This window comes from Pseudorasbora parva, chromosome 5, assembly GCF_024679245.1.
Source record: "Pseudorasbora parva isolate DD20220531a chromosome 5, ASM2467924v1, whole genome shotgun sequence".
NCBI lineage: Eukaryota > Metazoa > Chordata > Actinopteri > Cypriniformes > Gobionidae > Pseudorasbora > Pseudorasbora parva.
Genome location: NC_090176.1, coordinates 15,613,535 through 15,684,623, shown reverse-complemented (window position 1 = coordinate 15,684,623; position 71,089 = coordinate 15,613,535). Strand labels below are relative to the sequence as shown.

Below are 71,089 nucleotides of genomic sequence, written 5' to 3'. Positions count from 1 at the left end.
AATTTTGTTCAGTCTGTGGTGTAAAAGATGCAAAGATGGTCAGGTCAAAGTGTCTCAATAATTTTGGCAATTTTACTAGTAGACCACTGTATGAAGAATGGTATATGTCGTCACATTTTACTTTATTTTGCTATCCTCACTTACATAAATAAACTATAGTGTCCTGTACACACTAGTAAAAAATTATATCCGGTGTCTGAATTTTTTTTGGTTTGACTGTATGTACGTGGTTTAAAAAATAGCACTCTAAAGTTCAGCTAACTGCATTTAATATATACTTTAAACTATAATACATTTTCATTCAATTGCAATTAAAATGCAGTTACGAGCTCAAAAACATTACATTCAGTTCTCACTTAAGTATATTCTGGAAATCAATAATGTGGTGTACGATCAAGACAGCACACGTAAACCAATTAAATACAGATGGCATTTAGTTATTAATTTTAGTTATTAATGCTTTTTGTTTCTGTCTGGAACAGAGCAAGCAATTTTGGAGCATGGAGCCCAGACCCCTCCTCCCAGCCCATTTTCAGTTCAGGCGTTTAACAGGGGCATGGGCTCGGGAGCTCAGGGCTTTGACTACGGCATCTCCAACAACAAAGGTGAGAGTGAAGATCTGGGAGAGATAGAAATAAAATGGGATTTATTATTGAATGACACTCTGAGCTTGTATGGTTACAGGCTTTTTTTCCCCATACCATGCTCCTGCTAAATACCTGTCATGTTTAATCTGATATATCTTTGTTGACTATTGCAGACAATAGTCTGACATTAAATGTTACTTCACAAAATTGATTTCAATCCAACAGTTGTAAAATATCTAGTCTTTTTTGGATTTTTCTTTTGCATTCATATTAGTAACTGTGATTCCTTTGTTCCTTATGTTTGAGGTTTTCTTTTTCTTTAGGTAAGCCTTTTGTGTTTATTTCATACACTATCATTTAGAAGTTTTTTCATGTTTTTGAAATGTTCAAAAACACAGTAAAACAGTAATATTGTGAAATGTTATTACTTCAGAACTCAGAAAGGGAAACATCAGTGTTTTTTGAAAAATAAATATCTAAAGTAATATGATTATATCAAATAACCCAGTGATTAAAGTTGGGCATTACCTATTGAGCTGACACTGAAGAGTGAATGAACACCGGTAAATACAAGCCTTTTTCTAGTAGGGTAGTAACTCTTTATAACATCTTATATGAGATCTTAAAGAAAGGATCTACAACATAAAAGTAATATTACAGCTTGCATCTGCACAAAAGTGACCCGAGTGTGAACTTGACCGTGCTTGTCTGAATGTCTAATTCCCGTTGTGAATGCGCTCTTGATGTCTAATGTGAACCAATCAGACCTCAGGTACTGCCCAAAATGCAGCGATAACCAATCAGAAAAGTCACAGCAATATTGTCACGGTCGAGCCTGTCCCTAGTAGCGTATTGTTAAATAAATATACAGTAAGTGGTAGTTATTGCACAGTGGGGAGAACATTTAACTTCTTAAGTTTAATTAAATTAAGCTGCTTAAGAAACATTCTTATTATTATCAATGTTGAAAACATTGGTTTTCAAGGTTTTTTTTCAGTATTCTTTGTTGAATAAAATGTTTGGGTAACACTTTTTTTTTAGGGTCCAATTTTCACTATGAACTAGTTGCTTATTAGCAAGAATATTACAATCATATAGGCTGTTTATTAGTACTTATAAAGCAAATATAATGCCTTATTCTGCATGACCTTATTCTACATTCCTTAATCCTACCTAACACCTTAACAACTACCTTACTAACTAATAATAAGCTGCAATTATGAGTTTATTGAGTCAAAAGTTATAGTTAATAGGTAGTGCGAAATTGACCTTAATCTAAATTGTGACCAAACATTTAAAAGAACAGCATTTATTTGAAACGGTGATGTTTTGTAATAGTATAAATGTCTTTACTCTCACTTTTGAGTGATTTAATGCATCCTTATGCATAAAATAATTAATTGAAAAAAAAAAAAAAATCTGATCCTAAACTTTTGAATGGTAGTGTGTAATGCACACATTAATATAGCAGCTGTTTTCCTACTTTCAAAAATAGGTGGCTCTTTGAGAGAGAAATCTACAAATTACTAGCCTGACGTGGTCATACTCAATTCTAGTCAGAATATAGTCAAGCAAACTTGTCAAAATAACACATTTTACCCCCCAAATGCCATTTTTTCCGGAAAACCCCCCATAAAAAGTTATTGTTTTGGGCTAGTAGTTTGGCGAGTTTTGTTTGTAAAAACTTGGCAACCCTGTCTGCACACGCGCTGGAATAATCTTTGCCAGTGTTGTAAAAAAAAGAATTTAAGGATAAACAGTTACTGACCAACATGATGATCATTTCAGAGAGAAATAGTGAAGGTGAATGCAAGTACAAACAAGCTCTCCGTTTAGGATTTAAAGCTACACTGTGTAACTTTTTTAGTTTATTCTTAGCTAAAAACACTTAGTTCTTTCAAAAATATATGTGCTCATTAATGTATATTTTCTTCTTTCAAGTATTCTCGTAAGTTTATAATATGATATTGAAAATACATACGGGTGAGGGGTGCGAATGCCGGTCGCCCTGTTGCTCCTCCATCTTGAAAGTACATTAGCCAAAGAGGGACATACCCATTAATTCAAGCTTCGCCTTTCGCGTTTTAACACTCGATGGCACCTTGTCGAATGTGAAGAGGGGGATTGCCATGTTAAAATTGGACTAAATCGGCCACCGTAGGAGTTAAAACGAAATCAAATTTGAGAGGAACAGAAACTATTTTTCCTTGGATGGTCATATACCTTTTCACCGCTAGATGGGGGAAAATATCACACAGTGTAGCTTTAAACAAATTCAACTAAGCGCCTTTGATGATGTGGATGATTACGTTACTGTTTGTTATCTGTCCATCATCGTCTAAAGCCCGCCCTGACAATTTCATTGGCCCGAACTGTTTTTGTTCAGGCATAATTACTCCTCTATGGATCAAGGCTAGACCGAACTGCCTGAGCTCAAATGTTGGGGGCAGGGCTGAGTTCGGCTGGCATCCAGGCTAACAAATTACCTTTCTAATCCTAATCCAGATATTACGAACAACAGGGAAATGTCATGGAAACATCATAGAGCCTTGGATAGACTGGACATCAAACTATCTTTTATCTTTTTAATGTGCTAATGACCCCTTGTGCCTTCAACTGTGTTGCTCTGAGTAATAATGTATTATTACTACTAATTGTATGTAGTATTATAATAATTTAGGTATATGAAACATGCACCAAATGATTAATAAGCAAACGCAATCATTTGTTCTTATTCAGCTACGTAATCAGAGTAATTGTGTTCTGCATGCTGTGTGATCTGTGTGTCTTGGCTGTCGTCTGTGGTGTGTGAAGGCATCATTGTGTGCATGGGCAAGACTGTGTGCTGCAGCTGGGTCTTAACCATTTATTGTCCACTGGCACTCACCATACTTTTCTCATGCAACACTGCTTAGTGGCATTACCCATAGACCGCTGTCTGATGGGTCCTTCATCACCTCTTATACTCACTGAATCTTAGTACATCTGAATAAAAAGACCCTTGACGTAACCATGAAGCTTAACTGAATGCTTCTTAACTAAAAGTCAACTTGAAGTCACTATTAACCTTAATGAATCACTTTAATACACATTCCTAGTCTTGCTGTGCTTGATTCATTGTTGCTTGATATTCCAAAGAAAAAAGGTCTTGCTAATATATCCAGTTATCTTTTCTACCATTCTGCCTATATTTGCAAATATTGTAAAAATTCTGTAATTTGGTAATGTTAATATAATACAATAAAGTATACACCAAGCTCTATTAACAAAAGTTAAGAGTTATTGCAAAAAAAGATTCTATTCTAGTGAGAAAGATTTTTTTCTTTGGGGTTAACTTGACCTCTTATGAAATTCTTACTCTTTGTGATCCAATCAGTTCCATATAGATAAAATCAATTCCCGTCCTAGTTTTTTGTTTTTGTTTTTTTTTCTTTCACCGAATATCCTGCCTGACATGCATTACGGAAATCTTTTCATGTTGACCTTAACAAAAATATTAGATTGCATTGATGATCATGTTAATGATTTAATAATGGATTATTATTAAAAAATAAAATGTTTAATGCTTAAATAGGACAATTTGGACAAAACCCCCCAAATAGTTTCCAGAGTTGCACTATAAAAGGGATGAAAGCATAGCATTGGCTTTGTCTGCCAATGCTTTATCTGTGACCATGTTCCAGATATGAGGTTTCATGAAAACCTGACCTATCGCTCCCCTGCCCATTCCTTATTCCCCTCACGTTGGTTCAGCTGACCCACTCACACACCCCATTACTTCCAGTGAGAGTGCTTGTGTGGGGCGTTAAACTGACTAGCGGGTTTGTATGGCTCCTTTTAAGGATCATATAAGCTATAGCACTCCCATTGTCTTCCGCATTGCAGGTGACCGGCTGAGTGCCATACTGAATTCCATTCAGTCTGGGCCTTTCCTCCCAACTCCTTCCATATTTGAGCAAGCTGCCAAACCTCCCTCTTCCCTTGTCCACAGCCCATTTGTGTTTGGACAATCCCTTTCCCAGCAGCCTCAACCGCATCCACAGCTTCCGAGTAAGTCTGTCCGTCTATAAGGTAGTGGCGGTGCTTGCTTGCACAGGTGCTGCCTGTTCTTGTCTTAAGCGCTTTATTGTTTAGTATCCCTTAGGTTGTGATGAGTTCTGTTCAGGCTTATTTCCCATGCTTTTCTGTCGGCGTCCACCCGCTTGCTTGCCATGGTTGAATTGGTAATTTTTTATTTCTCATCTCCTTTAAACTTTAGTGGCCGAATAACACTTAAATTCATCTTTTGTGTTTCCATAGTAGCTACTAGCAGTATGTTTCATGTCAGATTTTTCTGTTGACTTTAATTTTATTTGCTTGCTACATGTACAGTGATTAATTTGAAAACTATTACCAAGAGGTCAAGGAATCTGTCCACCCAATCAAAACATGTAGTGCTTTTGCATTTAACCCCCAGTGTAATCCAAAATGCACTAATGTCTGTGTAAGGAAAATGAAAATGGGTTTTTTTGGGGGGGGGATTTGAAAGTGTTAATATTTCCACAGCCAGAATACTCTTAATCTGCATTCCACATTCATTACAACTTCAAAGCCATTTTATTCGGACTTTTCTGCCATCTTCCCTGCACTGGTTTATGCCCAGTTTTGTTTTAGCCTTGTGCCTGCTTCTACCAATCTCTGTCTCTCTTACAGTATCTGTCCTTCTACTTGTTCCTTTTTCTTAATTGATGCATCTTTCCAGTGCCTAGATTTTCTTCTGGCCCTGTTTACACCTAGTATTTACATCCATCTTGAATGATCTGATCACCAATTACTGGGCTTTAATGGAGTTCCCTATAGTTGCATTAGTCGTGTAAAATTACCTGCTAATACTGCACATAAACAATGGTTATAAATAGTAAACTGCTTTTAAGGGGGGAAAATATAAAAATATAAAAAATATATTCTGTTACGGTTAGAAATTACTTAAAAGTAAACCACAATATTAAAGTATTATGATCTGATTACTTTTTTGGATTCCTTCAAGATCACATATGTAAATAATGTCAAATAAAAAGCAATATTTAGGAGAATGATTGCGCATACAGCAGTAGGTGGCTCACACCAGTCATGACTGGCAGCAGAAACAGCTGTCGATTAGATATACGCGGAGCAATTCTAACGTCAACTGAATTCACTGTTAATATAAATAATCCACCCGCCACCCACTCGAACCTATGATTTGCTCTGATTTATATATCCGCACCTAAAGGAAAAGTTCTTCCCTGGCCAAATTGCATTTCCTTAATATCTTAAACACAGGCTTTACTCCCTTAACACATAAACTGTTTCCACTGTTTCCATCACCTGAACACACAAGAAATTGAATACGTTCATCCCAAGCAAAGGCTGCATATAGGCTTAATGAGTTTTTCATTTACAGTGCTTTCCAGCCATTACATATTACATACTCATCACCTGATTTCTCCTGGTTACAATTTCAATAAAACACTCCCACATTTTTGTACTTTTCTGTCCTTCCTTTTTTTGTTTTTAACTCCACTTTTCGACATTTCTCTCAGATCTGTTTTGCCTCAATTGCTAGCTGGAGAGCAGCTGCATAGCTAAATGACAGTCTACAAATTAGTGCCTGATGAAAAAATAAGCTTTAAACATGTGAATATTTCCATCATTATGTTAGAAAACATTCTTATCAGAGTTTTCTTTGTTTTATATAATGGCCACTAAGGGGTGTTTTAGGTATATGTTTTCTTTGATTGGTTTTCTCTGAAGAGATTTGTTGAAAACAAAAGTAAAAGAATGACGCGCATTTGTTGTTTTACCATGAAATACGAGTTCTGTGTCTTTATTTACATCAACACATTAATGATGTATCTCTCATCAGCCCGCAACCCATCCAGTAACAAATTACAGTTACCAGATTTTTGTATCCTGATTATGTACCACCATTACATGTATTTCCATTATTCTCCAACTCTACATATACATGACTTTGCAAAACTTCTCTGCAGTAGCCGAGATCATGTAAAATGCCCAGTTAATAAAGTAGCCTGACTAATAATAGACTAAACTTTCCCATTTGAAATTTCATATTTGTGGTGAGATTTATATATTTGTGATGCTGCCTTAGAATTTGCCTCACATTTTTCTTTGGAGTTTGCATAATTAAGATGTGCACTTTCTAGAACTGTCTTTATGTAGGAAACCTATGGTGCCTTAAAATGCTGCTTCACGTGGTCACTGGTTTTCTGTACCGAAAAACTGGTGAAGTAAGGTAACATCCATTTGAGATGCATGTAAATACCAGGTGTAAACTGAAATCTCTCTTGGCTGTTCACATGTGATTTAGATCACCTAAAACAATGTTAATATTAGTTGTAAACAAGGCCATGAGTCTTTTTCTCATACAGTACTCTTTACTTCCATCTTTACTCTTTACTCTCCATCATTCATTGGCTCTCACTTTCTTTCTCATTTTCTGATTGTTTTCCTTGGTTCAAGCCTTGTTGCTTACTTTACTTGCCACTGTTTTCCGCTGTAGATGCTTCATCACGCAGCCTTGCTTCACGTGAGCGTGTGCACAAAAGCAGTGCGACCGGCCCTGGCACCGCTCTATCATCTCTTGTTCTAAGACAAAAGGGTGGGTAATGCATGTCTTCTCCTGGGAGCACCCTGGAGACTCACTACAGGGATGGGTTTCATGTCATCCTCTCCACCACAGTCCATTTATTTTCCCTCTTTAGGCATGGTAACAGAGTATGTAGTGCTTTGGAATATATTTGGGGACCGTTTTATATAGGCTTGACGAAATATTTCCCATGACCTGGGTGCTTTCCATTCGCATCAGTATTTATGCATCATTTATGCACCTTAAAATCTTATACTTTAATTCTTGAAATTTAAATTTAAAGCTGCAGTCCGTAACTTTTCGGGTAATAAACAGAACTGCATGCATCTTGCAGAAGAATATTGTAGCCGACGCTACTTTTCCTCTGTTTATCTATGGTGAGTCATGCAGGGACTGTTCTCCTCCACAGCGTTTTTTTTATCAGACCAGTCTGAAATAGTCCCAATATAAACACTTATTATACGTTTACCATATTGATTTAGGGTAAGATTAAAACACGTTTTGAAAAATTGTTGTACATTCTCATTGTACAATTTTTGTAAATCTTGAACACAAAAATAGTTACGGACAGCAGCTTTAAGGTAATTGTTGAATTTCAGTGGATGCTTCTAGATGTTATTTTTACATCTATTGTTTTACATTTCATTTATGTTCCTGTTGTTGTCATTTTTTTAACTTATATTTTTAGGTGCCATATCAAAAAATCTTTCTTTCAAATGTATGTGAAAAGGCCTGGAAATAATTTGCCCTTGGACAAATGAGTTGCACTTTGGTAACTATATGCGTGTTATGATATGCAGGTGACAGGGATAACATGGCCAGTCGGTCTATGTCTCCAGGCAGCAAACATCGCCAAGAGAGTCGATCCTCCAAAACCGACAGTCACTCTAGCCGATCCATTGACCAGGTGAAGAGCAAGAACAATGACAGTCTGTCTGCCAGCGAGGCCCTCATTCTCAAATCAGACACTGGCAAACTGAGGTCTGACTCTCACAGCCGCTCTCATTCCCCTAACCACAACACCCTACAAGCCCTGAAAGCTGATGGTCGAACCTCAGGCCTTAGGGCTGAGTCTCCGAACCCTGGCTCCCGTTCCTCCTCACCAAAACAAAAGTCTGTCACTTCGGGCAGATCTAGCCCATCCAGCACCAGTTCCCAACGCTCATCCTCTCCTCATGATAAGAACCTGCCCTCTAAAGTTAGTCCTTCTTCTAAAGCTCACCTGGATCCTCCTCGTGAGAGATCCAAATCTGACTCCTATACGCTGGACCCTGACACTCTTAGGAAGAAGAAGGTTCCTCTTATGGAACCTCTGAGGGGCAGGTCTACATCACCCAAACCAAAACTCCCACCCAAAGAGAGCAAAGGAGGAAGCAGCAATGCAGAAAACCGAGCCCCATCTCCCCATGTAGTTCAGGAAAACCTCCACAGTGAAGTGGTGGAGGTGTGTAGGTCCAGCGCCTTGCTATCCAATGATGAAAACAATGATGAGAATGCAGAGTTGAACAATGCTGAAGAGGGCTCCTCCAAGGTCCACTTTAGTATTGGAAAAGCCCCGGTCAAGGAGGAACTTGAAAGCCGTTCTTCCCCCAAAGTCAGCCGCAAAACCTCCAGCAGGCATGTGAGACCCAAAAAAGACAAATCTGGGCCGCTCTTTAAAGGTGAAAATGTGCGTCCTGCTGAACCCGCCAAGCAAGCAATGTCACCTTCTGTTGCGGAATGTGCTCGTGCTGTTTTTGCTGCCTTCCTGTGGCATGAGGGCATAGTACATGATGCCATGGCATGCTCTTCCTTCCTAAAGTTCAACCCTGAGCTGACCAAAGAACATGCACCCATCCGTAATTCTCTCAGCTGCCAGCAGGGTTTTGATGAGAAGGAGAACAAACTAAAGAACCGCCACTCTCTGGAGATCTCCTCTGCCCTCAACATGTTCAACATATCACCACATGGCCCAGACATTTCCAAGATGGGTAGCATCAACAAGAACAAGGTTCTGTCCATGCTGAAAGAGCCACCTTTACCTGAGAAGTGTGAGGATGGAAAAAATGAGGCAGTCTCTTATGAGATGACCAGCCACTCCTCGATGAGGTCTAAGTCTATCTTACCGCTCACCCTCCAGCATCTAGTAGCTTTCTGGGAGGACATATCCATGGCTACCATAAAAGCGGCTACACAGAACATGATTTTCCCAAGTCCAGGATCCAGTGCTATCCTTAAAAAGAAAGAGAATGAAAAGGACAGCAAGAAGACCAAGAAAGAGAAGAAGAAGAAAGAGAAAGCTGAGGTGCGCCCCAGGGGGAACCTCTTTGGGGAGATGGCACAGTTAGCTATGGGAGGCCCAGAAAAGGATACCATCTGTGAGCTTTGTGGAGAGTCTCACCCATACCCTGTTACGTACCACATGAGACAAGCCCACCCAGGTATACTGCCATAAATGCTTGGGTCTTACTCCTGTATTGTTTCTATATTCTACTACTAAATTATTGAAAGCATTTCCAAGGAATGAAGACAAAAATGGCAGTGTTCTTTACTGTGATCTCTCAGGTTGTGGTCGGTATGCTGGAGGTCAGGGCTATAACAGTATTGGTCACTTCTGTGGAGGCTGGGCTGGTAACTGTGGAGACGGTGGAATCGGAGGAAGCACCTGGTACCTGGTGTGTGATCGTTGTCGAGAGAAGTACCTGAGAGAAAAACAAACAGCTGCCAGAGAAAAGGTATGCCCGTCATTACCAGTGTAATGCATAATATTTATAGATACTGTATGTCTAAAACATTCTAAATTTCTTACTTGGGTTCAACCCTTTGGTTCTTGGATCAGGTTAAGCAGTCAAGAAAGAAACCTCTACAGGTGAAAACCCCACGGGCTCTGCCCACTATGGAGGCCCACCAGGTGATCCGTGCCAATGCATTGTTCCTGCTGTCTCTGAGCAGCGCCGCTGAGCCTAGCCTGCTTTGCCATCACCCACCCAAACCTTTCCACACACATCTGCCCAGCCTCAAGGAGGGAGTGTCTGAGGAACTACCCAACAAGATGGGCTGCCTCTATCTGCAAACCTTAGCACGGTAAATACATTGTATTCACCTTGATCACCTTGACCATGGGCAGCGTTGTTGTAGTAATTCAGTGTGTTGAGTCTGCATTGCATTGTGTCTTTCTGCAGCCAACACACTGAGAACTTTGGGGCCTATCCAGATGACAACCTGTTTCAGGATGAGATGCGTTACCTGCGTTCTACGTCAGTCCCTGCACCCTATATCTCAGTCACGCCAGATGCCTGCCCAAACGTTTTTGAAGATCCAGGAAGTAACATGAAGTCTATGCCCCCAAGGTACTGTAACAAGCTTTCTATCTTTCCAAAAGTGCTGTGTACTAGTAACCTAGTTTCTATGAAGATTTTAAGTTTCAGGTTCTTTCTTATTATTTATGTAAGATGTTTTTGTTTTACCTTGTTCCTTTAGTTTGGAGACAAGTCCAATCACAGACAGTGACACAGCCAAGCGGACAGTATTTCAGCGCTCATATTCAGTGGTTGCCTCAGAGTATGATAAGCAGCACTCTGCCTCCCCAGCACGTGTCAAAGCAGTGCCCAGGCGCAGGGTACACAGCGGGGATGCAGGTACTGGTGTGTCGCTTTGTACAACACAATTACAAATTACTCCAATATTACCATGATTTCCTGTGTAAGCTAAAAGAATGCTGAAATTGCTTATATGCACCAATATGATGATACATAGCTAAGACATATAAACTTCCTATCTAAACCATATATTTACATGTACCTTTTAGCAAAGTTTGAGTACTTGAATCGTCATAGCAGTTTGGAATTAATTAATTAATTGAAACTGTCAGTTCACTGTCATGCCACTTTTGTATTATATTTTGTAAATATTAACATAGAATTTTTAATGGAAGTTTTCTGTTTACTTCTAAAATGGTGGTATTGCAATGACTTACAATATTCTAAGTTAAGATAAAAAGTTAAATATGCTTGTTTCTACAGAAGTTGGGTCATCGCTGCTTCGTCACCCTTCTCCTGAGTTGTCCCGACTGATTTCAGCCCATGGCTCTCTCAGTAAGGGGGAAAGGAACTTCCAGTGGCCTGTTTTGGCATTTGTTATCCAGCATCATGACCTAGAGGGCCTGGAGGTGGCTATGAAGCATGCACTCCGAAAATCAGCCTGCAGGGTGTTTGCCATGGAGGTAAGCAATATTCTTTCAGACATTCTCTGATTTCATTCATCATTTCATTTGATCATTTTCATGCTGATTTAATTCCTTCCTGTCCCAAATTGTTCAGGCATAGACAAACACTGTGGAATATTAACTATAAATTAGAGGGTTCCCAAAAATCATGGTAAACCTGGAAATACTGAAATTATGATTGTGTCTGGAAAAAAATCTGAAAATCATGGAAAATTCTATAGTGAATACAATTCTAAGTTCTAGATTTTATTCATCAGTTTTACATTAAATGCTTTTTTGTGAGCAGTCACTGTTAAAAGATGTATAAACATCCTTATCTAATTACTCTTAAACCTTTTATTCTGTGTCTCCTTCATAGGCCTTTAATTGGCTGCTGTGTAACGTTACCCAGACCACTTCCCTCCATGATATCCTGTGGCACTTTGTGGCATCTCTGACTCCGTCTCCCTTTGAGACGGAAGAAGAGGAGGAAGAGGAAAACAAAGGGAACAAGGAGAACCTTGAGCAGGTGCGACCTGATGACAACACTGCTAATGGTTTATTAATAAGCCACTGCTCACTTGAGATAAACAGAGATTTCTGACAAAGGCAACTTTGCATTTTTCTTGCAGGAGAAGGATTTAGGTGTCTGTGAGCACCCCCTTTCTGACATTATCATCGCAGGAGAGGCGGCTCACCCGCTGCCCCACACTTTCCACCGTCTGCTCCAAACCATCTCTGACCTTATGATGTCACTTCCCAGTGGAAGCTCACTTCAGCAGATGGCCCTGAGGTATCTTCTGCCTCTGCATAGACACCATTATCAGCCTATAGCAATCGATCAACCTCATATAAACATGATAAAAGAACTCCGCCTCATTACACATTTGCTTCAAAAATATACAAATCCAGTCACTTTTTGCTGTTTCACCAGGTGCTGGAGCCTTAAATTCAAACAGTCAGATCATCAGTTCCTGCATCAGAGTAATGTATTTCACCACATCAACAACATCCTGTCTAAATCAGATGATGGGGACAGTGAGGAAAGTTTTAACATCAGTGTACAGTCAGGATACGAAGCAATCAGTCAGGTGGGGATATTTTCATAAACACTTATGCATTCTATCTAAATTTTATATTGCATTCAAGGTTTACATTTTACATATATTGCAGGAGCTTTGTGTGGTGACCTGTCTGAAAGATTTGACTAGCGTGGTGGACATTAAAACATCCAGCCGACCAGCTATGATTGGCAGCCTGACTGACGGCTCCACTGAGACGTTCTGGGAGTCTGGAGATGAAGATAAGAACAAAACAAAGAGCATCACTATAAGCTGTGTGAAAGGCATCAATGCATCCTATGTCTCTGTCCATGTAGACAACTCTCGTGACATCGGAGTGAGTTTTGAACTATTGTTCATTCTGTTTGTCTGTCCTTTGTCAGTCATTAAGGTATTAACATTCTCTATTTTGGACAACTGTTAGTCATGTATACACTTAATGAAGTACACAAGGCCTGTGAAGCCTTCAAACAGATATGGCATTTTGTCTTGACAGTTTTCTAATGCATTAATACATAAACAGCTATTGATTTATATAACCTTTGCTGTTTGCTTTGTTATCTGTCAGAATAAAGTCACATCGATGATATTCCTTTGTGGGAAAGCTGTGGAAGATCTCTGTAGGATCAAACAGGTAGGACTTTGAATTTTCAAACCGATATGAGACTATATCAGATGCACTGCAGTTAAGTTGCTTTAAAAGGCTGGGTTATACATTTTTTTGCTGTGGTCTGTGTGATTTTATCACACTTGTTTTAATTTCCTGATATTTATTTAGATAAATAGTTTACTATTCCATTTATCTATGTAGATTTGAGAGTGACTTTATTAATTAATTTAAGAAATATTACCTTTTATTGCACATATAAAATGTTTGGTTACCAAGCACTTGTAATTACCGTTAAATCCAGAGTAATTGTGCAAATAATTTTTCATTATGCAATGACTATTGATAAACACAATGTATATAATTATATTTCGAAATATATTTACAATGAGATTATCTATCAATGTATTTACAATTTAGTAAATGACAGAAATGTCTGTTAACACAACCTCTTGTCTATACTTCTGCATGTCACATGAATTTAATTTTGAGTTGAAAAACCCACAGTCCTGAGGTTGAGGAGCTACAAGGCAACAACCAAAATGCTTATCAAAGCATGTCTGCATGGAAATGGAGATCATCAGACCAGTATCTGTGTATCTCTAAGGACATTTCACTGAATAGACTTTTTGTTGTCTCAGATTGACTTAGACTCAAGGCACATGGGCTGGGTGACCAGCGAGCTGCCTGGAGGAGACCATCATGTGATCAAGATCGAGCTTAAGGGTCCTGAGAACACGCTTAGGGTTCGGCAGGTCAAAGTCCTTGGCTGGAAGGAGGGTGAGAGCATCAAGATTGCTGGGCAGATATCAGCCAGTGTAGCCCAGCAGAAAAACTGTGAGGCTGAGACACTGCGTGTCTTCCGCCTCATTACATCACAGGTAAGCCCAAAACCAGAGTCCTGTACGGGTCCTGTTTGGTAAATCTACACATGTAATAACAGGGTGTCCGCGGGGTTTTAAAAAGTATTAAAAAGTGATAAATCGAAATTGTCAAATTTAAGGCCATTAAAAGTGTTAAATGTCGTCTCAGAGGTATTATTTTTTTCCAAACTAGGTATTATTTTTTCAGACTATCAGGTGTCCTATTCTGATTGAAATTCTATCTGCGTTCGCGTTAGTTCGTTTAAATATGGGCTTTAGCATATCTGGGCACATAATCAAAGATCTTTCGTCTCCGTCTCAACGTATGTTTGATGCTGACGTCTTATTCAGCGGTCGTTCGGCATCATCTCAGATCACTGCGCGCTCAACAGAAGTGGCTGGCTTACGTTTTATTTTTTAAAACTTTATTTTTTGACTTGCTTCAAGGCATATCTTCAACGACTATCCTCATAAGAGCAATCTTAAATGATTTATATAAAGTCAAAAATGAACAAAAAGAATTGTGAGAGAATGAGGCGCGATCCATAGACAGGATATAAACAGTGAGATCTGCGTGTCTGTCTGCTCTTAAAGGGGCAGCAGCCAATAAAGCTTCCTGTCAGGGAAAAGAGAAAATGACTCGCTGCTCTTGACTAAATAACTTTTGTAGCTTTAATAAGGATGAACTATTTCATTTATTGTTTATGCAGTGCAGACTGCATAAAACTGTGATAACTTTATTAAGTTTCTGGATATTTCCTAACTGTTCAGACAGGAAGGGGAGGAGTAAACATGACATTTATTATGGGTTTATGTTAGCATTGTTTTAAGTTTACTTAAATTAAAAACTGCTATATTTTTGAAGCCTAATAATAAATGTAAAAAAAAAAACAATATATAAATCAGTAGCTGTATTAATATCAGTAATACTGGCCTTCTTTCATAAAAAGATGCCATTTAAACAAGTATTTAAAATATACTGTCTTTATGTTGTTTCTACATTAATTTGATTAACTGTGAAATTATTATATAAAAAAAAATATATATATATATATATATTTTTTATTGCGATTAATCACAGGAAAAATATGTGATTAATCTAATTAAAGTTTTTAATCGATTGGCATCACTAGTTTTTTGTTTTTTGTTAAATTCAACAACTTATCACAGTTATAGAAATGTAATATTTGGCTCAGGTTTTGTTGTTGGAAAAAAAACACTAAATAATTGAATTGCTGAATTACCAATTATTAATGTAAATCAAATGTGTATGCAGTAATGCTTCTCCTTAACCAACCTAGTGTTGTCAAAAATATCGATATTTCGATATGTATCGATACTGAATTATCTGAAACGATACGATTCTCAGTTTTTACAGTATCGATACCAGCTGCGCTCTCCTTCTCTGACCTACAGCGAGTTGACACACACACCGGCATATTCTCACTCAGCCCGGTTAACCTCTGAGCACGGCGAACGCGCGTTCTGCTGGACTCTTTCCTCATGACAGTGTGTTAGTGTTAGTGTGTGATCGGTCTGAATTTCGCGCGGGATTGCACGTAAATTAATTCAACTAATCCCCGCAGATTTCGTGCTCACATCTGAAGCGCACACACAGCCTACTGTAATAAAGCCGCCTCTGGCTTTTTCCAGCTTATTATTGGTCAAATACACTCAAAGAATTATCAGTGCACATCTGGAAGAGTATTAACGTAAACACAGTCGCAAACAGTTCAGGAAGAACGAGTAACAGGAACAGTGTTTAGGATCCATGCGTCCGTCAGTATTAAAGGGACAGCAGTCATTTGTTATTCAAACTACAAAAAGACAAACGATCAACTGCTCTTGACTGATCAACTTGTGTAACTTTAATAGTTTCATCTGTATGCTATTTAATTTTTTACAAAGAACATTATCCAATGTTGTTTTAAATGTAATTACTATGCATTTTTTTTAAATTCAGTTTCTTATCTGAATGTTAGACCTACCTGAAAAAAATAAAGCAGTCTATTTAATTTGTATCTTCTATTCTATTGTATTTATTTGTGCTATTGTTTGTAATCTGTTTATTTGTTCTTATTTTATTACTGTTTACTCGTCTTTTTAAATTCAATTTACCATTCGAAATCAAGCTTTCTTGTGCTGTGTGTAAGCTATTGCAACACTATTACCCCGTTGTAAAAACTACATTGAGTTAGCAAAAATTTGTGAGATAATTTTAATAGTAATTGATCAATTGATCAATAATTGTTCAAATCCAAACGATGCCCAACCCTAAGGAACATGCTGGCCACATGAATTTTTAGTAAAAAATAACAATGAATAATAACAAGTTCTGTTGTCATATTAAGCATCTTATCTTATCTTTTTTTTTTTTTACTGTGGTATCGATTTAGTATCGATATATCGATATTTTAGTCTGGTATCGTATCGAAGTCATAATTTTGGTATCTTGACAACACTAAACCAACCTTTGTGAATGTTGAGATGTATTTTACTGTGTCTGAATGATAACTTAATACAGATTTCTTCCTGGTGTCGATTCTTAATCTATTCTTTTTTGTATGTTATATATGTCAAAATCTGTGTAAATAATAGAAAGGTCGCTGATTAACACTTGCAATTCAGTGTCGTGATGGTTTTAAAAAATATTCTGAAGGTAGTAAAAAAGGTATTAAAAAGTACTAAAAAAGGTATTAAAAAGGTATTAAAAAAGGTATTAAAAAGTAAATTTAACTTAAGGATTGCTGTATATACCCTGAATAAGCTGCAAAAGGTGTTGTAAATACAAACCTTTGACCCGTTTTACTAAATATTAGCATGTGCAGAACTCTGCCCAAAAAATCATCTCAAACAGGTCATTAAGGCTTTTCACACAAACACCATTTATTTGCATCATAAACATTGATAGCATCACACCGGAGATACTTGATAATACATCAAACACTTTTGTGTGAAAACAGCATTTCAAACACTCATTTCTAGTGTTTGTTTAAGGGATGGCAAATACTATAATAGTCATGTTGATGTGTACATGTAGGTATTTGGAAAATTAATTTGTGGGGATGCAGAACCAACACCAGAACAAGAAGAGAAGAACCTGCTCTCCTCACCTGAGGGTGAAGACAAGGTCAGTACCAGCATCTGTTGTGTTTGGTGGCTCCTTGCAGCCATTGCTTAGTGCCTTTATCAAGTGCTGAAGCATAACATGAAGGAGTTCAATTCTGTTATAAATGTTTCATCTTCAGGCTCCATCTGATGCAGACTTGAAGGAGCACATGGTTGGCATTATTTTCAGCAGGAGCAAACTGACCAACCTTCAGAAACAGGTAACACCATTAAAACTACTCTAGGCTATATATAAAACCTAGTGAGCTGCCTAAAAATACAGATAGTGGACAAAGTGAGAGAAGTGTTTAATATTTTTGATTTTATAGAGTATTGGATTATTTGCCTAGCAACATGCTAAAGTCCAGTCAAGTCATCTTTATTTATATAGCGCTTTTACAATGACAATTGTTTCAAAACAGCTTCACAGTGTTAAACAGGTTACCCCCAGTGGCAGTCCCACCTTCTGCTTATTCACCATGGTAAAATTAATGAAGAATAAATGTATGAAAATATCCACACACACACACAAACAAAAACAGTTTGAAAAGAAAAGCATTGTAGGTTTTCTAGGGCTAATCAATGAACTGGGAACATTCACGCTTGGACCTGGACCTTAGCGAATGTGTCCAGTGTTAAAGCCCCTTTAATTTTGGTCTGATTTTGTTTGAAATTGTCACACCAGTTTGTTCTTTGATTTTGCTCGACTGTTTGCCTCCCCAGGTATGTGCCCATATTGTCCAGGCCATCCGCATGGAGGCCACGCGAGTGCGGGAGGAATGGGAGCACGCCATATCCAGCAAAGAGAACGCAAACTCTCAGCCCAGCGATGATGACGCCTCCTCTGATGCTTACTGCTTTGAGCTGTTGTCTATGGTGCTGGCCTTGAGTGGATCTAACGTTGGCCGGCAGTATCTGGCCCAGCAGCTCACCCTACTACAGGACCTCTTTTCCCTACTTCACACTGCCTCACCCCGTGTCCAGAGACAGGTTTGTGAATGAACCACTAGTCTTAAACTTGAATTTCTAGTATCAGGATCTGATATACAACACTGTACTTGACATGCAGGTGACGTCGCTGCTCAGACGCGTTCTTCCTGAGGTCACTCCCATGCGTTTGGCCAGTGTCATTGGCGTAAAGGCGCTACCACCAGCAGACATCAGTGACATCATCCACTCCACCGAGAAGGGCGATTGGACCAAGCTGGGCATATTAGATATGTTTCTAGGCTGCATCGCCAAGGCCCTCACTGTGCAGCTCAAGGCAAAGGGCACCACTATAGGTGGCACCGCTGGCATGGCTGCAGGCAAAGGAGTCACTACAGTCACCCTACCCATGATCTTCAACTCAAGGTCAGCTTGCTTGCAATTGGCCATTCTCAAATTCCATTCGAGAATTGTTTAAAATACTTCATGAACTGGCATAAAGTGGCCGTAATCAGGGTCAGAATTTAAAGAGGTAGTAGTCATCATTTGATCGCCCTCATGTCGTTTTTAAACCCATAAGACTTTCAAAAAAACGAATGAAGACATTTTTAATGAAACCTGAGAGATATGAGAGAATAGAAAGTGTGTTACACCAAAACTCTGATGCTTCAAAAAGTTCATAAAGAGATTGTAAAACAAATCCATATGAATCAAGCAGTTTAATCAAATATGGTAAATCAAGCTTGAACATGTTAAAGAACAAACCTCATTGGTTCTCACACCTCAAGCTTGCACGCTTGAGCTTCCTCTGTTTACCATATTTGATGTGCTCTGTGTGTGCACTGATTCATATTTATATGAGAATAAAATCCTAAATTAAACTTGTTTAATATATAAAGCAATCATGTCTCTTTAGATTTAGATGCTTTTAGATTTTTTATATTGTTTATTTTTACGACGCCTTTATGAACGTGTCGTGAAGTGTCAGATTTGTTTTAATTCGATTAAAAGTATCTTCATTGTGCCATAACTGTTTCTTGCTGGCCAGTCTATTGAAAATATGTATATTTAATAACTTTATATTGGTCTTTGTGTTTGTGCAGCTACATACGGCGTGGATTGAGTCACTGGTGGATGAAGGGATCTACTCCACCCCAGATCGCTGAGATTATCATTAAACTAGTCAAAGACATGGCTGCCGTGAGTATAATGGCCCATCTTATCCTGAACACTATTTTCGTCTTAGTATGTATGCAGCAGATTTGCTGTTAAGCTGCATGTTTATGAATGATATAATGTATAATCTTGCCCTGTTTAATGTGATCTTCAGAAGTGGTTCTTCATCATTTAAGTGTCTTTTTTACCCCAGGGGCACCTCTCGGATGCCTGGTCCAGAGTGACTAAGAATGCTATTGCTGAGACCATCATTGCTCTCACTAAGATGGAAGAGGAGCATCGCTCTCCAGTGCGCTGCATTGCCACCACTCGGGTATGACTCCACTCACTTCATCTTTCACAACTGAACATTTGCCATCTAGGTCAGTATTACTCGGGACCCTCAAGTGGGATCAGAAGGGTTTTGGTGGGCAGGGTTTTCTAGTCACATGGTACAGATCTACAACACAGAGCAGCATTCCTAAAATCAATTTTTTTTTTTTTATTATATGCATGAATATGAACCATGGAATTTTGTTTCGTTTCTATGCTTTAAAAAATTACCTAAACATTTTTTTTAAATGCTTACCTCAAAACATTACACCAGCTAGAAATATAACACACACATATAACATTTTTATAAATATTTTAAAATTAATATAATCCTTATCCAGGACTGGGGGCCGTTTTGACCTAATGTTTAGAGAGTCAGACTTGACTCATTACTCCTAATGTGTGTGCACTAACTTGGATGGGTTAAATGCAGAGGAAAAATTCCAAGTATGGGTTACCAAGTATGGGTTACCATACTTGGCCTTCATGTCACTTCACTTCAGAAGACTTAAAAAGACACAGAAATTCACTGGACAATATAGGAACATTGTACGAAAGACTTCCAGTTAAAGTTCAAATCATTCTACTTCCTCTCTTTAGCTGTGGCTCGCATTGGCCTCTCTGTGTGTTCTGGATCAGGACCACGTGGACCGACTGTCTTCAGGTCGCTGGATGGGGAAAGATGGGCAGCAGAAGCAGATGGTACGGCACATTGGACTAAATATGCCTCCGGGATGCTATAAAGCACAATCGGTGCAATAGTACATTACAGTCGTTCAGTCGAGAATGGGCTCTTTACCTATTCACCCTGACTTTTATTTCCCAGCCCATGTGTGATAACCATGACGACGGAGAGACGGCAGCCATCATTCTCTGTAATGCGTGTGGAAACCTGTGCACTGACTGTGATCGCTTCCTCCATCTCCACCGGCGCACGCGTTCCCACCAGAGACAGGTGAACCTGAGCGCTAACGCAGATCTAATAAATTTTGGTTCACAACTAGGGTTGAGAATCAAGAATCGTGTAATTACTGGCTGGTTGTTCAAATGACATCATGTTGTTAAAAATACACACTGGAGATTATTATAATAAATATGGTACCAAAAGTAATATAGTATCTAATAATACATACATAATTATATACATTTATAATGATACAAATTGCAAGAGTTGAATAGTTGGAGTTGAAATGAGAAATAGGATCATTTTAAGTTTCTTGTAACACAATGGATTTTGCAGGTGTTTAAGGAGGAGGAGGAAGCCATTAAAGTGGACCTACATGAAGGCTGTGGCAGAACCAAACTCTTTTGGCTCATGGCATTGGCCGATTCCAAGACCATGAAGGCCATGGTGGAGTTCCGTGAGCACACAGGTGACACTTCATCATTTTGTAATAAGCTTCTTTTTTTTTAATGTGTATTATATATGTAATATAAATACATAACATATACATAAATACACTCTCTCTGACATCTTACTGACATAAGCCTATATCAGAATATTAATACATATGTTAAATGTTATGTAACGAATGATAACAGAGTATTTCACAACTGGAGTGCTTTGACCCAACAATTTCAATATCTGGGGCATTTTTGTCACTTTTACATAATTTCTGACCCTGACTGCTAACCGTTAGCTGCTGTGATACATCCTATTTTTAGAAATATTTTTTATTTGACTAGAGGCTTTATTGTGCAAATAGTTATAGCTAAAATGGCATCATTATAATGTCCTTCAGGTAAACCAGCTTCCAGTAGTTCAGACGCCTGCCGCTTCTGTGGCACCAGGAACGGTACAGAGCTGTCCGCAGTAGGAAGTGTATGTTCAGACCAAGACTGTCAGGTATTCCCTCCACAATGTCAAAACATTTTGGCATAATTATATACTTTGTATGCATGGTTGAATGTTTTAATGGAATTCAATGATCTTACCAACACATTTTCTGTAGGAGTATGCAAAACTGGCCTGCAGTAAGACTCATCCGTGCGGCCACCCGTGTGGTGGGGTCAAAAATGAAGAGCTGTGTCTTCCCTGCCTACATGGTTGTTTCAAAACCGAAGCCTGTCTGAAACAGGATGCTGATGATATGTGCATGATTTGCTTCACTGAGGCTCTGTCTGCTGCCCCAGCAATCCAGGTACAACAGAATAATGCCACTGCATGTGATGGTATAAAAGGGATATCTAATTACATACATACTGGAGATCAGCGTGCAATTATCTGCCCTGTCTTATTTTCAGCTGGATTGCAGTCACGTGTTCCATCTTCAGTGCACAAGAAGGGTTCTGGAGAACCGGTGGCTTGGGCCTAGAATTACCTTCGGGTTCATGTCTTGCCCTATTTGCAAGGTAAATAAGCTAGTCTGCACTAGCTTGAGGAGAGTTGAAGGTAGGGGTGAATTAGGGTTGGGCAATGTCACCTAAATCGGCAGCTGACGATGTGTACAGTAAAACATCGCGATGGGCAATGATATCGTCCGAGGGGGGGATAAAATCAAGACCGACCCTACCCGTGCCCGTGCACCTGAGAGACCGGCCCTGCCCGACACATTAACTGTAATTATGAGTCCCATTTAAACCCGACCATTTTTGAATATGTGGCCGTTCTGTCGAGAACGAGCCTGCATGACTAATGAGCGGAGCTGAGCGAAGTCGGTGTGATCGGCTCAATAATCCGCCGAACGCTCGCTCATGAACCCGCCGGTAAAATGATGTTCGTTCAAATCCGGCTCCGACATGACATAAATTTGTAGCTTACTATACTTGTTGTAGCCATTAAACAATGTTTTTCATTTATGTTTAAATATTATAGCATAATATATTTTTTTTTATTTCATCTGATTATGATAGGCTATAAGTGCAAAGATGCGAGTGGGTCAGAAATGATTTTGGAGGTTATATTTAGTTTAATATTAAGTTATGTTTTGTAAAAAGCCTTTCTTTCATTTTGTACAAATTGTGTCTTAATTTTAATAAAGGTTTCTTCAGCCAATTGCATGTATTTAATTAATAAGAAGCAAATAAGTAGACTATGAGGTCACGGAAGCGATCGCTTTCATTGCTCATGAACTGGAGCACGTCTCAAATAAACTAAAACTCATCAGGCTTGCCTCACAGACATCAGAAATATGTAGCCTAATATGTGTAGAAACGAAAAGATTTAAATAAGCATGGGGCAGTGTTCAGAACTCACACGGTAAACAACCAGCTTGATACAGATGGATCACGGCGATGGGTATGAGCAGGATATTAAAGTTTAAGGGATTTTTTTTTTACCTCATACCGAATATGATTGGGTGAAAGCACATTTTAAACAGGTAGCACTTATTATCACACATACTAATCGTTCTCTCTAATGCATTCAAAAACATCTTGTAGTGCTTACCTGCTTACAGTTATCAGTAGCCAGTAGGTATAGCCTATACAGTTATTATATTATTCTATTACATGATTTTGAATGAGCAGAAATCTGTATTGATCCGTAGATAAAATAGCTGATGAAAACGTTCATCTTTCCAAACTTCCAAACAAAATTTGCACTGCAAAAAGCATCAGTGATATTTAACTTTTAATGCTGATAAAGCCATATTAGTTTGGCATAGTGGGAAAAAATTATTTTAATTACTGTGGCATCAAATCCAACCAAACCTCATACAAGATCATGTTTTCTGCAAGAACCAACGCCAGTCTAAACTCTCAGCTAGATGCTGTTCATGATATCCAACACTCAATGCGTCATTTATGTCTGTGTTGGGTTTCTTTTTCTTTCTTTTTTTTAGAACAAAATAAACCATTCTGTCCTAAAAGACTTGCTGGACCCCATCAAAGAGCTGTATGAAGATGTGAGGAGAAAGGCTTTAATGAGACTAGAGTATGAAGGACTACATAAGAGTGAAGCCATCACAATGTCTGGAGCTCGATTCCACAACAACCCAGCTGGATTTGCCATGAACAGATATGCTTACTACGTTTGCTTCAAGTGCAAAAAGGTTAGCTCTTCATGGTACTCTGTCCCTGTGTGTTTTCTGTTTTGTATAGTGTTCACAAATTTTGAGTGGAAGTCAAGTTACCTTCCTTTATATAGTGCTTTTTACAATACAGATTGTTTTAAAGCAGCTTTAAAGTGATAATAGGAAATTCATGCAACAAAGATAGTTGTGGCTGTACAGCAGCTCTAGAAGAAAGAGGTTTTGAAGAATCTTCCTGCTATATAATGGCTGAGGAAACCTTCAGAAAGAAGGAAGCATTTCTCTTTCTTCAGAAAGAAAATACAGTGAAACCTTCAACAGTTTATTCGCTATAGTTTAGAAAAGGGTGATAAAATATGACAAGAACTCAGAGTTAAACTGTCAGAACAAATTCATCTTGATAATGTCAGATAACTTAAATATAAATAATAAATAATAAAAAGGTATGCAATGGATTACAGTCAACCAATCAGCTGTCAGCTGCTGCATTTAAGTGCACAATTAGAGAATACCAATTTAGGTCAACAAATTACCAATTAATCCGTAATTTTTTTCAGTTTTTGGTGTAAAAGGTTGCATTAGTAATTCAAAAAAAGGTCCCAAATTTTTATAAATTTTACTTGTAGTCCACTGTATACTTTTGGGTGTAATATGTCAGTTCACTTTATTTTGCTCTCCTCACTTACAAAAATGAACTATTGTCCTCACCCCCTAGAAAAAAAAAATTACATCTGGTCTCTGAATAATATTTGGTTTGACTGTAATTGGGCTTGAGTGAACTGTCCCTTTAAGGATGTGTTCCTGTTTACTTTGAATAGAATGGAAAAACATAATTGACAAAAAAGAAGAGCTATTTGCTGGGCATGTTGGCATGACATTAGATTTATAAAAACAAGCCATAATCATAATCTGTTCAGATGACATATTGCCGTAAAAAAAGCCGTTTCTCCAGCTGTTGTGCTAACAGTGTGACTTCTTATTCATCCAGGCCTATTTTGGGGGAGAAGCTCGCTGTGATGCTGAAGCAGGACAAGGCGATGATTATGATCCCCGTGAGCTCATCTGTGGAGCATGCTCAGATGTGTCCAGAGCACAGGTAAGTGGGACAACCGTATGTTTTGGCACGTTTCATTTTTGAGCATGATCTTGTATTTCACATTAAAATAATTACATTAAAAATGATATATTACATTTTAATTACACAAAATTAATGTTTTGAATTATAACATTTTCATACCGTTTAAGTACATTTCGCCACCAAATTATCATCACTATAATGCCTTTTTGCATGATAAAAAGTGCTTTGGTGTTTTCATGTCACTGACTTTGTTTGTAATGGCTAATCATAGCAAAATGGTTGCAAGCTATGTACTTATTTGGTATGAGTTTGTTTAGACCTCTTTCTTTTTGTTGCAGATGTGCTCTAAACATGGGACAGACTTCCTGGAGTACAAATGCCGTTACTGTTGCTCTGTGGCTGTGTTCTTCTGCTTTGGGACAACACATTTTTGCAACGCCTGTCATGATGATTTCCAGAGGATGACCAGTGTCCCAAAAGAAGATCTGCCCCACTGTCCTGCAGGTAAAATGCCTTTTACATGTTTTAAAAAGATAGTTCATCCAAAAATGTTAATTTACTCACACTCAGGCCATCCAATATTTAGGTGGCTTTTTCTCTTCAGTAGAACAGTAAAGACGACTTTTAGCTGAAACTGTGGTCCTTGGTGATTTATATAATGCAAGGCAATGGCTACCGTCACTTTGAGAGTCAAAAAAGCTTCCATTAAAAACAAACAAAATTAATTAATTAATACCCATGGCTCCTGCTGATTCATTGAGGTCCTTAAAAGCGAAACAATTGGTCTGTGCAAGAAACCATATAATGACATGCAGGAGCTCAAACATTAGGAATCTGTGAAAAAGTAAATCTTCCTGATTGAGATTGTGCAAGTGAACGTAATCTTAGTTTTTTATATAGGTTGCAGCATCCAGGATAAGCACCACTTTGATGAACAATACAACATGTGCGTCTTCCCTCTGTTGTAAACAAAAACACACACACACACACTCACTCAGCATCAGCTTACGTGCGAGTTTTGCTCCCGCAAATACGTCACTATGTGAATGGAAGCTCGCGCTCCAGACTCATGAACGTGCTCAGGACCGTTTGCAGAGGCTGTGGAATACAGGTAATGTTTCCGTTTCTTGCACAGACCGATCGCTTCATAATATTAATAATAATAATAATAATCTTTTTTTATAGCGCCTTTCAAGAACTCAATGTAGTACAAGAGTAAAATCAATTGACAATCAAAATGACAGTCAGCCTGCTCATTATTACAAATAAACAAGCAGATGGAGACAACAAACAACTACAGATAATTAACATAAGTTATAGAATCAAAGAGAACATTAAATACAATAAATAGTCATATAACATAAAATGAAAGTGAGATCAATCAAAATAATAATTTACTGAGCATAGAGAATAGATGAGTTTTAAGTTGGGACTTAAACCTCTGGGAGAGTAGGTGTGGTAAAAAGATTTGTGGACAGCTTATTCCATAGCTTAGGGATAATAACACTAAAAGTCCTACCACCCACAGTAGACCGTTTATACTGGTTATCATTGCTAGATCTGAGGGTCCAAGCAGGAACATGGAAGCACTAACTCAGTCAAGTATTGGGGTGTGGGGCCATGACTTGCTTTATAAACCAAAACGAACTGTTTAAACGGGATACGGCTGGCCACAGGAAGCCAGCGAAGTTGGTTAAGAATGGGAGTGATGTCCAGATTTTTTTGTTAAATGTAAGGGCTCGAGCAGCTGAGTTTTGCACCATTTGAAGGCGATGTATAGCTTTGGTAGGAAAGCTGCTGTATAAGGTCTTACAGTAGTCTGTACAGTAGTCTCTTACAGTAGTAAAAATGTTACTGTTCTACTGAAGAAAAAAAGCCACCTTCCTCAGCAAATTTAGCTTTTTGGATGAACTATCCCTTTAATAAAAACTTCCCCAATACCATTTTTGGTTTGTCTGAAACTCATGTATCATCCTTCTCTTGTTGAATTAAGCCTTTGTTCTATCACAAGCTGTTTTCAGTTACTAAAACTTAGCCAACAAATTTGCAAGACAGGATGTTGACTTTCTTTTATTCCTCCCTCATAGGACCAAAAGGAAAACAGTTAGAAGGAAGTGAGTGTCCCCTGCATGTGGTACATCCTCCCACCGGAGAAGAGTTTGCGCTGGGCTGCGGTGTGTGTAGAAATGCACATACCTTCTAAACATCATGGTCCTGTAATGATCTCTCTATATATATTCACCCTCCTGTGGCGGCTGACTCCCTCTTCAGCACAGCCTGAGAGCAGATACACACCGGCTGTCCCATTCTAAGGGACGCCGTGACCGGCCGCCGTGCTCCAGGGTGCATCCTCCCTCTCTTTAGACACTGAAGAATGAAAAAAAAAGAACAAAAAAAAAAACAACGTTGTGACGTGTTTGCATGCAGCCGTTGTAACCCTGCGGCTTGTATAAACGTTGCACACCTCCTGACCACTGAAGTCTAACAATGTATGGAGGATTTTGGAACTGAATCTGAGACCACCAAGGATGGGCCATGATTTCAGCTTCTCAAATACAAATTTAAGATTCTATTGTTGTATGTTAACTGACTGTTTTCGTAATCCTGTACAGTATTCCTTCACTTTGGAGTGCATCATGGTTTGACGGCTAAAGATTCAAATGCTATAAGAGGACTTTAGAATGTTACGCTGGAGGAAAATAGTGTACGATTTATCTAATCTTGTATATAATGACAGTAACCCTTCATATGTGTATTCCAATGTTGCTACTCTACACTTCAGTTTTCTTTGATATTCTGGGTTATGTTTTGAGCCAGAAATTTTAATGAAGTGCAATACTGGGTGTGCCTCCTCGCAGATGTAAACATATGGAATGTATGTCAATAAAGCCACTGTACATTTTTATACAGTGATACACAGGCTGTTGTGTTTTCCCCCGGCAAGTACAATATCATTTCTGTAGTCAGAATGTTATCCAGGGGCTTATTGTCTGCGGTGTCTGCCCTTTTGTCTCAATGATATGGTATAAAACCATTTTTCTGTTATTTTAATTAAAAACAAAAGGTGAGTATGTTCTGCTTTTGTATTGTAATAACATCTTTGGGGCCAGTCTTCACACCAAATCGAAGAAACTCGAAGCAAAGCGAGATATATTAGAAATTGTGGCTATTTAGTGGTTGTTTTGGAGGCATATAGGAAGGAATGTTTGGGGGTGGGAGGGGGTGATAAACAGCTGCTGTAAAAGACAAAAAATGCAACTTGTGAATCTGCTTTGTATTATTATCTGTGGATGGAGCTTAATGGTAATAATAAACCGGGTTCTCTGTTCAGCAAGGTACAATACAAAAGGAGTGTCGTGTGCTTTTCTTTCATCTCGCATACATTCATGAAACATGCAAGTTCGAAAATCAATGCACACTAATAATAACGGGGCTCAAGAGGCGACACAAGGCAGAGCTTGGCGACCTGTTGCTTGTTTTCGAGATTGATTGGACACATTTCAATTTGCATGTCACTCGGGTACTAATTATTGGGAATGACATATTTAAATTTCCTTAATGTATAAAATTAAACTGAATAAAACAATTGAGTGATATAGGGTGTCCATCTTTCTGAGCCGCCTTGCGCCCCCTGGAGGAAGCTCCGGTGAGTTAATTTTGAGTCAAGCCGCCCAGTGCTACTCACTCAAACTCGCCTGACTCGACAACAACATCGCCATTTTCAGTTGTGGGAGGAAGGCGGGGACGCTGAAAGCTCCCGCGGTACAGAAGTAGGTCAACCAGCAATTTCGCTGAGACATACGCACTCAGACTCTCGAAAAAACGCGATATAACTACACAAATTTGCGCTCATTCGGTTCCAATGCGTGAGCTCTGCCCTACTCTGATGCGTTCAGGTTCCTGTCCGGGTTGACATTCAGACAAGTTACCAGGATTTTGTTTGTTTTTCACTATTTGCGAGCGAGCTGGACGGAGATAACATGAGTAATACGCAAAACAGGTAATTTGGGGATAGGCTGTTTTTGGCTTAGTCTAACTAGATCACTAGCTCCATGACTAAGTATAATTGTGCAGTGTGTTTCGATCGAGCTGAAAATGTTTTTTTTATTAATGATTATTATTTTCTATGTCATTGAGACGTGTGAGCAGAAGAGTAAATTGCTTGCAATTCATTAAACACTGTACATTGTTTCCAGGAAAGTTAAACGTTTCATTATATGTGTATTGTACTGTGTATAATTATACATAATATAAGAATTATACATATATTATGTAAACAGAAACATTAACGTTGGATACGATTAATCGATTTGACAGCAGTATGTAACGTTTTGTGTGTGTATATATATATATATATATATATATATATATATATATATATATATATATATATATATATATATATAATGATGTCAGGTTCAAATATGCTTCTCTTCTTTACTCGGCCTGTTTATACTTCACTTCTCATGCTTCACAGCTCTCTCAGGCCCCCAAGAATGAAAAGGAGGTTGAGCAGAGAGAAAGAGGACAGCACCTCATCCTGCGATGGGCTGACGGACTCCTGCAAGAGGGTCAAACAGCCCGACGAGGACTCTGGAGATCAGATGTCCAACTGGACTCGACTACCCCAGGAGATCCTGCTTCACATCTTTCAGTACCTGCCGCTCCTCGATCGTGCCTTCGCTTCACAGGTCTGCCGGGGCTGGAACCAGGCTTTCCATATGCCCGAGCTGTGGAGATGCTTTGAGTTTGAGCTCAATCAGCCTGCCAGCTCTTACCTGAAGGCCACACATCCTGACCTAATAAAGCAGATCATAAAGAGGCACTCAAATCATTTACAGTATGTCAGCTTCAAGGTGAGAGGCACATGAGGAAATTTCACCGCTTTCCCAAAGGCTCCCCATTACCACTTTAAACATTACAGTTCACAAATCATGCTGACCTTAAAGGGACAGTATGAAATATTTACTTGCCCTTGTGTCATACCAAACCTGTATGACTTTCTTAGTTTTGATGTACACAAAAGGTGTTTGAAGAATGTTGGTAGCCAACATTGGTGGCTTCTATTGACTTACATTGTATTTTTTGTCAGTGAGAACTGAAACTGTTCAAAATATGCCATGTTCTGCAAAAAAGAAAAGAAAACGTTATCTAAGTTACTAGATAGTTCACTAAAAAATATAAATTCTGGCATCATTTACTTAACTTGTGTTGCTACGAATCTGTTAGAGATGAAAAAACAGGAGAGATGTGTTCTTCCATTGAAAGTCAATTCCACCAAATCGTTGATGTTACAAAAAATGCATAAGACATTGTAAAAGTAATCCATACAAATTGAGCTGTTTAATCCAAGTCTTCTGATTTATATGACGAACAGATTTAATTTAGATTAATTCATACATATTAATCACTGCACACAAATAGAGAATGTCAAATATGGTAACAGAATGGTAGATGTGGCTGATTTGGATTTAACCGCCTGATTGATATTGATTCCTTTTGTAATTTCTTTGTGCATATTTTAAACCATTAATTTTGGTGGAATGGACTTTCAGTGAAGGGACAGATTTTTTTTTTTTTTTTTTAAATTTCATATGTGTTTTGAAGATGAGCAAAAGTATTTGGGGTTTATCATGATGGTGAATAAATAAGGAAAAATTGTAGATTGACTATATTGTCAAGAGCTTTGGGATGCCTGCCTTTACATGCACATGAACTTGAATGACATCCCATTTTAATCTGTAGGGTTTAATATGAAGTCCACTATTTGCAGCTATAACAGCTTCAACTCTTCTGGGAAGGCTTTCTACAAGGTTTAGGAGTGTGTTTATGGGAACCTTTGACCATTCTTTTAGAAGTGCATTTGTGAGGTCAGGCATTGGTGTTGGACGAGAAGGCCTGGCTTGCAATCTCTGCTTGAATTCATCCTAAAGGTGTTCTATCGGGTTGAGGTCAGGACTCTGTGCCAGCCAGTCAAGTTCCTCCACTCCAAACTCTCTCATCCAAATCTTTATGATCCTTGCTTTGTGCACTGGTGCACAGTCATGTTGGAACAGGAAGGGGCCATCTTCAAACTGTTCCCACAAAGGTGGAAGCATACAATTGTGCATTTCTTTGTATGCTGAAGCATTGAGTTCTTTTCACTTAAACTAAGGGGCACAATGCAGTCAGGCAAGTACCGTTCTCCGGTAAACAGCAAATCCAGACTCATCAATCAGATTGCCAGATAGAGAAGTGTAATTTGTCACTCAAGGGAACACGTCTCCACAGCTCTAGAGTCCAGTGGTGGCATGCTTTACACCACTCCATCCGATGCTTTGCATTGCATTTGGTGATGAAAGGCTTGGATGCACCTGCTTGGTCATGGAAACCCATTCGATAAAGCTCTCTATACACTGTTCTTGAGTTAATCTGAAGGTTTACACACAAAGTTTGGGGTCTGTAGCTATTGACTCTTCACTTTGCCTCAGCATGTGCTGACCCCGCTCTGTGATTTTATGTGGCCACTAACAGTTGACTGGGCAATATTTAGTAGTGAAATTTCACAAATTTACTTTTTGTACCGATGGCAACCGATCACTAGCCTAGAAATCTAGACGCACCCTAGCAGCAGCAAATCTAATCTGCCGTGAGTGTCGTCTAGCAACTCTCAATACCCTTCTGAGCTGTAAACGCCAAACTCTGGTTGGGCCAATCACATCATGTATAAAGTCGGTGGGTGGGGCTTAACATATTGATGGCCGAGTTGCGCTTGCGTGCTTCTAGTAAACACAGAAACTGGCGAATGGCGGTCTTTTGAATCAGCTTTGACCGCGACTCTGGAAGACTTGGAGTTAAGCTTTTCTCTGAGAAAAGTACAAAGAACGGCACTGAAGTCATTCTTAAGAAGGGAAGATGTGTTCGAGTTTTGCCGACCGGATACGGCGAAAGTTTAATCTTTCAACTTGCTCTGGTTGGTTGTAGCGTTATCCAATTGCGTGCACGCCGTGCAGAGGGAGTATGAAAGACAACCGTTTATCCCGCCCCTCAGATTGAGCTGTCAATGGGGAGTTTCCAGACCAAACATCTTGATGTGTGTCTGGCTTGTCAGGCTAACCCATCACGGTACCACGCTTGAATTCATTGAGCTCCTGAGAGTGACCCATTCATAATGTTTGTAAATGTTCACAAATGTTTGTAAAGCATCTGCATGCCTAGATGTTTGAGTTTATACACCTGTGGCCATTGGTGTGTTTGGAACACCTGAATTCAACGATTTGAAGGGGTCTCCCAATACTTTTGGCAATATAGTGAATGTTGACTTGCATTAATAAAGAATTTAGTAGATGTGCGCTATTTTACAGTGGCTTTGAACATGGCACATCTGATTTTAACCTAAAACGCAATAGTTCAGTTAATGATGCTGAGAGTTTGTGTTCTGTATCCACAGGTGGACAGCAGTACAGAATCAGCTGAGGCTGCGTGCGATATCCTGTCTCAGCTGGTGAATTGCTCTCTGAAGACTCTTGGGCTGATCTCCACTGCACGACCAAGCTTCATGGAGCTACCGAAGGTATCAGGGCATGCGTTATGGCTGACCAATGTGTTAGGATGATGGGGTGGATGTTTCCTGATGTTTGAATGTTTCTTCTTTTCAGTCCCACTTCATCTCTGCACTAACCGTGGTGTTTGTCAACTCCAAGTCTCTTTCATCTCTGAAAATTGATGACACGCCAGTGGATGATCCTTCACTCAAGGTCCTGGTGGCCAACAACAGTGACACTCTCAAGCTGTTAAAGATGAGCAGCTGCCCTCATGTTTCTCCTGCAGGTATGACATGTTTTTTGAGGGATTGTGATTTTAGCACAGGGGTTCTCAACAACAGCCCTCGGGATCCACATTCCTGCAGAGATCAGCTCAAACTTTGATCAAACTCACCTGCCTGAAACTGTTACGATTCAGTTTCTTCATCCCAAATCGCATACTTATACTACGACCTAAAGTATGTTCTCTTTTTGTGAAGAAAAAGTACATACTTTTGAGTCTTTAGCAGAAGAGTATGCAAGCTTTGGGATGTAATATTTTGTCATCTTTAACAGACAGCTCTGTCACAGTTACATGCATCCTGTCACCATTTAAACTGCCCTGTCAATCATCATCAGAGTTAAAATCCTCCACATTAAGGGTGCGTTCACACTTGTAGTTCGGTTCGTTTGGTTAGTTTGGTCCGGACCAAAAAACAAAAACAAACATAATAGTCCTGGTCCGCTTAGCGTTCACACGGGCATTTTTAACAGCGAACCTAAAGTTACCGAACCAAAGGCACAGGGAGACGGTCACAACCTGATTGGTCGGCTTATATGATGTAGGAGCTCGTTTACCGAACATTCAAAACAATGCTGTGTGCGGATTACACGCGCGGGCATTTTATGCGTGTACATATGGCATTATTTTTTACCAGAGAACTCATGAAGAGCTCATGAAATGTTCACAACATTCAAAACAACGCTGTGTGCTGGATTAAACGCGATCATTTTATGCGTGTAACACATATGGCATTATTTTTTACCAGAGAACTCATGAAGAGCTCATGAAATGTTCAAAACAACGCTGTGTGCTGGATTAAACGCGATCATTTTATGCGTGTACATGTGGCATTATTTTTTACCCGCTGAGAACTCATGAAGAGCTCATAAAATGTTCAAAACCTTCAAAACAGCAGCAGGATTTCCTCCGTTGTGCAGAAAAGAGACGGGCGACTCTTATGCAAAAGAGACTATATATATAATATAGGATAGAAGTAAATATTCTCAAGTCGATTTGAATATTTTGAATGTTTTTGTATGAGTAATGCCTAACACTCACAAAAAACTGCAAATAATAGAAGAATAAAACAAATAAACAGTGACTGGAATCTGACAGCAGTATTAAGTAGTGCTGGGCGGTAAACCGGTTCATCCGGTAGGTTTCAATTTCGCAAACAATATGTATTTTTCGGATGTCAGCATGTAGCTGAAACAATTGTTGTATCTATTCAATGTCAAGTCAAGTTAACTTTATTTATATAGCGCTTTTTACAATGCCGGTTGTTTCAAAGCAGCTTCACAGTGTTAACAGGACAATATTGCAACAAAATTTGATTTAGCTGTGCTGCCGCTCCGGAGAAAACTGTGATGTCATAAGCTCATTTCAATTATCATATAGCGACAATGTGGGCAGATCAGTAATACAGTTGATGTAGTTAATTTAGTTTAGTAATTATATATATTTATACATTTAGTTGAAAATGTAGTGTCCCCAAATAAGCAAGCCAAGGCAAAGGCGACAGTGGCAAGGAACCAAAACTCCATCAGGGCATGATGGAGAAAAATAAACCTTGGGGGAAACCAGACTCAGTCGGGTGCCAGTTCTCCTCTGGCCTATTAACACACCGTGTATGATTATTATTCTGGCAACCTTACAGGTCAGAAATCATATTAGATCGGAATATTTAAAAGATCAGAGGCATCACACTGGAGACGGTTTTATTGAGGATGATGCGGCGATTAAACCATTTTAAATATGAATATTCAAAAAGAATACTGGCCAGGGACAGATTTATTGAGGACTAACTTACTGTGTGTAATTGGCAGCCAGAGGAATATGACTTGCACACACAAGTGCTTTTGCGCATATGCGGAAACAAAAAAAAAAAAGAATTCTGATTTTCGGAATCGGTGAAGAAAAATCGCAACTCATCTAAGAATCTAACAATTTTTTTTCCACCTTAGATGTTAGTCAGACTGCATTATTTGTAGTGTCTTGTGCAGGTGAAACCAATCAGTCTTCTGTTTTTGCAGGTATTCTGTGTGTTGCTGATCAGTGTCATGGTCTGAGAGAACTGGCTCTGAACTATCATTTACTGAGCGATGAGCTCCTTCTGGCGCTTTCTTCAGAGAAACACGTGCACCTCGAGCATCTTCGCATAGACGTGGTAAGCGAGAACCCTGGCCAGCAGTTCCACACCATCAAGAAGAGCAGCTGGGACGCGATGGTGCGCCATTCTCCCAAGTTCAGCCTGGTCATGTACTTCTTCCTGTACGAGGATGAGTTCGGCCCCTTTTTCCGCGACGAGATCCCGGTTACGCACCTCTACTTCGGCCGTTCGGTCAGCAAGGAGGTCCTTGGCCGCGTCGGCATGAACTGCCCCCGCCTGGTGGAGCTGGTGGTGTGCGCCAACGGTCTGCGGCCACTAGATGAGGAGCTGATCCGTATCGCAGAGCGCTGCCAGCACCTGTCGGCCATTGGACTGGGCGAGTGCGAGGTCTCCTGCAGTGCTTTTGTGGAGTTCGTGAAGATGTGTGGCCGCCGCCTCTCTCAGCTGTCTATCATGGAGGAGGTGCTCATCCCAGACCACAAATACAGCCTAGATGAGATCCACTGGGAAGTTTCCAAGCACCTGGGTCGTGTTTGGTTTCCAGATATGATGCCCACCTGGTAAAACGCACATAAAAGTACTTTGGTGATATGGGCTTTTTATGTGGTCGTCAGTTAATTCAACTAGGTTTGTACATAGATTTGATTTGAGATGTAAATTCCCTCAGTGCTCATAATGAATGTGGACGGTTGTATTAAAGGGATAGTTCACCCAAAAATTATCATAATTTCTTGAAGTCATTCAAAGTGACTTCAAGTCATTTCAAATCTATATGATGATCTTTTCAATTGTGTGATGTAAAAGAAGATATTGCTTTTTTTTTTTTTACTTTAATTTTGGTTTTAACCACATGCGCACACAATTTAAAAGAAAACTAAAGAGGGTGACAATTTCCGTATTTGTGGGAAATATCCCTTTAATGACATGTTGTGGAAAATCTATATTTAAATGAATCTTACAAAAGCTTATTCAGTAAATATTTAACCCTAAAATTAAAATATATAATAATTATATTTGATTATATTTTGCATCAAAAAGAAATTAAGCCCATTTTAGGACCATTAAGGTTTTTTTTTTTCTTTGTGAAAATGTGACTATTTAAAAAAAACAATTAAGTGTTTCCCTAACCTTCTCTTAATGTGTCTCTTTGTCTTTGGTTATTATTTGACTTATTAATCCCATCTCATTACAGTAATGAGTATTTTTTTTACAGTTATATTACAGCATAAAGGCAGTACAACAATTTACTTCCAGGATCTATAACTATTTTACCATTTCTTTTTCTCCTGCTTTATGGTAATGACAATGTTATTGTAAGTCACAATACAAAAAGATTATGTAATGGTCCTAAAGAAAATGGAGCTTATTCATGAAAAATATTTTTGTATTTCTTTCATGTGAGGGTGTAACATAAACTGGACATTTTGTAACATTTACAAATAGAGCATCGCTGTACACATCATACCATGTATATATATGTTACATTTTCAGATTATTCTGCAAAATGTGTGTTGTTTATTTTAGAAAGGAAACTGAAAGCTGATTTATTTAGATCAGCTTCTAGTCATCTGCAGATATTCATTATTCATGTTATGGGCTCTCAGGCTTTGTTGATGTTCTCAGCAGATGCTCATCTATTTCTCCACTTCATGTCTGCATAATTCACTTTGCCCTGCTGTGTATCGGTGTGGAAGGCTGTTTTCAGTGGCTCAACATTGTGCTGTAAAGGGTGGATCACATGTTAAATCAAACAATGATGTTTAGCTAGAAATTCATTTATCCAGCCATCCATTTACCAAACTGCTTGTCCAATCAATGTAGGGTGACGGGAATGTTGGCGCCTATCCCAGCGGCTCGGGCCATAATCACATTTATGATTCTATTGGCCTAATGGTTTGTGTAGTTAGCTGAACCAGGTCTCACTAGGAATCCTCAGCAGCGCCTCCTAGTGGCAGGGAAAGCCATATAATACTTAAGTGAGAGCGGTTTCCCCTCACCAGCTAGGCATCTCACTACCCAGTTCACCAAGTTCAAGATTAAAGAGCAGTGCACAGCCGTCTGGGTTGTAAACAATAAGTGCTCTCTTGAAAGTGTGCTGATTTGGTGTATGTAGATAAAGAGCTGTATTTTGTGTGATTTAAACAGTTTGTAATACATACATTTGGTATTACAGTGCTTTTGTAGAAAAATATATAGTGAATAATAATATGCACCTTATACATAACAAATGGAAAGATTTCTTTCGAGTTTGGGCAAGTAGAAAAGAAGTAGTTGCTCATATTATGGTGAAGCAGGGAAGAGGGTGCAGAATAACATAACTGCATATTTTTAAGGTATTGGGTATGTTGCTGTAGGTCAGAGAGGAAAGAAAAGAAAGGATCAGGCTCACAGCACACTTGTGTAATCAAATTTGGAAATAGATAGTAAAAGAATTTTAGGGATACAATGAACCGTTGATTGGTTTCTATTGGATTGCATGAAGAATGTTGTGACATGACAATGACAAACTGAACGGGATACAACCAGATAATGAACGACAGTTTCAGACTTGCATGGCTGCGTTAAAATGCGCCCCTTTCGATTCAGTTCAATATGATTCAGTATTGGAGTGAAGCAGTAAAAGCATTTTCCTTTAATAAGGAAGTCCCATGTTTCTGTATATAAATGCTGTGTTTTTGATATAAATAGAAATACTTATGTATACTTCTGTGGAGGTTCGAAGTGTTTCTGTGCTGATCTCTTTCAGATGAGTGGGAATTATTCCTTGATGGATCTTTGTACCCTTGTGATTAGTTGATCAGTGTAATTTATTGATGTTTTTATTTTATTATTAATCTGCTTAAACTTTGAGTGAGATGCTCCATGTTGATTTATATGCATATTATATAATTTATAAAAGTCAATAGCATGTAAGTTTTCTTTTTACCAATTACCCAGAATTAAATCTGTATTAGATTTAGATCTAAATTAAGAAAACTAATATTCCTGTCATCATTTAAAAACAAAATCTTGAAAATTAACAGAAAAGGGAAGCTACAGCCTGGTAGTTCACGAACAACTTAGTTCTATCAATAAAATAACAGCTAAGCTTAAGTCAGCGCATATCTTACCATTTTAACTTGTTTTTGCTAGACGTGACTTCTTGAAAGTGCATGCAGAAAAGCATTATGTCAACTTATACATGTATAAATAGCATCAAACCAAGTGCTCATGTATTTGATTTTTTATTTCTGAAGCAAGTGAGCATATTGCTTGTATTGCTAATATGAAAGCATCATTTCTTTTGTGTTGTAAAACATGGTTATAACATTGTCTTTTGTTGAAATAAATACGAGCAAATAAAAAATTGTGCAGACATTGTGTGACTGTTTTAAAAAACATTTACATTAATTAAGGCAATTAATTGCATATAAACGTGTTGTACAACATCTTATAAACATTCCAAAAAAATCATCATTTATGCATTAGTACAATTGAACACAAATTATTATCTGGATTGGAAGTAGAAAATTAAAGTGTCAATTTATTTAGTGTTAAAATGTGGTCATTATGGAAAAGGGATCTCCTCGTAGGTTATTTGAAAGTAAGGATATTTCATCGGCAGCTTCCAATATTCAGAGTTGTAATAGAAATAGAAAGTCTTCTCTAGGACCATCTTTTCATAAGCATCCAACAGGCTCATTATCATTTCTATCACTGACTGGTGAGCGCGAAACAAGTGATAGAACTTCTTCATGTCCGTGGCAAGATCTTTCGTAGAAGACTGTTGAAAGATGGTGTCGTCTCCCAAATAGAGAGGCTCTGCGCTGTACAGATAGATCTTTGTGTAACTGGTTGGAGTTTGGCTCAGCAGTTGGGCACCCAGCTCCATTAATTTCTTATATGTGCGGTGCACAAACTGAGAACAATCGTAGGACTCGAACCATGTTGTGGCATTGGCACCAGGCTCTGACTTTACCGTCCAAGTCTCGTAATACACACCCGTTTCATTGTCCTTCTGAACCCACAGGGCCATCTCATTAAACATCTCACCTAACAACACAAACAAATATGAGAAACAGCATAAGATCCAGACGAAACAAAAAACACATGGCGATGAGGGATGGTGTGAGAGCTTCAGGCTGCAACAATATTCGTACATTCATTGCTTATGATAGTTTTATAATTCTGCTAATGTAAATACACCAATTTAATGTTATCTAGCTAGATTGGTTTAAATGCGTAAAAAAAAAAAGTGGCCCAATTTAGCCATATACAGGGAACCCCTAAAGGGACATGTTGATGCGGAAAAAAATTACAATTACAATAATTAATTACAATTTAAATAAAAAAAATTAAATTATTTTAATATGCTTTAAAATAATAATTTATTCCTGTGATGCAAAAGCTGAATTTTCAGCATCATTCCTCCAGTCTTCAGTGTCCCTTGATCCTTCAGAAATCATTCTAATATGATGATTTGCTGCTCAAGAAACATTTATGATAAATTCATGATTATTTGATGAATAGAAAGGTCAAACGCACCATATTTATCAGAAATAGTATTTTTTGTAATATTATTTAAGTCTTTACTGTCACTTTTGCTGAATATAATTATTAAACAGTAGCGAATAATGTCACAAAAGCTTTCTATTTCAGATTCACGCTGTTTAAAAAAAAAAAAAAAAAAAAAAAAAAAAACTTTTTATTCATCAAGGTCCTGAAAAAAAATTCTCTCAACATTGATAATAATCATAAATGATTCTTGAGCAGCAAATCATCATATCAGAATGATTTCTAAAGGATCATGAGACACTGAAGACTGGAGGAATGATGTTGAAAATACCGCTTGCATCACAGGAATAGATTACATTTGACTATATATTTAAATAGAACCAAGATTTTTTTAAATGTAATACTATTTCATAATATTACTGTTTTTGCTGTGTTTTGGAATGAATTAATGCAGCCTTGATAACCAGAAGAGGCTTAATATATATTATAAACATAAACATACCTGAAATCTCTCCTATTTTCTCCAAAGTCCCATTCTGTTTCCAGTGCATGTCGTCTATTCCCTCATAAAAGCACGCGGCTCCCTGGTTACACCAGAACGGAGCACTCACACCCTCTCTTTCATGAGGAAAAGTGCAATTTCCAAGCTGAAACAGCTCGTACCACTCCATAGTGAAGTTTCTCCCAGTTTTTGCGCTTCCAAAGCCAATGGCATCATGCATGATATGCTGAGGTGCAAAACTCTTGATTAGACTCAGCTAAACTCTTAAAAACTCTTAAAGAAAAGAGGTCTGCTATTCAATAATGCATGCACTTACAAACTTTCCCAAGATGTCGCCATATTTAAACTCCCACACAGGAGTCTGAAGTCTGAACACCGAGATGATGTCGTAATCTCCCATGACAGGTATCCGACCGCCTGGATCTCCGGTGGGGCAGAACGGGTATAAAGCCTGGCAGAAGGGATCAACATCTGGACGTCTGTCAAGTCGCCTAGAAATTGATATGACATTGCTTTACATTTGATTTTCATCTAATAGGTTTGGCCAACCTGGTGGATTTCACAATGTTATTAATATTCATGAGCGTAAAAAAAAAAAAAAAAGAAATACCTAATATTCAACAATATTACTTTTTTATGATTGCAAAGAGTAGAGATAACATTAATGATATATACATTTTAACGGATTGTTGATACATTTTGTGTATTGTACAATGTCATCTGAACATACGGGAGAGAAAAAGTTAACAATATTAATGATTTAAATGCACTTATTGTTATCATCTTAAAGTTGCTTTGAAACAATCTCTGTTGTATAAAGCGAAATATATAAATAACGATGACTAGACTTGAGTAAGAAGGCATTAGATTCAAATATTGTGATTAATGTATTAATCAAAATATTTCACACAAAAAACAAAACAAAACAAAAAAAATCACAAAATGTGGATTTCATATAAATATTTAAAAGTTCATATTCTGCTGATGTCCTACTTGTTTTTAGCTTCCTCTGTACATTCATTCCACTTTAATTTGTACATAACGCACACGTATTCATTTAAATAAGTAGCATATCTGTACATACATAGCTTTTTCTGTATATTTTGTATTTGTGTTACTGTATTGTATTGCCTTTTTATCCTTGTGTATTTTATGTCCATACTTGTGTGTTCTGCACTCTAAGCTACTGTAACTAAGGCAAGCCAAGTGTGTGTGTAAAATACTCGGCTTTAAAGTTAATTTTGACTCTGAAGACATAAACCATCGTGCAAGAAGAAACTTGAAAACAGTCGACTGAAGATGAACCAGTATAAACACTAACGTTACTGCAGTGTAATTGAGCTGAATTGTAACTCACAGTGTGGATGCAACTTACTTGTAAGGCACTGGCCAGACCTGCTTCCCACTGACCCTAGAAACGACCAGCCCCACAACACAACCGTGAAGCAGCGAGAAAATGAAGTGAACGAAATATTTCATCTCAGCACAGGCTCACAAAAACATTCATGTGTGCTGTCTTTCTTGCAGCTGTGTAACGTTATTGCTGTGTCTCACATCCTTATTTTCAAGAACTGATCACGTGACAGACTAAATTAAGTCAAATGGTCAGTCACGAGTTTTTTAAGGGCTCATGTCAAAATAAAAGTCCCTTTTAACTACTACACAATATAATACTGAATTCCACATTTTTATCACAAAAAAAACATCACTAAAATCAAACATAGACATCGTCATCGTCTTTTAAAAGCAGTTTGTCAAACAAACACTCTTTATTCTTAACAGCCCAGGTTTATTTACCTGCTTGTGTAAGTTTTTGGAATAACAAATTTAATTATATATGGCAGATTGTTGGTTTCATCAGCAAGTCTCTATTAAAATTATTTACAACTGCTACCCAGTTAATTATAAATTTTCTAAATAAAGGATTGTAGTAAGCGTGACCGTTCTTGTGGCGATAGTAACTTTGCGCTTATGTGTCTGCATAGATATCGGGTGCATTTCAATCACATAATAATGTCAATGGGTGACTCCCCTATCAGTGCCCTGACTACTGAACTAGTGAGATGATTGAGGCGCGCCCATCATGGGCTCATGCATAGACTGCGTTGCTATAGTAACAGTAAACATCTTTGAACTGAATATTTTCCTTTTGGGGTTGTTCTCTCTTATCTGTTCATTAAACTCAAGTTTATCATGTCAGACGTTGGCTCTGAAGAATTTGATGACGAGCAAAGCTCTCTGGGGGTGAGTAATTGTCAAAGTTTATGTTAAATTCGCAGTGTGTTTACAGTAGAGGTGACAGTAATTCATTGTTTTGAAGGAGTATGAGGGAGACCGAAATGAAGAAGGAGAGAGACATGGACAGGGCAAAGCTGTCCTGCCTAATGGAGACACTTACCAAGGAGAATATGAAAACGGCAAGAGATCTGGCCAGGTCATTTTACTCACAAAACACTTATTATAACAATTATTATCCACGAAACTTTTTATTATTATATTATTTTGCGGTTTACTATTTGTGTGGGTTTACCCAGTCTAACAGACTATCACTATGATAAACCTTGTGTTGTCTGTATATTAGGGGACATACAAGTTCAGGAATGGGGCCAGATACATTGGAGAATGGTACATGAATTTAAAACATGGACAAGGCCTATTTTATTACCCAGATGGCTCCAAATATGACGGTAAATCTACAATATCTCAAGTATATCAGTACAGCATGATTTGAGTTCAGTTTGATTACACACATCATGAACTAACAGTGATATTTTACACAGTTCAGAAAGAGTTGTTATTTTTAAAAACAACAACAACAAAAACACTAGAAACTAAAAGTATTAAAAACATTTTTGTTCAGTGAAATACAGCTGAAGTTCTACAATTACTTAGCCTACTGTAATAAAACTAAAATTTAAAGAAAAATCTATTTAAACTATTTAGAAATAATTTATGAAATAAATGTTTAATAGGCCTATTTAAAATATTAATACTTATTAAAAAAAAATAATACAACAGTATACACAGATCAGGCATAACATTATGACAGGTGAAGTGAATAACATTGATTATCTCTTCATCACGGCACCTGTTAGTGGGTGGGCTATATTAGGCAACAAGTGAACAGAAGAGCTACTGTAGCTCAAATTGCTCAAGAAGTTAATGCTGGTTCTTTTAGAAAGGTGTCAGAATACACAGTGTACCGCAGGTTGTTGAGTATTTGGCTGCATAGCTGCAGACCAGTCAGGGTGCCCATGCTGACCCCTGTCCACCAAAGAACGCTCCAACAGTGTGCACATGAGCATCAGAACTGAACCACAGAACAATGGAGGAAGGTGGCTTGGTCTGATGAATCACGTGGATGGCCGGGTGCCTGTGCATTGCTTACCTGGGGAACACATGGCTCCAGGATGCACTATGGGAAAAAGGCAAGCCAGTGGAGGCAGTGTGATGCTTTGGGCAATGTTCTACTGGGAAACCTTGGGTCCTGCCGTCCATTCGGAAGTTACTATGACACGTACCACCTACTAAAGCAAGGTTGCAAACCATGTACTACCTACACCCTTTCATGGAAACAGTATTCCCTGGTGGCTGTGGCCTCTTTCAGCAAAATAATGTGCCCTGCCACAAAGCAAAAATGCACACCTTCAGTAGAGTCCATGCCTCGATAGGTCAGGGCTGTTTTGACAGCAAAAGGAGAACAAACACAATAATATTAGGAAGTCATAATGGTCATTATGTGATCCCTGATCGGTATATAAATAATACTAAAATGACACTGCTTTTACAGTACGTGTATCTATGTTAATCTATGTTAATTACTACATACATTTTTAGCACTGCAAGTTGTGTGAATAAACATTATATATATATATATATATATATATATATATATATATATATATATATATATATATATATATATATATATATATATATATATGCAATTAATCAATTTGGCAGCACTTATGAACATTCTGGAATTTTAGTCTTCACTTGTGATATTTCTTCCTCTTCCTCAGGAAGCTGGGTGGATGACCAGCGGCAGGGTCATGGTGTTTACACATACCCCAATGGAGACACATATGATGGTGAATGGCTGCAGCATCAAAGGTATCTAGTCCAGTAATCTATTAAATATATTAATATTAACTCTGAATGTATGACAAAACATGCTTATTAATAAATGTAAGTACCTGACTGTCTGTTTTTCCCCCATCTTAGACATGGACAGGGTACATACACATATCATGACTCAGGTTCTCAGTACATGGGCACATGGATCATGGGTAAAATGGAGTCGGCCGGGGAGCTGATCCATCTGAACCACAGATATAAAGGCAACTTTGTCAATAATAATGTAAGTAATTCTCTATCTTTGTGGTTCTGAGTTGGTGGGTAGTAGAAAATGGTTTGTAGATCTGTTCAAATTGGGTTGCTGAGAGCAGGGGCAGAAACTGCTACATGCAATAATAAAATGCAGCTATCTGTAAAGTAAGAATAGCAAAATAAACAGACCTAAAAAGGTTTGTGAAAATGTTTCACATATTTTTTACTGTCGGCCTCAAAAGCAGAGGTGGACAAAGTACACAACTCTATTACTTGAGTAAAAGTAAAAGTATTACTGGTCAAATATTACTCTGTTACAAGTGAAAGTTGTAAAAACAGATTTTTACTCAAGTAAAAGTACAGAAGTATTTGTTTTCAAAAGTACTTAAGTATCAAAGTAAATTTCCTTTTTTATGCCAATGCATTATTTTATTATTGTTGTATAAATGCACACTGTCATCATGGTTTAAGTCATTCAGTGATGCTCCATCTGACATAATAGCATACGACTAACTTAAACTCATTTAAATACTTGTAGATAAGTTACAAAGCTCTTTACCAAGCTGATGTCACTTTAAGGACAAATGCACAGATCCAATACACTGATACACATCTGATATTCTCCCAACTTTCCTCTTCTCTTTCTCCCAGATGTTTATATTTTTAATATTTTATAAGACATGCACCAAGTGTATGCCAACTAAACTAATCTTGTTTTTTTTTTAAACTGAAACATACTTTCAAAGTATGGCTATGGGTGCACACACTTGTGCCTAAGAACCGTCTTTTTCCATTTTGCTATGAACAGATCAGTGTTCCAAAAAAGTTGGGAAAATGTATATGACCCTATAAGAGTGATTCCTGACAGACTGTCTGAAACAACAACACCAAAAAACTTTTAAAGATGGAAAAAATCATGCACCGACTTTCAGAGCTGCTGCAGAAACGACTTTTGACCTAGATAGAAATATTGTGGAGTAAAAAGTACGATATTTGTCTTTCAAATGTAGGGAAGTAAAAGTAAAAGTATCCAGAAAAAATTATACTCCAGTAAAGTACAGATACTCAAAAAGTGTACTTAAGTACAGTACTCAAGTAAATGTACGTTACTGTCCACCTCTGCTCAAAAGCTGTGCATCCTTAGGCAAAATCAGTTGAGAGCCAGTTGAGGGCTGGACTTGAGAAACCTTGCTCTATATTAACTGCAGCCTTTAATATAACTAGATAGTTGCAAGTTATTGTCTTGTAATTGTTATTTTCTAGCCCTTTGGTCCAGGGAAGTATGTGTTTGACATTGGGTGTGAGCAGCATGGAGAGTATCTTCAGATAGATCAGGTATGTCTATTTAATGTTTTACAAGATGCCTTTAAATATCATTACATATTTATATGTATTTTAGATAGCATGAACACATAAATCTGGAGAAATTGTTTGCTCTCTTTGTTCTCAGTCTTACCAGTGTTGTGTTGTTATTTGGCTTGTTAAGATAATTGTTTTTGTGGAAAACTGTGCTTATTTCTGTCGCATTTGGCTTGGCTTGCTCAGTTGGGGACACTAAAATTTAAACTAAATATACAAATAAATGTAATTACAAAACTTAATTAACTATATCAACTAAATTTCTGATCTGCCCACATTGTCGCTATATGATCATTGAAATAAACTGATAACATCACTGTTTTCTCCAGAAGAATTCAATTCTGTTGCATTATTTTCCTGTTAACACTGTGGAGCTGCTTTGAAACAATCACCATTGTAAAAAGTGCCATATAAATAAAGTTGACATGACTTAGTTTGTATTGAATGAGAATGTGTAGTGTCCTTAATATTTTTTTATATTTTTAAAAACTGTACATGCAGATAATATAATTTTAATGAAATATGAGGGCTGTGTCCGAAATCGTTAACTCTCTTGAGTTACTTTGCATATGTTAAATAAAAGTATGTTCTATATACTATGTGTAATCCACTACATTTTCCATCTTATCATTATCATGTGACTTACGGCATCAGTTGAGTCAATTCACCACTATTCCCAAATGTTCTCCCGTGGCCTCACGGGATAGTAAAGTTTCCATTGATTGCACATTGCATAGATTGCCCTATTACATCTCGCCGGAAGTAGTAGATCATCCTTTTTGGTATTTTTTGCCTTCTCTTTCATTAGCACTGTGAATTCCAAGAAGTGCATTTTGTAATAATGTCAAATTAAAAGTTTTACTTTAAAGTAAAAATTTTTTTATCCAAGCCCTATCATAGATCAAAAATTGCTGTTACATGCAACATTATATATTTCATATAAAAGGTCTATATATGTTTTAAAATTGTATTGTCATTATGTTTTAATAATCTTATGTAATTCTTTAAATGATATGCGACTAAAAGCACTGATTTCAGACGATGTGTGCCTCCGTGCCCCCGTTTCATGTTGGGTGCGGACACACATCCGTTTTATGTGCTTTGTTTGGGTGTTCAGCATACCACAACGGCTCTCGAGGGAGCCGCTTGTGAGCATTGTCAGAAGCTGACACTCAAAGTGCTTCGCTCGCGGCTGGCCGTTTTGAGTGACGGCGGTCAGCCCAGTGAGCCCTGTGGTTCTGGACCCGCGGCCATCGAGGCGGCTTGGCGTCGCAGATCATGGGGTTCACAACTGGATTTGTCAGCAGAGATTGAGACTGCAGAGGCACTTTCTCAATCATCTGCTGACAGTTCAGATGATCTCCCTCCCCGCGTAGAAGCACGCACTGCGGCTTCTTCCCCCGGGGTGGGCGGTCCGATGCTCGTGCTCTCTGGTTCTGAGGAACCGAACAAGTTCGACATCGAGGCTGGTGGTGAAGATATTGTGTCGCCACTTCATCCAACCGTCAATGAGGAGTTGGTTGAGGTGCTGACCCGTGCAGTGGCCAAATTAAACATCGATTGGCCACAAGAAACGCAGGAGATCCAGCCACCAAGAAGGTTGTGCAGGTCCTAGAATAAACCATACTCCGCGCGTGTCTCCAATCCCCCAGTGCTGGATTATTCTAACGTGCTGGGGGCGAACGAGGCTGGTTATGGGAAGATGGCGCGGGTGGAAGATACTCTCACGAGCTATCTTTCGCCCGAATCGGCATCGTCCCTTAAAGCCCCGGCACTGCCCACCAAGCCATGCCGTGATACATCCGCGTTGGTGGGCAGTGCATATATGGCGGCTGGGCGGGCTGGTAGTTCCCTGCATACATTATCAATCTTGCAGGCATACCAGGCCGACCTCTTCAAAGAACTAGACGAGGGAGAGGGTCCCTCTCCGGAGGATATTTTAGCCGATTTGTCTCTCCGCATCACCAAGGAGACGGCCGTGCCATCGGCCGCTCCATGGCTTCTATGGTGACTGTGGAGAGACATCTTTGGCTCAATCTGTCGGGGATAAAGGAGAAAGACAAAACCTTTCTCCTAGATTCCCAGATTTCGCCTTCGGGTCTGTTCGGCGAAGCTGTTAACAACGTCGTCAACAGATTCCAGGAGAAGAAAAAACAATCGGCAGCTTTCCGCCAGTTTCTCCCTCGACATTCTAAGGGGAAGGCTGTCCCAAGTGGGCAGCCTCAGCCATCAACCAGCTCCTTGCACCGGCAGCTGCAGAAAGAGAGCGTCGCTTTTAGAGCCCCTCCTCCGGAAGCCTGGCAACAAAGGCGAGCTCACCAGTAATCTTCAAGGCTGAAGGGCGATCTGAGGAACGTCCTTCTCGCTAAGAAGGCTGCTGGGAAGAAGTCCTAGCCACGGCAGGGCTTCTAAGAGCGGTCCCTCCCGCGTGGGGGCAACCGAGGTTGCATCCCACGCGGCGCTCTTGGGAAAACAATGTGGTAATCCTGCCGTCACTGACGCTTTGGGCCACATCGTTTTCCCATGGGCAAGTGCTGTCCCAGTCACCTCGAAAAAGACCTGCGACAGGACGGCACTTGTCTCCACACACCGAAAATCGTTTCCAGCAACTCCCTGCCGGGGTTCCCCTTCAGGGCGCTGGGAACGAGGTTCAGATAACACCCGAGGTCGGCCTCGAGAGGCTGATTCCCTTAGTAGATTATCTCGGCGAATGGAAATGCCTTCTGAATATATCAACATGGGTCCTGCTAACTGAAGAAATAGGGTACAGACTGCAGTTCGATCACCCCCTCCCAAGTTCAATGGGGTGATATGGACTGCAGTGGTGCCGCAGCGGGTTCGGGTAATGGAACAAGAAGTAAAATCCTTGCTGGTGAAGGAAGCCACAGAAAAGGTTCCGATGAGGAGGGACCTTCTGTCTCAATATTCCACCTCCGGCCAGAAATATGGAACCTTTGGGCCTGGCCCCTGAGGGGGCCAGGTACCAAGAGACTGGACTGCCAGCAGATGTGATAGAGACCTTACTCAGCTCCAGGGCTCCGTCTACTAGGAGACTGTACAGCCTCAAGTGGAACGTGTTCGTCACTTGGTGTAGGGAACGTGAGGTGGACCCAGTTAACTGCCCGGTGGCTTCAGTGCTGGAGTTCCTCCAAAATCGTTTCTCTGCAGGGCTTACCCCATCCACACTCAAGGTGTACGTGGCTGCTATTGGAGCTTTCACCATTTGGTTGTACGTTTCCTCCGCGGGGCAAGGAGGATGAGGCCTGTAGCTCATACCAGAGTTCCTACCTGGGATCTGGCGGTGGTCCTCGAAGGATTGGCTGAGGCCCCCTTCGAGCCACTGGAATCTATTGAACCTAAATATCTGACCCTAAAAGTGGCATTTCTTCTAGCTATCACATCTCTGAGGAGAGTGGGGGATCTTCAGGCCTTGTCAGTGACGCCGACTTGCCTGGAGTTTGCCCCCGGAGGAGTAAAAGCCACCTTGCACCCTAGGCCAGGCTATGTGCCTAAGGTGCCCTCAAATGTGGTCAGGTCTTTAGTTTTACAGGCTTTCCATCCTCCGCCTCATGTGACGGCAGAAAAAGGGAGACTTTTCCTCTTGTGCCCCGTTAGGGCCCTGAGGATATATTTAGAGAGGTCAGCAAAGTGGAGGAAATCTGACCAACTGTTATTGTGCTTAGGTTCGCCTAAGAAGGGGTTACCTGCATCTACCGCTACTATCAGTAATTGGATAGTGCAGGCTATTGCCTTGGCATATCAGGTGCGCGGTTTGCCTTCACCTATAGCCGTTAGGGCACATTCTACCAAGGGCATGGCCTCCTCGGTGGCCTTTCTCTCTGGCATTCCAATGCAGGATATCTGTGAAGCGGCCGGTTGGGCCACTCAGCACACGCTTATTAGGTTTTACAGCCTACACCTCCCTGCGACTCCCGGTGCTAGGGTGCCTCAGTCCTAATTGTGTCTGGTCTCCAGCTTCACAATAGGGCAGGCTTGGTGTGGCCTAGTGGGTACTCGTTCCCCAAATTCGTTGTTTCGACGCAGTGCGACGTTCCCTCAATATAGGGAACGTCTCGGGTTATGTATATAACCCTTGTTCCCTGAGAGGGAACGAGCACTGCATCTGAGGCATCCACACCGCTTCATCGCGATAATTGACGCTACTATGCGCCGGCCTACCCTTTATATCTTCCGGTTATGCCGTCACATCTACGTCATGACGTAACACCAATCAGGATTGGACTAGTTTCATTCATACTTCAGATGCGTTGATGCTTAGGGAGCATCCCCAAATTCGTCGTTTTGACGCAGTACTCGTTCCCTCTCAGGGAACAAGGGTTATATACATAACCCGAGACAATTTTTAGATGTACTAAACTGCAACTTCATCATTACAAATGTGTAATTACAATTATATATGTTTAAAAACATGACATACACATTTAATAGAAATGATCTATTTTGCCAGTATACTAACTATATTTCAAAGACAATAAATATGAATAATTCCTACTTAAGAGGTTAAAAAATCAATCTAAACTTCAGCTAATTGCATTTAATATAAATGTAAGCTATAATATATTTTAATTAAAAATAAAATTATTTGCAGTCAGGAGTATCCTAACATTTACACTTCTTTAAAAGTACTCTGGGAATTATTTCCATAAAAAGTATGTTAGAGTGTAATTCTTCACATGGGTAGTTTTCTTGTTTAAAAAGGATTTCCCTTTTCTGAAACTCCAATCGGCACTAGATGAAGAAACCAGTAAGGTTCTCCCCTGAACCTCTCTATTGCCATTTTGACCTTGATGAGGTTTTATGGCAAACTTCAGATTGTTGCTGTTCCTCTAAATCGGGGGTCCCCAATCTCGGTCCTGGAGGGCCGCTGTCCTGCAGAGTTTAGCTCCAACCCCAATCAAACACACCTGAACCAGTTAATCAATGTCTTTATCTACCCTAGTAAGACATTGATTAGCTGGTTCAGGTGTGTTTGATTGGGGTTGGAGCTAAACTCTTCAGGACAGTGGCCCTCCAGGACCGAGATTGGGGACCCCTGCTCTAAATAGTACAGTTTGCCAGTCAACGGGGGATCTTTAAGAGAAGTCTTATGCAGTGCCCTTTCCCTTAGACTTTAGTCAGTAGTGGCACTCTCAGAAAAAAAGGTACAGTGCTGTCACTGAGGTAGTTCCCTAAGGTACAAAAGTGAAAAGTTACCTCTTTTCTTAGTACCTTAAAGGGGTTGTTCTGTGGGTTTTTTTCTAGGCTTGGTTGTGTTTATGGGCCGCAGTATATCATGTCTTAATACTTCTTCTATTTTTAAAACACCATATTTTTCTTATATTTTACCTTTATTTCACACCGCTCTCCGCTCACTGTCTTTTGAACGGCTCTTTTGCTTCCTGCTTCTATGAAGCCCATCCCTCCGAAAAACCTAATGGTTTTAAGCCCCGTCCACATGGAGACGCGTTTAGCTGTATACGTATAAATTTTGTACCGTATCAGCGTTTCGTCCACATGGATCCGGCATTTTTGGAAACATGAATCCGATATTTTTTGAAACCGGGTCCCAAAGTGGATAAATCTGAAAACTTCCGTTTTTGTGTGTACAGCCAATCCGTATATTTTGCAAAACGGTGATGTCATAACACTACGTCCAGCACGGTGAAAGAGTTAAGAGATACAACTACGGGCACTGGGCATGCGCACATCAATATCGCAACATTTAATTACTGTATTTGCATTATTGTAAGGGTATGTTTAGGGTCGGGGTAGGTGTAGGCGTTAATAAAACACATCTGTTAAGTAGCAAATGTATTTAATGTTATTTTTTTAATGTGAGATTTAGCCTCACTTCCAACCATTGCTTTACCCATTCTAGCCATAACTCTTCCTCTCCGTTTTTAGTGTATTTCTGTGGGAGAATTACAGTGCCACACACTGGCCTGGCTTACATACTACATCGTTTTTGAGTCATTTTCATAGCTCTCGTGTGGACGCAGATATTTCTTGAAACGAGGGAAAAAAAAAGATTGGATACGAAAAGCTCTGGATTCGTGTGGACAGAGCTTTAGGTTAGATGGCCAAATGTAGTTTCATGTATTTTTACTGGAAAATGTCATGCCCCTTACCATTACGGGCAGAAGTCACATCTGGGGCAGTGTTTATGATGTCACCAACTCGGGTGTGTGTACCTTTTTTTGTGACAGTGTGAATTCCCTTAAGCATCGAGTGAAAGAAGCATTTCACTAGAGTTTCTAACATTGCCAAATAGCTAAATAGATGAAAGTAAATCAAATATCAACCGTTACAAGCAACTGAACCCCGGTAAAACAGAATATGATGCAACTGAATATATAAAAGCATACCAAGAATGTTCATCAGAGATTATGGAAGAAATAAAATCATCCCCCAAAACACTAAACAACAAAAAACAACATAGTACTTTCCTAAACGCCTGTTTGTATGGCAGCTTGTTTCCGTCACAGAATAAAACCCTTTAAAAGATAATTGCAACTTTTTTATCTCACATTTGCGAGATATAACATCAGATTTGCATAATATAAACTCAATTCTGACTTTTTTTCTCAGAATTGTGCAATATCCAATTCTAAGTGGGAAAAAAGACTGCATTTTCTAAGAATTGAGTTTATAACTCGCATTTCTGACTTTATATGACCCAATTCTGACTTTATAACATGCAATTGTGAGATAAAAAGTCAAATTATCTTTTAAAATGTTTTATTCTATGGCGAAAACAAGCTTCCATAATGTCTCCATGCTGTCATGTTTTTAATTAATGAGGTAATTGCAATTCAGTGAATTATTAGTATTTTAAGTAACAATTCTATTTATATATATATATTAATTTAATTACATATATATATAATTGTTTTAATACTTGTAATATACTGTCAGTATATATATATATATATATATATATATATATATATATATATATATATATATATATATATATATATATATATATATATATATATATATATATATATATATATATATATATATATATATATATATATGTGTGTGTGTTTGTTATGTTTACATTTCTTTTCACACAAATTATTTTGTAAAAAAAATATTACTTTTTTGACTATCATACATTTTGGGGTAATTCATTTGAGCTCTGTTGTACCCTACCTATAAGAATCATTGAATGAATTTGTGTGAAGCCAAATCATTGTGACATTTTTTCACAGCAGGACAAAGGAGATACAGAGGAAGATGAACCTGCCATAACCACCGCCTTAAAGTGGAAACCCAAGGCACTTACTGGGATTTCTGTTTGGGCAAATGGGAAGGATTCTGCCTCCTCAGGTACATCCATTTCTAGTTCTAAATGTAAAACATACTGATATAGGACTGCATTTAAAGGCACATTCACACCAAGAACAATAACTATAAAGATAACTGCAATAACTACACTCACCAGCCACTTTATTAAGTACGCCTGCCTATCACATGGCAACATTTAGGCATGAAGGCATGATCAAGATAATCTACTGAAGTTCAAACTGAGCATCAGAATGGGGAAGAAATGTGATTTAAGTGACTTGGCATGGTTGTTGGTGCAAGATAGGCTGGTCTGGGCTGGAGTATTTTCAGAAACCCAACTCCATTTCAAAACCCAGACCAGGAGAAACTAATTTTGCTCTGTCCAGTAAGATCGCTGGATGCTTATGTCCACAGAACTGCCCTGTGGCGCAAGTCTGATCAGAGGTCTCCCTCCAGGAAGTATGTGATACGGCAGGGTGGTCCTCTCCGCACACATTCGTGAGGTTTTATAATCTGGACGTGGCTTCTACTCCGGTTTCTCGGGTGCTGGTATCATAATGTGCGCAGTGATTTCACATATACAGGCATTTGAGAGTTATGGCAGCGTGGGTATTAAGTTCCCGCAGCGTGATGCAGTGCGAGTTCCCTCGATAAGGGAACGTCTCAGGTTACGTATGTAACAATGGTTCCCTGAGAGGGAACGAGACACTGCCTCGCTTTGCCATACTCCCAGCACGCCTGTGACCGACTTGTTCGACCTATCAGAAGCTGACACTGTTTGGTTCAGGGGTGCTATATGTAGTTTCCTGGTCAATGATGTCATCCGCCCATGACGTTCGTGCACGCCATAGCACTGATTTCACGAGTGCTTCATGACGCAATCACGCAGGGGCGTTCCCGCAGCGTTCCGACGCAGTGTCTCGTTTCCTCTCAGGAAACCATGGTTACATACGTAACCTGAGACGTTAGTCTTTTATATTTAAAAAGATTTTTAGAACTATATCTTTATTTTATATTAATCATCCTTGGTGTGAACAGGCCTTAACGCTGTCATTAAATAGCATTTGTAGCCACCTTCTCTCACATTTAAGTTTTGTTGTTGTTGTTGTTGTTGTTGTTGTTGTTGTTACAGACCTTTTATATTCACAAATATGTATATTGAAGAAATTATACAGAGTACATCCTCATTTAAAGGAAGTCTATCAGTAATAAAACAACACCTATATTTACTGCTATTTTACCATTTTAGACATTTAAACAATAAACATCTTTAAGTCAAAAATTCAGTGACTTGGACTGAAGTGTCTGTGTTTGTTTATTGCAGATAGAGCTGTGGTGGAAGAATGAGAAAGACAGACCCCCAAAAGATGATAAGAAGAAAAAGAGACCTCTAGATAATAATACCTGCACTTATCTGAGACTGTCACTTCTCATGTTTAGGAATAATTAAAAAAACTGTAACAAATGCTATTGTTAGTAAATGCATTAATTAGTATTAACTTATAGGACCTTTCTTGTATAGTGTGACAAAAAAAATCTATTTATTGCTGATTTGGAGGCCCTGTTAACTGAAAAGTGTTGTCATTTCAAAAACAACAGAGGGCGCAATAAACCAGACAAAAAATGACTTGCAATTGAGATGAGTGTTTACCTAAAAATAATTATGCTGATTTTTTTGTTCATTAAAACAAACTAAAGTGAGCATCTGAGCCCTTCAATATTTTGTGCTTCATGTTTTGTGCTTTTTTTAAATGTGGCCTGTACCTTATCGGTTTTGAAGACTTAGATACTTGTTAATCACTTTTAAAATGTTCCCAATAAACATGTTTGAAAATGACCTATGTTTACACATATTTCTAAGCAGTTTAAATCCTGTTAGATTCCTGTTTTAATTCCTGTCAGAATCTATGTCAAAGATACCTAAATTCTACATAATGTCATAATGACAAAAAATCTGACTGATGCTTTGGCCTGTAACCAGTTACACTGCAACGTTAACTCCAGAAAATACAATTACAGCAACTTTATCACTCATATACTGTACATGCAATATACTTTCACTGTTCATCAAGTGATGGAGAATTGGCTTAAGGCTTCTCCTCACATCATTACTTCTGTCCCTGACTGTTAAGAACCATCTAGACTTTCTCAGAAACAGGACCAAAAGCTGTATCAGGTGACTTGGGTGATGTCATGGGTGACTTGCATATGTGTCAAATATTTCTATGAATATATATACAGGTCCTTCTCAAAAAAATTGGCATATTGTGATAAAGTTAATTATTTTCCATAATGTAATGATAAAAATTAAACTTTCATATATTTTAGATTCATTGCACACCAACTGAAATATTTGTCATCAGTATTAAAACAATTAAAGACCTGAAATATTTCAGTTGGTGTGCAATTCATCTAAAATATATGAAAGTTTAATTTGTATCATTACATTATGGAAAATAAGGAACTTTATCACAATATGCAAATTTTTTGAGAAGGACCTGTAGATATATTTACATGCAACTTATACTTTATTTTGGCAGATACATACTTTACTTTACTTTTAGCACTTTAGTATTTTTGTACATTAAAATGATGCAATAATAACATACTGTAAATTATTTTATTTATTACAATTATTTAATGGTTGCCGCCTTAATGAGACAAAATACCTCCCTACACCTACCCCAACCCAATAAATGCTTTTATTTGAATATACAAATAATTTTACACAAATACTTCTTCAACATAATTACTGATGATTAAAAAAGTAGACAGATCTACAAGCAGCCTCTTGAGTCACAATCTTCACTAAAGAAGACAGAGGCCGCTGATGTGTTTCACACACTACTTCCTTGCTCTATTTCCTGCGCCAGCCCGAGGCCAAACACAAAAGCATTGTGTGAGTTACTCTGCTGCCATGATCCTATATCAGTTCTCAAAAACGTGTCTCTTAACCCAATTTAACTGTTTACATACATTGTAGGTTCTATATTTCTATGCTTTAAAACATAAAAAATAAAATAAAATAAAAAACCTGAAATATCGGTCATCTCACTGTTTGCTTTGATAACACTATCCTGTAACACATTCAGAGCTGGTTTTCCAAACTGTCAAACCCATACAATCCTCCCTATTCTGCCATAATGTGACAACAAAACAAGCCAATGACAACATTTTTATTTTTTTACTAACATTAAAAATGGAAATGTTTAGGAAATAAATAGAATATGCAGGCTTTAGAATAGGCACATAGTTCAGGATTTCAAAGCTTTGTCAATACTAATTTAAACAGTTTCCTGATCTCATTGTTGTCTTATATAATAGAGGGTGCCTAGGGTGAGGGCAACGCTTGCTCCACTGCATGTGTTCTATCAGTGCCTTTCTGAATCACGTCACCTTCCTTCTGCCTAACAAGCTTCACCCTCTACTGGACAAACAGACGTCTAACTGTGACTGGGGGGTGTGGTTTTAAACTGGCTTGACAAGATTTCCCAGGAGTCTGGTTTTTTTTTCTTTTTCTTTTGATAGATATAACTGGCATCAGGGAAAACTCGCACTAGCACATATTTGTGTCCCTGGAAGCTGGCATTGCCTCGGATGAATTCCAAGGACTTCCTGAACGCTTCAACAGCTCTGTCTTAGATTTTACAAGTCCATGGCCAGATAAAGTGTTGACCAAACATCTGAGTACATTAAAATGAGGTAATAATCAACCTTCCAGGGATTAAAAGCAACAACAGGTAACCTATCTCTTTATTAAATCAGCTTAGAAGGGTTTAGAAGGGAGAAACCATTATATATTGACATCTGGGATCTAGATAAGATATTCTTACATATATATATATATATATATATATATATATATATATATATATATATATATATATATATATATATATATATACATACATACATTAAGATATATACTTAAATTCAATCTGCTGTGATGATTTTAGACACTTAACTGTAATTAGAATAATACATTTATTATAGTGTAAATTCATATTAAATAAAATTAGTTGAATGTAAGATTTTCTTTACCCTTTAGTACATTTTTATATGCAGTATCTTAATTACCTTTATTGTATTTCAAATATGGATAATTTTTATTGCCAAAAGTACTAAAACCAAAACTGAAATACTTTAATGTCAGCTCTATTTAAATTTTAATGTCATGTTTTTACATGTTACAATTACATGTTATTTTATTTACATTAACTTGCAATTTAGTACATTCAAATGCATTAACTTTAAATGTATTACTGAATAACATGCTTAATTATAAGGATGTTAGACAACACATCAAAATAATTGGCAAAAAGTACAACACAAGTCTTTAAATCACAACAAATTCTAATAAAACATTGATTTAATGTGTGCCTGAAAAAAAAAAAAAAACTTTGAATATGTGTTAAACAGTCAGGAAGTGACTTTTGGTACTTTAGGTTTTGTGTGTGTGTGTGTGTGTGTGTGTGTGTGTGTGTGTGTGTGTGTGTGTGTGTGTGTGTGTGTGTGTGTGTGTGTGTGTGTGTGTGTGTGTGTGTGTGTGTGTGTGTGTGTGTGTGTGTGTGTGTGTGTGTGTGTGTGTGTGTGTGTGTGTGTGTGTGTGTGTGTGTGTGTGTGTGTGTGTGTGTGCATTCACTTCTTTTTTACATGAGCAGAAATTGAATATTCCATCATTTGTATGTGTCTATACAGAATTAGAATTTTAAAAATAGGCTTATACCCTGGGGTACTGTATATTACTGGAGTACTGACAACTACAGTAATCTTGGTCTTTCATTATATTATAATAGTCATTATTGGTTTCCAAAAAGGAGAGGTTAGACCAGAGTGGGAGCATATCATCAAGGAATTGTGCTTCATACATTTTTACTATGCTAATTTGATTTGATTTAAATATATATTTCATTTATTACATGAATTTATTTACATCTTACTTTGAGATAGTTCTTTGAAACATACAAATAATAGCTTGTATAACATGGGTCTCATAGAAAACAGAGAGACTCTAATAAACAAATAAACAGGTACTTTTGATCCAATACAGCAAATTCAGTAAACCACCATCGTGAGCTGAAGACTGGATTAGAGACTGTTGTGCAATGCAATGTGTGACTTCCTCAGATGTGCTGCAGAAAACAAAGGCCACTCTTATATTCATAAGCTTTCTCCCTAAGGAGCTTGGGTGGGCCGTTCTCACACACGCATGCAACTGCAGTCTGTCCTGTTTGAAATCCCTCTAGTAACCAGATAGTCAGTGATTTTATGTGCTCTATTTTACTTTCCCCAGACAAATTCAGTATGCCAACCTCTTGGCGTTATGCTCACTTTCCAAAACCACAGTCCAGCAGCTAGACCAAGGATAAAAACTTCAGCCCTCATGCATCTTACTTTTCGTAAAGCAAACCAGTCAGTGAACTATTTAGAAGCAAACTCCAGTGAATGCTAATATATCATGTTCTGTACGGTGTCAGAACAGACTTTATAAATTACAGTGATTGTGATGAATGCGCAGCAGTGATATGTGGACTGGGAATACTGCACAGGTTTTGAATCAAGGCCTTCGTTTAATCCTTCCTTTGACACAAGAGCTACAGCTGAAGGCATAATGCGTGGAAAACATCTGACAAAAATGTGACCTTTACTTACGGCAAATGTAGTCTGTGTTCTGTAAATCAGTGCCAGCTAGGACGTCTGCGAGTTGACTAGAAAAACACATGATCACATACCAGTGTTGTTGTCAATTTAAACTATTAAAAATCAATTTCATTAATTGAAATAGAGCTAAAACAAGATCAAATATTAAATCAAAACTTAAGCGTAAAATAAATGTTAATTAGAAATTGAAACTGAAATTGAAGTACTAAAATAAACGAAAACTGAAAGGAAAACAAAGCTAAATTAAAAAACGAACAAAATTGGAAGTGCAACACAATTACTAAAACTGAAAATTACAATCGAATGAAAATCTAAAAATAAAAAAGCTTAAAAATATAGTTAAATACACTGTAAAAAATATTTAAAATATGTTACCTGGTTGCATTAAAAAATTTTGTTCATTTAAATGAAATATTTGAAATAATACAATGAACATTTTTGAGAATTGACAAACTTTATTCCAATATTATTAAAAGATTTTGTAAGCATATTGTGTTTTATTTGGATGACGCAGTGAAACATGCCAAATTGTGCTATTTTCATGATTTATAAAAAAAATATATATATATATGTGGTTCAGATACAATTGTATTTTGAGTTTCTATTTATTAAACTAATTTCCTTCATTGTATCAACTAAAATGTTTAATTTCAATACACTCAAAGCTTTAAGGCAACCAGGTTACTTACATTATTAAGTTAAACCAACAAAATATTTTTACAGTGTAGTACTAGTAAAAAGAATGCTAGTGCTAATAAATATTAATAAGTTACCACTGTCACAAACAAATATATATATATATATATATATATATATATATATATATATATATATATATATATATATATATATATATATATATATATATATATATATATATATATATATATATATATATATATATATATATATATATATATATATATATATATATAATTTCTATCAATTTTTATAATTCATAAAGTAAAAAAATGCAGTATACAAAAATAATTAACATATTAAGAAATACTTAATGGGGAAATACTCTTAAGGGGACATGGTCATGGAAGAAAAAAAAATCCTAGAAAGAAAATCCATATTTTTGATTTTATAAAAATAAATTAAATATAAAAACATACTTATTGATAAGCAAAAAATGTACACAACTTTTAAAAGTTTTTTTTTTTTTTTTTCAAGAACATTTTACATCATTATGTTTTAATAATGTTTTGTTGCTTATTGACAGGTGTGTTAACTCAATTTTCTGTGGTTATTTGCAGGCTAAGAGAAGCAGAAGAAAATGTTACACATATTGAACACTCAAATCTAAGAGAATATCTGACATTCTCCCCATCAAGGTTTTTTGCCTCTGCAGTCATGAAGGACCGCATGGAAGAGTTGCGTCAGCGGATGAAGTCCAGCGATAAGATGGTGGACAATGCCTTCAACAACGAGGAGGATATGGACCCGTCCTCGCTGATAGGCCTGCAGGCCGTGATCTTTGAGGCGCAGCCTGTCGTAGACAACTTCCTGAAGGAGGCACAGAGCATTCGTGACAGCATTGAGGAGCTGAACTCTGAAGTCAATAAGTTCAGCCAGCAGCAGAGGAACTTTATGGCCACCATCAGGCGCCTCAGCACCATGAAAAAGGAGAGCAGCATGACCCGAGACATCAAGCTGTTGGCCGAGAGCCTGAATAAAAGGCTAGATGCTCTTTCCAAGAAGGCTAAGCAAACCGAGGCTGAGCTGGGCCCAGACTCCGCCACATCCCGTATCCAGAAGGCCCAGCACACAGCCCTTTTCCGCCAGTTCCAGCAAGTAATGCGGCAACACAATGACGCGATCCTAGGCAAGCAAGACAAATGCAAACAGTTTATCATCCGGCAGCTGGAGGTCTCGGGTCGTGAAGTGTCAGAAGAGGAGGTGGATAGCATGATAGAGCAGGGCAAGTGGGAGATCTTCAATGAGAACATCATAGTGGATGCAAAGATCACTCGTGCGCAGCTCTCAGAGATAGAGCAACGCCACAAAGAGCTCCTAAACCTGGAGAGCAACTTGAAGGACCTGAGAGATCTCTTTCTAGATGTGTTCATGCTGGTTGAAGAGCAAGGGCTCCAGATTGAGAGCATACAAGCCAATGTGGAGAAGACACAAGACTATGTGTCAGTCTCAAATGAGAAGTTCAAAACGGCCGCCAGATACAAGAGGAAGAACCCTCTCAGAAGACTGTGCTGTTGTTGCTGTCCTTGGTTCAGATAGCGGGGCAAGAAATAAACGGTGCAAGTTACTCATTTACTGCACTCTCAAAGGAAGAACTGGGAATATAATGGCAGACACTGACCTCTGTTTGATGGAAAATAAATGAGGCAAGGCACAAAGCACTTTTAGACAACATTATAAAAGGAAGGCTGCGATGAATACTTACCTGGGTGATGATATACAATACAAGTGGTTATATCAAGATTTCACAAGATGTTATTGAAAAGCCACACCATTTTGGAAGTATATCAATTTTGTCAGTATATTGAATTGACTGCTATTACATTCAGTATTATTGTTTAGGTCATGTGTCTGCTTTAGATATATCTAATATTTGAGCTAACATTAAAGGGCTAGTTCACCCAAAAATGAAAATTATTCCATTAATTACTCACCATCATGTCGCTGGACACCCAATAAGACCTTCATTCTTCATCTTCATCTTCGGAACACTAATGAAGATATATTTGTTGAAAGATGATTGCTGAGAAAGGCTTCAGATAGGCCTCCATTGGCATTCAGTATTCCCACTCACAAGACCCATGAAAGACACTTAACTGTGCTTTAAGTGCAATACAGGTGTATTAAAGGAAGTCTATCAGTCATAAAACAACAACTATATTTACTGCTAATAAATAGGTGATTATTTTGATTATCAAAAATCTAAATAATGACTTTATCCACCAAGTTATTAACGTGAACTCGTCACATGCGTGAGAATATGACGCAGATCTGCCGTTCAGATACATGACCAGGAAGCGAAGAGGAGCGCCGAGACCTAATGGAAGAAAATAACTTGGCAGATAAAGTCATTATTTTGATTTTTGTAACATTATTGTACAGCCCCTGTAGTGAGATGGACTTTGTATCGATGTGTTTAGCCCTTTATGGGTCTTGTGAGTGGGAATGTACTGAATGCCAATGGAGGCCTTTCTGAAGCCTTTCTCAGCCATCAGCTTTCAACAAAAATATCTTCATTTGTGTTCTGAAGATAAACAAAGGTCTTACGGGTGTCCAACAACATGAGGGTGAGTAATTAATGAAGTAATTTTCATTTTTGGGTGAACTAACCCTTTAAGACTATAAGATAAGAAAATGTCCTATTCTTCAAGCAATACAAATAGGTGCGGTCACATTTACAGTTGTTTGGAAAGCTTTATTAAGTCATTCCAATAGGAAAATCCACTCAATCTGGAATTAAGCTTGACGGTGAAAGATTTCCTCATGTAGATTTCTCATGATTTGAAAGTGGCTCCTGTGTGAGCTGTGCTTCATACATTGTTACACCAAATTTAGTCAAAATTATGCTAATTTGATGTGATTATTTTATGTTATATTTCATATAATTTATTACATTAATTTATTTACATTTTTATTTTGAGATAGTTCTTTGAAAAATAAGAATAAAATAGAAGCTACCATCTATGAAATGTGATAGCATGCACAGCCTAATATTTGCTCATATTTAATGAGCCGTTCTGGAGCTGATTTGAATGAAACTGGTTGGGCTTATGATGAGGTGAATAATGAAGACATGTTGGTGAGTCAACAGAGCAGGTATCGGTTGTCGGCACAAATTCTAGGATCTGGGTGTGTCTGTAATTTCAGAGGAAAACGTGTTGCACAGAAATTGAAGGAGAAGAATATTATTTACAAATGCAATAGAAGCAGAACAATGCCACCGTGTATACTGAGATAATTGAGAGAAATGTGAAAAGGATAACATTCCTTTGACTAATGTTTTTGCATGGAGATTTCTTACCTTTTTAATTTAATGGATTTTTTTTGTTAAATGCACAAAGAGCTATTTCTAGCTGATTAAATATTACAGAACTGAGCATGACTAGAAATATTTATATTGATTCCAGAAATCCCAGAAAGTTTTTGATGATTGTATATTTGAAGATAATATACAGTAAATTATGACATTTCAAGGCCCTATTCAATCCTAATATTTACATTTTCCAAATAAGATCACCAATTTTTAATTGTTTAAGCCATGAACAAAAAAAGGCTTTTTAACTTTCTCACCCATCGAGTGCCTTGGAATACTTTTGCTTTTAGAAGTAAATAAATATATGTGTCAATATTCCAAAAACATCAGAATATTGTTAAATCTTGAAGCGTACTTACGAATGAATCATTAGCAACAAGCTAATGAGAAGCCAAGAGTGAGGAGTCAGGGTGGTGGAGAGGAATGTCGATTGTTTGACTGTAAAATCCAACTCACAAAAATTTAGGATAATGATAATGTTATAGTTAACTGGACAATTAAAGGCAAAAAAAGTTGGGTTAACCGGTGAAAAGAACAATTGTTGGACCAACCTAGTATTTATTGTAAATTTGATTTGTAATTGCAAGTTAAAGGTGCACTATGTATTTTTGCAGTAAAATATCCAAAAACCACTAGGCCAGTGTTATATATTTTGTTTCCAACTATTTGTAAATTGTGAGAAAATTGCTATTTTAACTAATGAACCGGAACGTGTCAGCATGGCGTTTGAGGGAGTCGCCTGTCAATTGTCATATCTGCGTTACCCTCAGTTTTATTTGGCAGAAGCGCTTTTCTCTTAGCAGTGTGAACATGTCACAGCAGCGCCGAGCGAACGGACAGAGGAACGTCATAACAATTTTAAACACTTAAAGGGGTACTTGCTCTGGGAAGATGAATCAATTTAAACTGGGTCATCAATGTAGTAGAAATGTGAAATTATTTTTGAATTTGGCGCTTTCTAGACTGAGAAAAGACAGAAAATTTATTTTTGTCTCATTGGGATGAAAGACTACAATTCCCAGAATGCTTCGCTGCCCTGTGAGGCCATTACCAAAGCCACCAACTTGATTACTGTGACTGAGTTGGAGAAGACACTACAATTAAAAACTGAACGTGTCTGTTCAATATAATGAGTGAGTCACCGCGCGAGTATCACAGCACTGAGCACTAACTGCAGGAGTCAGATAAATTAGCTGATGAGCTCTCGTGATGAGAGCTGAGGTAATCGACTACAGGTAAAAGACTACACTCGCGGCAAACATTCACAACGCGAGTTCAGTCTGGTGCATTTCAGTTCATGCCTTTGCAAGCTTAACTATCATAGAAATTAATTTGAGAAGTTAAAAGACTTACATTGCTCACCATAGCTCTGTTTAAATTAGTGCCTGTAGCTGCGAGCTGAGCTCTGAGTGTGATCTACCATCCCCCATGCGCGGGTTGGCCTTTGGCCAAACATTCTTCCTATGATGCAAATATTGTCAATTTCTGACATAGGAGAAAATTTTTCCAGAAATAAAATGCATAAATCTCTTGTCTCAAGGGGATATGAGGGGGGAAAGCACAATCATTTGAATATACTGCAGGGTTTCTACTGATACAAAGCCATTTGCTAATCGCTGAAGTAACCTATTTTGTTTAGAATAGGCGCCCTCCAGTGTACAGAAAGTTGCATAGTGCACCTTTAACAAGAATACAAGTTGCAACAATGCAGTATGAATGCATCATGCAAAACTTATCCATGGCTCCCACCATGCATTGCGGTAGGAAGCATGTCACCATTGTTGAAATTCATAGACTGATACTTGATGTCTGTGGGAGTAAATCTCACAGGAGGTCAAAGGGCTTAATGTACAAATGTATTTAAACCTTATTCTAAAACCATGCTGGATCTTTTCAAGAATCACAATAAAAAAGTTAATAATGTTGTTCATATCAAACAGTCATAAAATCAATGAATTAAACCACTATGCAATAATTAAATTCTTATTCAGCAGTCAGAGAAACACTATCATTAAAAGGTCATCAAACTGGCCAACTAAAGAAAACACTAATCACCATGATGGTGATATAAAAAAAAATACAACACAAAATAAAATAAAAAACGATAACAACTCAATCAGCTGAACATCTTAAATTGGGAGACGTGACGTTACTACGTTCAAACCATGTCGAAATTACGGTAAGTAAAATGCCCCAGTTATGCTATTTAAAGGTTCCTTATTTTGTTTGAAAACTGTTGTATTTTATAACATAATATGCACATCTCCGCATTTTTCCATTATTATTAAACAAGTTGATGGATGAATCAGTTTTGCTAAATCCCTCCTCTCTGCTAGCATACTCTGCTCTGATTGGCTAGATGGCCCAGTCTGTTTACCTTCCATTACCATTACTTCAGCTCTGTGCGGAGGCTTCAATGCTCAGAGATTGTACATTTTTGCTGAATTTACCATCATTCCGAACACTAGAAGTTGAGTGAACTGCTTATTGTAAAAGTTGAGTAAATTAAAAAACGCTGTGCAGCAAGATGCCTTACAATTTTAAGTTATGTCAACTTTTCTTTTTTTACAGTAAGGAGGTCCTTAGCGATTTGTATAGCCTTCCTTTTATGCTGATAAAAAACATACATATGTGGTAATTGCTGATGAAGAGTCATTTTGGAAAGATCATTTGAACGTGCTCCTTCCGAACTTTGTTAATAAAACATTATTTGTTATACTGGTTGAAACTCTCTTTACATCCTGACAGCGATCAATATCTTCTGTGGAAGTCTCAGGACCAAAACATTTTTGTCCAATCATTGAATTCGGTCCGACCAACCTGCCTGTCGGCGTATGCTCTGCTCACACAGACATAATCAGTGTGTTCCATGAGGCTTTGCAAAGTTGTAGACAGTCAGAGTGCCACAAACAAACAGCAGCCAGCTTTCAAAGTTCCTGCTTAACTAAAACAACAAGCTTATGCTACGTTCAAAACATGTCAAAATTACGGTAAGTAAAATGCCTCAATTATGCTATTTTAAAGGTTCCTTATTTTGTTTGAAAAACTGTTGTATTTGATAACATGATATACATTGCACATCTCCATTGCACCCTAATGTTGTTCCACTCCCTTAAGACCTCCGTTCATCTTCTCTTTTCCACGTTTGTTTTCAATCCTCAAATAAAGATTAAAACGGTAATGAATCAGCGTATTGATTCATGATTCGGATCACCAATGTCACGTGATTTCAGCAGTTTGGCAGTTTGACACTCGATCCAAATCATGAATCAATAAGCTGATTCATGAGTGTTTGAATCTTTATTTGAGGTTTGAAAACAAATGCGGAAGATAAGACAATGCTGAATAAAGTCCTTTTGTTATTTGGACCAAAATGTATTTTCGATGCTTCAAGAGATTCTAACTAACTAACTGATGTCACATATGGACTACTTTGATGATGTTTTTATTCCATTTCTGGACATGGACAGTATAGTGTGCATACACTTGGGTACGCTCTCGAATAAATATAAAATATCTAAAACTCTGTCTGAAGATGAGTGGAGGTCTTACAGGTCTTCATTTTTGGGTGAACTAACCCTTTAATATAACTCAGATGGTATTTGTCTGAAAGAAGAATGTCATATACACCTAAGATGGCTTGAGGGTGAGTAAATCATGGATTAATTTTCATTTTTGGGTGAACTATCCCTTTTAGGCTAACATATTTATGCTAAAAAGCCAAAAAAACTTTATGTTTTCATGGAGACTTGAAACAGCAAGTTTAAACATATTGAATGATTTTCATGGAGACTTGAAACAGCAAGTTTAAACATATTGAACAACATTGCCACCTATTGACAATTGAAGTACAAATCAAAATCTGAATATCGGTCGGCTGAAGGAGAATGAATCTGTGAACAAATACATTTTATGTAGGACATTGTCAAGACACAACAACATCCCATGTGGTTCTATGTCATTTTAAAAAATGTCTCTGATTTACATTTGACCTTAGAGTCAGGTCTATTTTTCCCACAAGTCCATGTGGGACATGACGGATCGGGTAATGTCATAGAAGTGAAATCATCATCATGTTGAAGACTACAAAGACTTAGAAGTAGGTTTTCATTACACTGACTACGTTTTAATCGGTCACAGTCTTTTTCATGTCACTGCATAATGATTGACACTAGATGGTGCTACTTTACAAGAGAAGAGTTGCAAAACTCAACCATCACAACACTGATTCAGCACAAGACAATGAGTTTCATATGAAAAATTCCTGAAGACGTTTATGTCTGTGTGAAATATTCTGGAAATCTTTGTGTTTGTGTTTTGTGCGCTACATGACATATGTGAAGAACTAGCGAACCATTCAGCAACAACACCTAGGCTACATTAATAGCTCTATGAACATTTCTTTTAATGAACATCTGATCTGATATGAAGACTAAATGTCCATTAAAGCAATTTTCATTGCAAAATTTAAAGCAAAAAAAAACATGAGTTTTCATGTTTCAGTACTTAAAAGTGGATTGTATAATCAGTTGTAATTTACATTCTACAAACAAGACATGTATTTATATATTTACTTGTCCTTATATATTGATTTCCATTTAGTATTTAGAGTAATAATCATAAGCTGTTCATGTATCTGTAAATGGAATTCTGTCAATACACACATTTTCAAACGTTCTGTCAAATAGTTGCAAATATGTGTTTCATTAGACTGTGATTCTATTCTATTCTATTCTATTCTTCTATTCTATTCTATTCTATTCTATTCTATTCTATTCTATTCTATTCTATTCTATTCTATTCTATTCTATTCTATTCTATTCTATTGATATATTCATTATAAATAAAGGATAATAATATATATTATATTATCGTTTTTAAAATTTTAATATATAAAAAATAATGACATTCTGACCCTGTTCTGTGAATTATTTTATGGCTACAACCGCCGTTTTGGCTGCATTGACATTTTCACTCAGGTTTAAAAAGTTCATCTGGACTGATAGCTGTATAATGTGATTAATACACTCAGATAAAAAGATTACACACCCCAATGGCTATATCATGCTATTTGTCCAATTGAATAACTGCTGGGATTTTGTTAGCTGGGGTGTGTGGAGAAAACGGCTCGGGTTATGTATATAACCCTTGTTCCCTGAGAGGGAACGAGCACTGCGTCGAAACGCTTTGGGGATGCTCCCTAAGCATCAGCGAATCTGAAGCCTGAATAAACACTAGTCCAATCCGATTGGTCGTGCGTGATGACGTCATTGTGACGGCGTACCCGGAAGTATAAAAGGGGAGCCGGCGCATAATGGCGGCAGTTCTTGCTCTGAAGCATGCGCTCCAGGCGTGCCGAGGTGTGGCGGTACGACGCAGTGCTCGTTCCCTCTCAGGGAACAAGGGTTATATACATAACCCGAGCCGTTCCCTTATCGAGGGAACTTCCCACTGCGTCGAAACGCTTTGGGGAACGAGTACCCACTAGGCCACACCGAGGGTAGCGCCTGTCCTAGTGTGAAGCCGGAAACCGGGCACAACTAGGGTTGGAGCACCCTCGCGCCAGGCGTCGCAGGGAGATCCAGGCTATAAAACCTGATAAAAGTGTGTGGAGTAGCCCACCCCGCCGCCTCGCAGATATCCTGCAGGGGGACCCCAGAAAGGAGGGCCACCGAAGAGGCCATGCCTCTGGTGGAATGTGCCCTCACGGCTACAGGTGAAGGCAAACTGCGCACCTGGTAAGCCATGGTTATTGCCTGGACTATCCAGTTACTGATAGTCTGGGTAGACGCAGGCAACCCCTTCTTGGGTGAGCCAAAACACACCAACAATTGTTGCGATCTCCTCCACTGTGCGGACTTCGCCAGATACACCCTGAGTGCCCTGACCGGGCAGAGTAGGTGAAGCCTCCCCTCTTCCGCCGTCACGTGAGGCGGAGGATGAAATGCCTGCAGAACCAAGGACCTGACCACCCTTGATGGGACCTTGGGCACATAGCCCGGCCTAGGGTGCAAGATGGCCTTTACTCCACCCGGGGCAAACTCCAGGCAAGTCGGCGTTACTGCCAAGGCCTGGAGATCCCCTACTCTCCTTAGAGAGGTAATGGCGAGTAGAAAGGCCACCTTAAGGGTCAGATTCTTAGGTTCTGCTGACTCTAGTGGCTCGAAGGGGGCCTCAGCCAATCCCTCGAGAACCACTGCCAGGTCCCAGGTTGGAACTCTGGACTGAGCCACAGGCCTCATCCTCCGAGCCCCACGGAGGAACTGTACAACCAGCTGGTGCCTACCCAAAGGCCCATCACCCAGAGGAGTGTGGAAAGCCGCAATGGCAGCCACGTACACCTTGAGTGTGGACGGGGTTAGGCCCGCAGAGAAGCGATCTTGGAGGAACTCCAGCACTGAAGCCACTGGGCAGTTAACTGGGTCCTCCTCACGCCTCCTGCACCAAGTGGAAAATACATTCCACTTGAGGCTGTACAGTCTCCTTGTGGACGGAGCCCTGGAGCTGAGTAAGGTCTCTACCACCTCTGCCGACAGGCCAGCCTCTAGGTACCTGGCCCCCTCAGGGGCCAAACCCAAAGGTTCCATATCTCCGGCCGGGGGTGGAAAATCGACCCCGCCGCCTGAGACAGGAGATCCCTCCTCAGAGGAATCTGCCATGGATGACCTGCCAGCAGGGCTATGATATCCGAGAACCAAACTCGCGTCGGCCAACGGGGTGCTACCAGAAGTAGACTGACCCCCTGCCGACGGACCCTCTCCAGGACTCCCGGGAGCAGAGCAATCGGGGGAAATGCGTACAGACGCAGCCTCGGCCACGTCTGCACCATGGCATCCAACCCCAACGGGGCTGGATGCGTGAGGGAGAACCACAGTGGACAGTGGGACGTCTCTTGAGACGCAAACAGATCCACTTCCACTGGGCCGAACCTCTCGCATATGGCCTCCACCACTTCGGGGTGGAGCCGCCACTCCCCGGGCCTCAGCCCCTGCCTCGACAGGATGTCTGCTCCCTGATTTTGAACCCCCGGGACATACATTGCCCTGATGGACAACAGTTTCCCCTGGGACCACAGGAGGATTAGATGCGCCAATCTGCACAGAGGGCGCGATCTTACCCCTCCCTGGCGATTGAGGTACGCTACGACAGCCGTATTGTCTGTCCGCACCAGGACATGTTGGCCGCGGAGGTCCGGGAAAAAACTCCTGAGAGCTTTGTAGACCGCCATCATCTCCAGGCAATTTATGTGCCAGGAGGAATGACGGCCCTCCCATGGGCCCCTCGCAAAGCGGCCGTCCATGACCGCGCCCCAACCAGTGAGGGAGGCGTCTGTTGAAACGGATTTCCGGCAACAGGACGCTCCCAACACTGGTCCCTGGGACAGAAACCAAGGTTTCTTCCATATGACTAGGGAACGAAGGCATCTGCGCGTTACCCTGATCATACGAAAAGGATTCCCTCTGGGGGAAAACCCCTTGGTTTTCAACCACCACTGGAGGGGTCTCATGTGTAGCAGGCCGAACGGTATCACGTTGGACGCTGCTGCCATGTGCCCCAGCACTCTCTGAAAGTGCTTCACAGTGATGGTGTGGCCTAGCCTTATTCCTGAGACCATCGCCAGTATGGTCTCGACGCGCGCGGGAGACAATTGTGCCCGCATCGTCGTCGAATCCCATACTACCCCTAGGAACGTAGTCCTCTGGGACGGCGTCAACACACTCTTGTTCGTGTTGAGTCTCAGCCCCAAGCACTTTATGTGGGCTAGAACGACATCTCGATGCCGAACCGCCATATCGTACGACTGGGCCAGTATGAGCCAGTCGTCGATATAATTCAGTACACGGATGCCCTGAAGCCTCATAGGAGCCAGGGCTGCATCCATGCACTTTGTGAATGTGCGTGGGGAGAGGGCTAGGCCGAAGGGAAGAACTCGATATTGGTACGCTTCGCCCCCGAAAGCGAACCTCAGGAACTTCCTGTGACATGGAAGGATGGAGATATGAAAGTATGCGTCCTTCAGATCTATCGTGACGAACCAGTCCTGGGACTGGATCTGACTCACGATCATGGGGATAGTGAGCATTTTGAATCTGAACCTCCTTAGAGACCGATTCAAATCCCTTAGATCTATAATCGGACGCAACCCTCCATCCTTTTTGGGAACTATAAAGTACCGGCTGTAGAAGCCGGACTCCCTCTCTGGCGGAGGAACATGTTCTATGGCCCCCTTTGCCAGTAAGGTCTTTACTTCTAGTTCCATTACCCGACCCCGCTCTGGTACCACTGTAGTCCAGGTCACCCCCCTGAACCCAGGGGGAGGCCGACCGAACTGCAGTCTGTACCCATTTTCTACAATGCGCAGGACCCATGTGGATACACTCGGAAGGCATTTCCATGCGCCGAGATAATCTACTAAGGGAACCAGCCTCTCGAGGCTGGCGTCGGGTGTTACACGAGCCTCGTCCCCGACCCCCTGAAGCGGTTGCCCGGCAGGAAGTGGTTGGGGACGAGTCTCTGTGTGCGGACGCGCCAGCTGCCCAGCCGCAGGTCTTTCCAGAGGCGGCTGGAGCAGCGTGCGTTCGCGGGAAATCGATGTGGCCCGAAGCGTCGTAGACGGCGGGATTACCACATCGATTTCCCCAGGGCGCCGCGAAGGAAGCAACCTCGGTTGCCCCCTCGCGGGAGGGACCGCCCTGAGAAGTCCTGCCGAGGCTAGGACTTCTTTGCGGCAGCCTTTCGCGCCTGAAGGACGTTCCTCAGATCGCCCTTCGGAGCGGAAGGCTGCTGTTGAGCGCGCCGCCTCTGTTGCCAAGCTCCCGGAGGAGGGGCTCTAGAGGCGACGCTCTCTTTTTGCATCTGACGATGCGAGGAGGAGCTGGTCGGCGGCTGAGGCTGCCCGCTAGGGCCAGCCTTCCCGGGCTTAGAGCGGCGAGGGAGGTACTGCTGGAAGGCCGCTGACTGTCTCTTCGCCTCCTGGTGTCTGGAGACGACGGAGTTAACCGCGTCCCCAAACAGACCAGAAGGCGAGATCGGGGAGTCCAGG

The 71,089-nt window shown here is 39.1% G+C and overlaps 5 protein-coding genes across 21 annotated transcripts in view; 4 read left to right on the top strand and 1 right to left on the bottom strand.

Moving 5' to 3' along the window:
* The window catches only part of mycbp2 (MYC binding protein 2), a 138,867-nt gene extending 111,451 nt beyond the window's left edge, over positions 1-27,416 (top strand). For 12 of the 17 annotated variants that reach the window (XM_067443302.1, XM_067443308.1, XM_067443303.1 and 9 more), the window contains 31 exons: positions 483-605; positions 4,473-4,637; positions 7,129-7,227; positions 8,016-9,635; positions 9,760-9,929; positions 10,034-10,278; positions 10,377-10,544; positions 10,675-10,832; positions 11,217-11,416; positions 11,778-11,927; positions 12,031-12,191; positions 12,333-12,489; positions 12,572-12,796; positions 13,028-13,093; positions 13,708-13,947; positions 16,970-17,059; positions 17,178-17,258; positions 17,761-18,027; positions 18,107-18,390; positions 19,068-19,164; positions 19,334-19,453; positions 20,053-20,154; positions 20,279-20,407; positions 20,693-20,825; positions 21,195-21,298; positions 21,405-21,593; positions 21,697-21,804; positions 23,235-23,444; positions 24,412-24,519; positions 24,840-25,005; positions 26,589-27,416. In XM_067443302.1, the coding sequence (XP_067299403.1) occupies positions 483-605; positions 4,473-4,637; positions 7,129-7,227; positions 8,016-9,635; positions 9,760-9,929; positions 10,034-10,278; positions 10,377-10,544; positions 10,675-10,832; positions 11,217-11,416; positions 11,778-11,927; positions 12,031-12,191; positions 12,333-12,489; positions 12,572-12,796; positions 13,028-13,093; positions 13,708-13,947; positions 16,970-17,059; positions 17,178-17,258; positions 17,761-18,027; positions 18,107-18,390; positions 19,068-19,164; positions 19,334-19,453; positions 20,053-20,154; positions 20,279-20,407; positions 20,693-20,825; positions 21,195-21,298; positions 21,405-21,593; positions 21,697-21,804; positions 23,235-23,444; positions 24,412-24,519; positions 24,840-25,005; positions 26,589-26,704 (6,251 nt within the window). In that variant the 3' untranslated portion in view covers positions 26,705-27,416. The remainder of the gene's footprint in view (positions 1-482; positions 606-4,472; positions 4,638-7,128; positions 7,228-8,015; positions 9,636-9,759; positions 9,930-10,033; positions 10,279-10,376; positions 10,545-10,674; positions 10,833-11,216; positions 11,417-11,777; positions 11,928-12,030; positions 12,192-12,332; positions 12,490-12,571; positions 12,797-13,027; positions 13,094-13,707; positions 13,948-16,969; positions 17,060-17,177; positions 17,259-17,760; positions 18,028-18,106; positions 18,391-19,067; positions 19,165-19,333; positions 19,454-20,052; positions 20,155-20,278; positions 20,408-20,692; positions 20,826-21,194; positions 21,299-21,404; positions 21,594-21,696; positions 21,805-23,234; positions 23,445-24,411; positions 24,520-24,839; positions 25,006-26,588) is intronic. The other 5 variants (XM_067443319.1, XM_067443317.1, XM_067443312.1 and 2 more) reach the window with 3 other exon arrangements.
* A 781-nt stretch (positions 27,417-28,197) lies between these two features.
* On the top strand, positions 28,198-37,751 carry fbxl3a (F-box and leucine-rich repeat protein 3a). Its single transcript, XM_067443299.1, has 5 exons — positions 28,198-28,501; positions 28,979-29,357; positions 31,931-32,053; positions 32,139-32,310; positions 34,320-37,751. The coding sequence occupies exons 1-5, from the start codon at positions 28,482-28,484 to the stop codon at positions 34,958-34,960; spliced, it is 1,335 nt and encodes a 444-aa protein (XP_067299400.1). The 5' UTR covers positions 28,198-28,481; the 3' UTR covers positions 34,961-37,751.
* An 89-nt stretch (positions 37,752-37,840) lies between these two features.
* cln5 (CLN5 intracellular trafficking protein) lies at positions 37,841-40,968 on the bottom strand. The gene is made up of 4 exons (XM_067443301.1): positions 40,768-40,968; positions 39,709-39,883; positions 39,393-39,618; positions 37,841-38,428 (listed from the first exon to the last, which is right to left on the bottom strand). The coding sequence occupies exons 1-4, from the start codon at positions 40,869-40,871 to the stop codon at positions 37,944-37,946; spliced, it is 990 nt and encodes a 329-aa protein (XP_067299402.1). The 5' UTR covers positions 40,872-40,968; the 3' UTR covers positions 37,841-37,943.
* A 547-nt stretch (positions 40,969-41,515) lies between these two features.
* Positions 41,516-54,182, top strand: rsph1 (radial spoke head component 1). The gene is made up of 8 exons (XM_067444921.1): positions 41,516-41,636; positions 41,713-41,826; positions 41,974-42,079; positions 43,415-43,505; positions 43,617-43,752; positions 44,985-45,056; positions 52,298-52,415; positions 53,698-54,182. Exons 1-8 carry the CDS (start codon positions 41,586-41,588, stop codon positions 53,718-53,720), a joined length of 711 nt encoding a protein of 236 aa, XP_067301022.1. The 5' UTR covers positions 41,516-41,585; the 3' UTR covers positions 53,721-54,182.
* A 5,114-nt stretch (positions 54,183-59,296) lies between these two features.
* stx19 (syntaxin 19) lies at positions 59,297-60,662 on the top strand. The gene has a single exon (XM_067444920.1). It carries the CDS (start codon positions 59,391-59,393, stop codon positions 60,270-60,272), a length of 882 nt encoding a protein of 293 aa, XP_067301021.1. The 5' UTR covers positions 59,297-59,390; the 3' UTR covers positions 60,273-60,662.
* Positions 60,663-71,089: the final 10,427 nt, after the last annotated feature.

Excerpts from the sequence above, each read along its gene's own strand:
- stx19 (XM_067444920.1), top strand. The coding sequence starts at position 59,391 with ATGAAGGACCGCATGGAAGAGTTGCGTCAGCGGATGAAGTCCAGCGAT.
- fbxl3a (XM_067443299.1), top strand. The coding sequence starts at position 28,482 with ATGAGTAATACGCAAAACAG. Across the intron at positions 28,502-28,978 it reads ATGAGTAATACGCAAAACAG|CTCTCTCAGGCCCCCAAGAA; the intron begins GTAATTTGGGGA and ends CATGCTTCACAG. Across the intron at positions 29,358-31,930 it reads TACAGTATGTCAGCTTCAAG|GTGGACAGCAGTACAGAATC; the intron begins GTGAGAGGCACA and ends CTGTATCCACAG.
- cln5 (XM_067443301.1), bottom strand. The coding sequence starts at position 40,871 with ATGAAATATTTCGTTCACTTCATTTTCTCGCTGCTTCACGGTTGTGTT. Across the intron at positions 39,619-39,708 it reads GCGACATCTTGGGAAAGTTT|CATATCATGCATGATGCCAT; the intron begins GTAAGTGCATGC and ends TTTGCACCTCAG. Across the intron at positions 38,429-39,392 it reads GAAAATAGGAGAGATTTCAG|GTGAGATGTTTAATGAGATG; the intron begins GTATGTTTATGT and ends TTGTGTTGTTAG.
- rsph1 (XM_067444921.1), top strand. The coding sequence starts at position 41,586 with ATGTCAGACGTTGGCTCTGAAGAATTTGATGACGAGCAAAGCTCTCTG. Across the intron at positions 45,057-52,297 it reads AGTATCTTCAGATAGATCAG|CAGGACAAAGGAGATACAGA; the intron begins GTATGTCTATTT and ends ATTTTTTCACAG. Across the intron at positions 52,416-53,697 it reads GAAGGATTCTGCCTCCTCAG|ATAGAGCTGTGGTGGAAGAA; the intron begins GTACATCCATTT and ends TGTTTATTGCAG.